The sequence below is a fragment of the Dunckerocampus dactyliophorus genome, chromosome 16 (assembly GCF_027744805.1).
Source record: "Dunckerocampus dactyliophorus isolate RoL2022-P2 chromosome 16, RoL_Ddac_1.1, whole genome shotgun sequence".
Lineage (NCBI taxonomy): Eukaryota > Metazoa > Chordata > Actinopteri > Syngnathiformes > Syngnathidae > Dunckerocampus > Dunckerocampus dactyliophorus.
Window position 1 is genome coordinate 2,689,781 of NC_072834.1, and position 72,089 is coordinate 2,761,869.

General features: G+C 41.8%; 1 protein-coding gene and 1 long non-coding RNA gene across 3 annotated transcripts; both read right to left on the minus strand.

Annotated features, from left to right (window-relative positions):
* Positions 1-5,539: 5,539 nt before the first annotated feature.
* On the minus strand, positions 5,540-10,771 carry LOC129168897 (uncharacterized). Its single transcript, XR_008566355.1, has 4 exons — positions 10,395-10,771; positions 10,187-10,260; positions 7,781-7,882; positions 5,540-5,923 (listed from the first exon to the last, which is right to left on the minus strand). It is a non-coding gene; the product is annotated as an uncharacterized LOC129168897 (long non-coding RNA).
* An 18,754-nt stretch (positions 10,772-29,525) lies between these two features.
* wscd1b (WSC domain containing 1b) lies at positions 29,526-55,393 on the minus strand. 2 transcript variants are annotated; one of them, XM_054754694.1, is made up of 9 exons: positions 55,157-55,391; positions 50,301-50,941; positions 41,344-41,458; positions 39,391-39,575; positions 36,019-36,140; positions 35,414-35,600; positions 33,766-33,930; positions 33,491-33,691; positions 29,526-33,129 (listed from the first exon to the last, which is right to left on the minus strand). In XM_054754694.1, exons 2-9 carry the CDS (start codon positions 50,689-50,691, stop codon positions 32,777-32,779), a joined length of 1,719 nt encoding a protein of 572 aa, XP_054610669.1. In that variant the 5' UTR covers positions 50,692-50,941; positions 55,157-55,391; the 3' UTR covers positions 29,526-32,776. The 2 variants fall into 2 exon arrangements, with proteins under 2 accessions (XP_054610669.1, XP_054610670.1); XM_054754695.1 differs by lacking the exons at positions 36,019-36,140; positions 41,344-41,458 and having other exon boundaries at positions 55,157-55,393.
* Positions 55,394-72,089: the final 16,696 nt, after the last annotated feature.

The window sequence follows — 72,089 nt, forward strand, 5'->3', positions numbered from 1 at the left end:
GATAAGCAGCATAGAAAATTGATGGCTGGAACTACAACAGTCACATGACGACATATTTTTGTTACTCCGTTGGCTTGGTTGTTGCAGTTTGCAGCTTTATTATTTTCAAGTGGGAAATGCCAATACCGCCATAGTTCATGTGGAGGACTTACATTGTGTGTTCCACATGTGTTACGTCTTGTGTTATTTTTGCTTGCACCGTGAGTGAGGGAGGCGTTTTGTTTGATGACGTCCTGTTGAGTGTCAAAATAGACATTTGCAGTATTAGGGCCACATTGAAAAAAAGCAAATCTGAGATTTTGAGAATAAAGACGTAAATTTATTTATTTATAGGGGTGCTATTTCATGTGTAGAGAGCTCTAATAATGGTAACAATCGTATTTATAAAGTCATAAACAGGTTTTTTATGCTCTAACTATGAAAATATTCTGTTTGTTAATACTGAATCCGATCTGAGGGATATTCACTTATCCGATTAACGGGGATAAATGAGGGACTACTGTATGTTACACATTTTAACACAATGAAAGTGCTGCTGACACATGTTAAAAAACAATCTGGTGTCAAACCTGCAATCTTAAGCATGCAGCAGGCCTATAGAGTTGTTTATAGAGTGACAGGCACCAAGCATTCCAGCTTGACACTGCATTAGCCTCTATCTCGACCCTCCTCAGGGTACTGGGCAGACTGCCACGCAAGGTTGCTATGACTCCTGAAAAGAAGTGCCAGATTTTGGGAGGGGAAAATATTTTGATTGAGACAAAGAATGTCTTCACAGTGTCAGCTGAATACCGCAAATAACTTTCTGGTAGTGTGATCTCAGTTTTATAATTGTGCCTGGGGAGAGCATGGCACGCAGAGAGGGGCATCCTGAACTAACGACAGCAGCAAATGTTTATTTCCAGCTTCTAGCTTCTCCCATTCGTGCTTGTTGCTGCTGAGAAAATGTCCGAGTTTGTATTTCCCACATTGCGGGTTTAGAAAAAAGTGTAATCATTCGATTGTCCTGTCAGTGTTTTGGTCTGCTGTTTTGTAGTGTTGTCGCACTGCGGCCGTAGGAATATTCCATTGTGGATGGCTGGCTGGCACTGGCACAGTTAATGGTAGCTGACCGTGGCATGCTTGATTACACTGGCATCTCTCCCTGTCTCAGCTCTCTACTCGCTGTGGTCTTGGCTAAGTTAACTAAACCTCTCACCACAGTCGCATTTCTGTGGGCCAGAAAGCAGACGTCTCCGGCAGTTCTGTGGGCTTCACTGGGATTGTAAGTCCATAACAGTACACGAAAGGCTGATGGAAGTGCGGATTTGTGGGAAATGCTTTGGCATGTTACTCCTCCACACCAAGATACATTCAGTTGTTTTTACGTTTTTTACGGATGGACCCTTTTTGTTCCTTGTTCTAAGTTATTTTGCAACTGTTGCCGTGTTAATGTTAAAATACATACCATATTGTGACAGTAAAAACACGTTTTTTCCCCTCTTTTTAGGAAAGTGAACTTGAAAATGACGCCAGCCAGCAAATCGCCCAAATGAGGAAGACATCCAGGAAGGGTAGGTTTATCATAATCCTCTCGCGCACTTCGCTTCCATGCACACAATATTGCAGTTAAAGTTGATGTTAGAGATGCTCGATATTGTCTTTTTGCCGAAATCCGATATTGTCCTGCACTTCATTACCGATACCGATATTGTCATAAGCTCTTTCCTCAAGCTAATGTCAGGTCACATCTTGTGTAATGAACACATTACAGTTCTTTTACTGTGATGCCACTGGATGCACTTTACAAGTAAACATTGTTTGTGCAAAATAAGACTAATACTGTCATATGCAATGTAAGGTACAGAAAAAGTGCCATGTTTATTTTAAAAATTTTGTTTCAACACATTACTCAAATAAATCATCACTAATAGTCAGCTAAAAAATACATCTTCTACTACCATCAAGACAGTTTAGTCGTAATAAATTCATGAATAAGAATACAAATACAGTCGTCCCTCGCTAAATTGCTGCTCGAACGTTGCTCCCTTGCGTTTTTTCAATAATGTGACTGTTTAATAAATGGTTGCTGTTTTGTGGTTGACTATGGCCTATTTTTAGTCAAACAATATTGAAAGGCAAGTCATATGTAGTATTCTGGTCACTAGGCGTAATGTTACATTGATGAGACATTACCTTCGATTACATTACCTTAACAGTGCATGGAGTCAGCCATGATAGAGTGAAAAAAAAGTTCTCTTCCTATTCCGTGTGGAAGTGGTAAGCTTTTGGCCTCATACGTTGTCCTTCTTCCCCACTCAGTTTGAAACACTTTAAGTTTAGAACAAATACATTGGAGGCTAACTAGTTAGCTTGCTTGTTTGCTGTATGCTATGAGTGGCGTCCGCCTCTTATGTCCCTGCAGTAATCCCGTAGCCTATGCATTACAGGCTAACATATGTTCATTGTATAGTCTAAATTGCCTGTAGGTGGGAATGCTTCTTTGAATATATTTTTCCTGTGATTGACTGGCGACCAGTCCAGGGTGTGACTGTCCTTTCCACTACTGTTCATATTTAGGATGAACTGACATACTCACATTACTTTCATTGTTTTGACTGTCGTCTTCATGAATGAATTGATGCTACAGCATCATCTGTATTTATCTATTGTGTTATTTTTTTCATGATTTTATGTTGTAACTTTGGCTATATAACCATGTGGCACAAACCCGTAGATCCGATCTTGTGGCAAATCTGACAGCACAAGCTCGCTTCTGTGGGTCTTTGTCATTGTGGTGTGAACATCGTTTTTCTTTTATGCAGACTAAATTGAACTGCGACAACATTTTCCACAGACATAGTACATGTACTGCTTGCGTAGCAATACACAACACAAAACTGCACTATGGTTATTTTCTGGTTCAAAATAGTTTCTCTCTTTTACAAAATGTGTGCATCCAGGTTGAGGTAGTAGGTTGTATGGTTTAGAATTATACACAGGGAGTTAACTGTACAACCTTCTAGCTTTCCTTGGAGTACACGTATGACATCAGTCTGTACGCATCATAGCAGTATTAAATGGTACAGCACTGTACGAACCTCAGTAGCGGTTTGCTGTCTCTGAGGTTCTCGTTTTATGTTTGACCTTGAGCCATGGTCAGTATTTTCAGACATAATGCATTGTGGTTAACCACAATGTATTGACCGCATTAGATATGGAAAACAAAAACATTGTGTGGACAGTTTGCCGTGCATTTCATGTTAGTGAATCTGAAATGAAGAACAGTTCATTCCATGGCATTGGTGACCCTCTGATTTGATCAAATTGAGAACAGATTTTTCCTGGTGCCCGTTTGCTCGTCTCATCACTTGTATTCTGCAGTTTTATTGCAATTTTCCTGATTTTGTAGCACATTTCCAGTCATATTTAGAGTCGTTCTTTTATTTGTTATTTTGCAAAGTGCCGGCTGTCATTAATTACTTGTGAGCGAAGCAATCCCATTAGTTAAATGACATTTCATTATTATGCACATGAATGTAGTTGAGCGTGATGTGGGTTTGACTGTTGCATTATTTTCAGTCTTTGCATTTGGTTTCTATTTTGAATTGTGTTGGTTATCATTAATAACCTGCAAGGTGCGATACATTACAGTCATTGTATGACTCCACTATGTTGCACGCGTGCATGGAATCATGCTGTGCGCTGGTCTGCCTCTTCCAATCATGCAAAAAAGGGGAAGTGTGCCGTGGTTGAGCGAGGATCAGTGTGCTCACACTCGCCCAACGTGCCGTGCTTTAGGTTGAAGTGGGCCCAGGCACGGTATGATTGTCCTAGCGTGAGTACACCCTAAGTCTAGAACTGCAGTACATTTTTGATAAGGCTAAAAGCAACTGGCTTTCATCTGGCCCAAAGCTGCACCAAAGATCAATTTCCCAGCATTTCAAGATGTGCTACAGTTCGTTTATTCTTCACAGCAATTTGAGTGCAGTTTGAGAAGAAAGCAGGCGTTCTTGTCAGTGTGCTTTGCTTCCAAGTGGGGGAGATTAGATGTTGCTTTCATGTTGAATTGTTCTTGACTACATGTTCTAACCAGTCTTTAAAGGTGAGGTTTTTAGTATGATCTTTGGGAAGTCCAGTTGGCAAAAGCATTGTGTATTCTGATGGATTAACAATGAGAACAAAGAGAAGAGTGTTTTTACATTCATAGAAGGAAACTTCAGCCAAATCTCAAAGCTGTATAGCAAAGGACACGCTTAAGTCAATTTAAACCCCTTACCTGTCACCCCAGCTATAACACTGAATTGTAATTGGAACCAGCTATTTTAGCTAATCTGTGATTATATCTGGAGTTAAACTGACACCTGCCTGGTATTCAAGTTGCAGACCAACCGTGCCACTGTCAACAAGCTGGTTTCTGCAAGAGAATATGATCCAGGTAATTCCCTACAAACCCAAGAGCTCCCTTTATCTTCTAAGTTCCATCCCATTCTCCTGATGATCACACATCCACATAAAACCAAACAAGACTAAATTCCTACAGATACCTATTGTAATTACCTAGACCCACGCTCCTCTTACATTAAAGAGAACAAACAGTTCACAGTTTACTCTTGAATAAAGAAAGGGTCTCTGCTCCCCGGACTGAATCAGGTAGTTCCACAGGAGAGGAGCCTGATAGCTGAAAGCTTTACCGCCCATTGTACTTGTAAAAATTCATGTGACCACAAGTAAATGTAAGCTCTGGGAGCACAGCGTTCTTCTGGGTTGATAAGGCAAGGTCTTTAAGGTACAATGGTGCCTGGTCGTGTAGAGCTTTGTATGTGAGGAGGAGGATTTTAAAATCAGTTTTACATTTTATGGAAAACCAGTGCAGCGAAGCTACTACAGGAGAAATATGATCTCTTCTCCTGATTCTGCTTAGAAAATATGCAGAAGCACTTTGCCCCCAAAGGAATTTGACTTTAGAAATATACTGCTGACACTGATAGTCTAGTGCAGGGATCGCTAATTGGCGAACCACGGTCCGAGTCCGGACCTGGACCTACAGTCAATAAATTACTAAGAAAGTAAGTTTTGACGGGAGGCTTCTATTTTGACCGGCGCAACTTTTGTAGACTTTACAGTACTGATTGATCAGTTCAGGAAAACCACCGACCAATTACATGCAAGTTGAACCATCCCACATGATGCTATTCAGCCAATCAAATCTGTGCATTGGTGTTGATGAAAGAAGGGAGCAGCAAAGCAAGTGACATGTAAGAACGAGTGAGACATACAGGGAAAGAAGATACAAACGATACGGATAAAGACGACTGCAAGATGAGTGAAAGTTATGGGGAGTGAGAGGCAATTGAGCCGGAGACAACAGAAAAATAAATACACATGGTGGACAGTGCTTTCAAGCCAGAATGGACAGACACATTTATGTTCATTCTTACCCCTGGAAGCACAAAACCAATTATAAGATCAGAGACTGTGGCAATGTGAAACAATGAGACAAAGCACAAAGTTTTTGACCAAACACTCAGCTCACAGAAAATGAGACGTCTCAGAGCACTATATGAGCAATCCACAAAAATCCTGACCCAGTAGATCAGTCGTTCGGACCGGACCTTAGCTTGACATTTTCTGTTTGCGGACCTATTTGGATTTTAGTTGAATACCGTGGGTCTAGTGTTTCAGTTGAGTGTGAATGGTTGTCTGTCTCTATGTAGGACGTACAGTATGTTTACATTAGCTCAACTCCTTAATAGTTCTGACAAGATTAACACTGTGATGGGCGTTGCTTGAGATCATTTTAAGAACCGTGACTCTCTCATCTCTCTCACCTTTGAAACCCAGCAAAGCATCGTTGGTTAGACTCATGCTGTCTCAGCACTCCCCTGTCCAGCTGCCCTAACAGCACATTGAAAAGTCATTGCTTCCAGCTGGGCCTTCATTTCTGGGATGGTTGAACAAATAAATTATGGGATTAGATAGGGGTGGTTCAAGCATGCCATCCAGCTGCTATAATAGCCTCTTTGAAAAGTCAGTCTGCCCTGAGACTCAAGGTTCTTCAGTTATTCAAAACATTCATACATAAAAGTTGAAATTAGTAAGTTTGGTATGCTAGCATGCTGGCAGAAGCACAACAGAAACTCTTTTCCTTAAATGTGACAAGCAAGGACAGTAAAACACTGGCAGTTGAAGTGACCGTATTTTTAAGGCTGCACTGTTTTACAATTAAACCTTTGTTTGGATGGTAAATTACTATGAAAAATGATATGAATGGTGAATCACTTTACAACTAGGAAGTATTAGGGCCACATTGAAAAAAAATCTGAGATTTTGACAATAAAGTCGTACATTTACGAGAAAAAAAAAGTCCTAAACTCACAAGAATAAAGTTGTACATTTGCGAGAAAAAACTTTAAAGATTTAAATCGGAAATTTACAAGACAAAAGTCGTGATATTACGAGAATAAAGTTGTACATTTATGAGAATAAAGTCGTAATATTACGTGTCAGAGGGAAAATAGAACATAGTTCTTCAGGTTGGAAGGAAACTTTCCTCTTGCTTCAGGCAAGCTTTTATTTATAACGTGGCAGCAAAACAGAGCAGTTGAGCATTTAGCATTTAGATTAGCATTTCTAGCCCTTCTCGCTTCCGCCTTCCTTACCTCGCCACCTCCACGTGCCCCCTCCACGCCCCCTTTTCATAGCTGTCTCAGCAACATAAAGTAGCAGTAACAGTAACATAAAGTTACGAGTTTCTTCTCGTAAATGTAGGACTTTATTCTCATAAATTTACGACTTTATTCTCAAAATCTCAGATTATTTTAATACTCCGTCGTAACAGGCATGGCCTGAGACAGCTACAGTATGTCACTTATGTGACCTTTGGCCTTGGGCAAAGGTAATATTATGACTTTATTTCTGGTAAATGTACAACTTTGTTCTCGGAAATTTCCGACATTATTCTCGTAAATTTACACCTTCTTTCTCATAAATTTACAATTTTATCCTTGTATATTTACGAATTTATTCTCAAAATCTCAGATTTTTTTTTTCAATGTGGCCCTAAAATGAACACTATTTTTCTATACCAGTTTACAGTAAGTTGGGGTAAAAACAGCGATAGCCCACAAAATACTACCATCAGTTCAGTAATTAATACACTACCACGGTATTATATAGTACAGATTTTATTGCAACATTTGAGTTTCTGATAATCCACTGGTAGCGCCCATTGTTGTCTCGTAATCACTGACTGATCAAATGCACCCATATTTTCACTGGATTCCATTTTGATTCGGTGTTAAAATACTGCTATTTTCTTCTACACTTATTAAAGAGGTAGGTGTGCATACAAAGGTGGACAAAGGTCCTGTTTTCCCAGGACATGTCCTGGGTGTCCTTTTTAAGGAAGTGATGAAAATGTCCTGCTTTTCCGTGTTTTTCATTAGGCTTTTAAATTGACCGGCATTAGGACACTGCCACCCGCACAGCTAGCAGATAGCTAGCTAATATTATTTCATATTTTTTGTTGTTTATTTGTCTAGTGCGACTTAGCTATTATTTTCTTACAGGCCGATTCTTCTAATGCAAGAGAGACATCATTTCTGTCATTATTTTGTTCCGGAATTTTAGGTATTTTTGCACCATTGAAACCTATCTCAGTCAGTAAAATACGAGTGAAATGAAGTTGTGATGATCAAACGCCCCTCCGACTAAACCGGTTAAGTCTTTGTCACTTTCCGAGCTTCCCGCTGTTCTCTCAACGCAGCTGAGTAAATGGCAAATGAATAATCATACGCACCAATGGCAGACAGGGATGTCATCGATCTGTCTGGAGTCAGCCCGTCTCTGAATGCTGCATCAGCCACTCTTCTCCTATTGATACGTTCTTGCCCCTTGACCCCTGGGACAGATCAATGGCATTGATTGGAGAAGGGCAGGGACAAGGGCAGGATCTGCTGACTGGTGTGACAAGACATGATGGTCATTTATGTCCCTCTGGCTGGCTGGAAAGGCGTTGTTCATCACATATTGAGCGTCTCCTGCTTGCATCATTTCTCTGGGTTCATTGTCGGTGCAACTTAAGACTGAAAAACAGCCTGTCCTATTTTTGGATGCTTTGAACTACTTCATCGCAGTGCAATTCAAACGGATCTAAAAATGTAATTTGTGTGTAACAGTGACTGGATTGCTTATCTGTCACTGCACGGCATTGGCTCTTGTGGACCATTTTCATCACTCAAATGGGTTCTATTTCCAGTCTAGACTAGATACGATGCGGCTAATGTGTGTGTGTGTGTGTGTGTGTGTGTGTGTGTACACAGGGGGTGATGGGTAGGGCGCTCCAGACTCTGCAGTGACAGTGCTGTAATGGATCTGATTGATCACCTATACGGCCGCCAGCTGGCCCCTGCCGGCTTTAGCATGGAGCGACTCCTAACCCCCTCCGTCTCTGCGCCACTGCCGCTATCGCTGAGGCAGTCAGTGACGGCGAACCATCCCCCATAGACTTCAACCTGGCCACGGTTTTGACATTGGCTGCAGGATTTTCGCATGTTTGGCACGAGGCTCGCCTTTCTTCTGTAGGAGAATCCTGGAAGGTGCGACTATGAAGCGATACGAGAAGCGGGCGCATTAAGGCACTGCTGTTTGTCCACACTTATTAAAGGCATAATCAATCAATGATATCATTTGCAGATCTCACTCCTTGTCCCCTCGGTGACACTCAGGGTCATAGCCCAGATCTATCAAGAGTATTGAAAGTGATTCAACGTTGAGCTTCAAACAAGCTCGAGTCGAGGACGTATTTCATTTAAATGAACAAAATGAAAAAAAGTGTATATAAAATAAAATACATTCACATATGCATTGGTCTGCCTTTTGAGTTTATGTTTATATACTGTAGGTCCTTACTGTCTTAGACATTGTGATATGTATGATATTTAACCTACTACTAATACCACTAATTCACATCAAAGATGTGTGATGTTACATACATGCAGTGTTGGGAGTCCTAAAATAGCCCGCAATAAGTGAAATCTGCGAAGTAGCCAACTTTACTATTTTTTTTACAATTATTATTATGTTTCAAGGCTGTAAAACGCCTCACCATACATTTTTTATACTTTTTTCAGACAGGCATTAACATTATCTCACATTTCTCTCTTGTTTAGACACTCTCAAAGTTTAAATTTTGTTTGAATTTTAATGATCAACCTACCAGGTTGAACACAAGAATTTATTAAGTGACTCACGCGTATGTCACCCCTCTGACCGTGCCTCTTTGTCCTGCCGCCGTTCGGCTGTCGTGTTTTTGTATCCTTAAGGTATTGCTCCTGTCGTCGTATTTTGCTCACACGGTTAGTTTGGTAGCCATGACCACATGAGACGGCACGGAGGACACTGGCATACAGCCAATCAGGACGCGGAAGACAATGGGCGGTGCAGACAGAAGAGAGAGAATAGAGAGACACCGCCGCCTGTGCTAACGTACAGAACTACAACACCCAACTTCCCACAATGCAATTCTTTTTAAAGCGCCAGGCTCGGCCTGTAACAGCATTCATACACTGTAAAAAAACAAAAAAAAGCACTAAAATTCCACACAAAAAAACACAAAACAACTGGTCAACAAAAGGTGAACAACGACGGAGCGAGGGAACACTGCACCCTAGCGTGTTGGTAGGGAATTGCAAATTATCCGTGATCTCATGAAAAGTTTCTCAATGGAACATACCACTACAAAGCTAAATCAAAATTCTTCTACGTATTAAAAGGTTTTTCAAACAAGTGACACGATAATTACTAAGTACATTTATGAAGGAGTAATTCCGTAACAAATTAATCTACATTATGGGGCAAATAACTATACCTAATTACTCTTTTTAGGTAGTTTGCCCAACACTGCATATATGTTATGTTGTTCTAAATGCTGAATGCACTGTGAATTGAAGCAAAGAATGTACGTATATTCACTGTATATCATTGAAAAAGCGACATTTATTGAGTGTCTTATTAGCATTTTAGCTATCAGCAATTTCAAAGTTAAAAGCCCAATAGCGTTATGTCCTTAGTTTGTATGTATTCATTGAACAAATATCGTAACAACAGTTGAATTGTGTTTTTTGACATCCTATTAAAAGCATTAGAGTTGTTAAATGGCTTTAAATGAGCTAAAAAATACGCTATCGGAAATGTGCTAGCTTACCTGACACACTGCCATTTTGGGGACGCCATGTCCAGGGATAGCCAGATGACAACCACTAGTTTGTTTTACATGAACTGATGAAATAAATATAGTAATTAGAGTTGAACTATCATATTTGACACCCTGTGTATGCATTAGAATTGTTATATGACTTTCAAATGCGCTTTAATGGCAAAAACAATAAGCTTTTGGAGATGAGCTAACTTACCTGACACGCTGCCATTTTGGGGAAGCCGTAGCCTGTGATAGTCACATGACAAGCACTCCACAACGTTTCCTAAACGTCCCTTCATGGGTTCAGATCAGGCACACGTTGTATTTTAACACATTGACAGGGTTATGGATGCTTACGGGTTAAAATTGTAGCGTGGTGACTCGCACATCAGGCTTCTCAGTGGAATGTGCTGGTCTACGCATTGACAGCGTGGTTGCTGTGGAGTATTTAAAAAAACGGTTGTGATTTTGGGTATCTGAAGATACGTAATAGTATATTATAGTGTATATATAAGTATATTTTTACTCTTTCCGTATTCCCACTTGCACATACTGTACAATATTAGACACACGTGCTACTATTCCAGTTTAGGTAGCATTAGCCTGTTTCTTTCCCCCCTGTCAAAGTGTCAGTGTGAGGATGTGCTCACGTCGGCTCTTGCGGTGACTTCTGTGTGTAAACACACCCCTTGTTTGTGTGCGCTTTCTCAGATGACACTTTGTACTCAATTTCATGTCAGAGGCCATTCATGCCGGTTAGCATTTGCGCCTGCTTGTTATATTGTTTTGCTGCAGTACGCGTTTGTCTGAGCACCGCTGGAAAAGACAAGAAATTGATCAGCATAGGGAGGAATGTGTTCACCAACAAAGACTGGATGGAGGGTGTGTGTGCGTGCGTGTGCAAGCGTGCGTGCGTGTGTGTTAGAGAGAGAGGGAGGGAGAGAACGAGCAAGGCTGTTGCTGCAGACTCCTGCTGCAGTAGCTCACTTTGGGCAAGCAGCTGCAGACAGGAGAGCCAAGCAGACAGGTACAGACCTGCTGTCATAATGGGAGGGGCGAGGCTGGATGGAGGGCAGTCACATGGGTGGGGGGTGGAGATGGGGGGGGGGGGGGGGGGTTGTCGCAAGGTAGCAGGATGCAGGCAGGAGCATCTGGCAAGAGCAAAGGTTTTTGGCTTTTTTGTTTCCAGTCCTGGGAGCTCATCGTGGTGGACGCTGAAGGAAGTAGGGAGCGGAGGGAGTATGAAATTGCAGTGTTATGACATGTCTGGTGTCCCGGTGTCTGGAGGTGGTAGTGAAGATGTTGAGATGGAGTGATGCTGGTAGAGTCTTGCTGGGGGCGGGGGGCGTGGAGGGGCGGGGTGGCGGTGGAGGGGTTTCCCACCTCACTGACCTGCATCCGGCCACGACTTCACACAGACGTCTCATCTTCCAACCCCCCCCACCCCCTCACCCCCCCAACATTAGGTACCTTTCCTCTCATGCCGCCTTCTCCCGCCGCCTCCTCTTCTTCCTCATCCACCGCTCCAAGAACAAAAGGCGAAGTCGGCGGCAGGCAGAAGAATGAGCGTTGCTCTTTTCCGGAAGCCGACACTTTGCTTGGCCTTCCCCAGAGACGAGACAGTCAGACGCATCTGTTTGATTCTTTTTTTTTCCCCCCTCTGAGGGGGTGGAGTCGTGTGGCGGGAGGGAGTGTGGATGCAGTGGGGTGGGGTGGGGTTGGGGGGTGTCAGACGTGTGTTTGGGTACATGATATGACATGGGAATGTCTCCAGTATCTCTCTGTTAATATTTACAGTACTTTGCTGGCTTATTCCGCGGGGTTACGACTCTACTGTGTTTCATGTCTCCTTGGGTTTGCCACCAGGGCGACAGTTTGCCGGGTAGAGTCTGGCATTAAAAGGTGTTATAGTCGGAAGTGGAAATTGACGGACGAATGAAGTTCCGAAGCTAGCTTGACAAGCTTGGCCGGAGTCAAACCTGCTCTTTTTTTGCCGCCGAGCGGCGTCGGATTTAGAGTTGTTTTTCGAAACCTGGGAATGAAAGGTATCGAGGTTTGCTGCCGACTGTGAGCAGACGGTCCGTCAGGCGGGTCCAGGTCCTACTGGAGACAAATGTAGACTGATGATCAGCCGGCGCTGAAGGACAAAGAGACTGTTTGGCTGCGGCGCTTTTCCTTTTTGAAACACAAAGGCTAGTTAGCCCACAGCAGGCTTCTGTGTTTGTGTGACTCGGCGCAGTTAGAAAAATCATTCTGTCGTCTGCTACAAATCTACCCCCTTTTTTTCTCCCTGTGCTGCTGCTGTCATTGTGTCGCTTTTTGTTTTGTAGGAACGTCCGTATGTCTTACCGAGAGTCAGACTAGGACAAAGTTTTGCGGAGAATCAAGAATCAGATCCATTTGCTTCCATTGCGAGTACTTGGGTGTGTGTGTGTGTGTGTGTGTGTGTGTGAGAGAGAGAGAGAGAGAGAAGAAAGAGGAGGACTGGAAATGTTAATGCAAACGCCGCGTCTCCTCGGTAGACTCTGTCGTACTTCACCTGCTCCCTGAGACCCTAACTTGTGAGCTCTCCTGATAAAAATATCACAGGTTAGGCTCTTGGGACGTGGGCGGAGGGCACAATCGACTCTTGGCGGTCATGACGTAGACTTAGACATTTTATACACGAAAAGGAGACTAAATGATGACTCCTGTCACGTCATGTATTCACTTATACATCTACTGGATTGTGCATGTCTGCTTTTATTGCCGTGTTGAAGTGACGGCGTCACCCTCACCCTAAATTAGATTGAAGTAAATGTTTGCGAACACAAGTAGCAGATGATTCGGATGAGGAACGACAGGACGGTGCCACACCTCAAGCTCATGCTGATCAGCCCTGGCAGCACAGCAGACTGTCGCCGAGACGCGACCAGTAGTTGTGATCTCTTCATTCAGACCCTACAGTTTGCTGCTGCTCTTTTCACCACAATACAGCGTCTGCCCGGCAGAAGCCCACTTCATTTCCTTGAGAAAAACACCGCTGCCATAAAGTTACCACGACAGCGGATCCCCGCACATTCTCGATTGAGCAGCCACGGCCCCACAAATTTGCGGATTTCTTTCCTCCGCAAAAACAGACCATTTTTCTGCAGAAAACACAGTCACATACATGCTGCACTGTCAGAAGGCCAACATGTGTATGTTTTTACGCTTCACTGATTTTTTTTTTCATCAAGCAATGAGAGTACGCACTTTGTTCGGCGGCCCTTGAAAGCATCATAGCTGCTGTGAGACGCAAAAGTGAAACTTCTACACCATGACTAGGATTCCATCTGTTCATCGATGGTCTTACGTTATCATTCATTAGTGGTGGGTTCTGGAGCTGAATCTCATCTAATAATTACAGCTGTCAATCTTTATTGCAAATGTTGATCTGACGTCGGAGCGCGTCCACGTCAAGCTAGCAGAAGGGCTTGGAGATGGAGCGAGCTGTGTGTCAAAAATAGGGCTGTCAGAAATAACGTGTGAAGGTCGTTTGCTACATGGCAAGCCACGCCTCTCTGTTATGACGGTGGACGGAGGCCAGTGTCGCACGCCCAGTCTGACACTCTTTTGTTAAACTTTATTCCTACCTTAACACATCAACAGCAGTGCTCCATTCCAACGTATGTGCATCTCCAACTCCTTCAGTCATCCTTGGAACAACGCTTCCTCATTCTCTGCTACACGACGGCAAGGTAGTGATGTGCGATAGCACCGATTTGCTTTCCGATCTGATACTGTGTAAAATCCAGGCCGGTAACGGTGATACCGTCGGTGATACGGTCTGGTAAATTTTTAAAAGTTGTGTATTTCATAACATAGCATAAATAATACAAAACATTTAATTGTTGTTATTAATTTATTGATTAAATGAATTATTAATTTACATAAATTAATAATGGAATAATTCAGTCGTTTATTTCTTTATTTTAAACCCTGAAGTAAATTGAGGTAGCGGGGTGATTTGCAATTTAGCCAAGCTAAGTCATATAAAATATGTAAAAATAATAAAACCATTAAAATAAATGATTATAGTAATAATAATAATGATTCATTATTAAGAACTACTATAAGAATGAAAACTTGATTCACAATTTTACCATCAGTCATCGTTTCAACCGAAAAATGGTTCAGACAAACATTACCTTTAATGACTGAAGTATCAAAAGTTTTGCTAATTTGGCATCGGAGGGATCGATATTTCAGTATCAATCCGCACTTGGCAAGGTGCATTCACAGACACTCCTAACTCCAAACATCAACATCTACTACGAGCTACTAAAGGTCATTCTCGCAGTGTTCTATCCACACACAAAAAAAGAGCAATGGCAAAGATGGCCTAATTGAATTGTGTAGTATAAGCGTCTGGTATCTCTTTAATCATACTGTTCTTACTCTACTCCGTTTGGAAATGACAACACTGTGGGAAACACCAGGAATTACAGACAGACATGCAAGAGACACAGCATAGAGGCAGACAATGTAGTAAAATACAGTAAAAATTAGTATATTTCAGACATGCTGCTAAATGGTGATTAATCACGATGAATTAATTTGTAGACTGTGGTTTATCCAATTGAACTTGTAATCATTTGATAGGCCGAGTTAAAAATAGACATTTTTATGGCAGGTTTCGCTACTCACTTTGCTCCTGTATAGGCCGATTTTCAGATCATTTGTAAAGGCTTTTTATATTGGACCGCCCCCCTTCCCCCTTTGGGGGGGTTGCGTGAGTGGCAAGGAGAACTTCCAATGTTACTACAGACCTGCCAGCATGTACAAAGTTATTGTACTCAACATGCAATTTGACTCTTGAATACGCTCTCCATTGTGTTGTGTTTTCCTGGTTTCAGTTTCAGTTTCAGTCTGTACAGTACAGATGAATGAAACATGAAACGTGAAAACATTTCTGTCCCCTAGGGGGAGCATGACAGAAAATAATTGAGAACCACTGTATTCATCCAACGAAGGTGCACTTATGTAATAATATCAAATGTTTATAGGTCTTTAACAGGCACTTCACCTGGCACTCGGAGGGCACCCGTAACACCAGCGTGAGTTTGACACCCCTCAGAAGGCTATAAAGAAGGGAATCATTTTAAAAAGATGATGAGGTATAGCCACTGTTGGTTAGCAGTTTGCACTTCTTATTTGTGTTCCGCATGAGGAATGCAGCTCAGTTGTGTGTTTAAACCCTTCCCTCTCTTTGTCTACGACCTCGCTCTCTGTTTAATTATGTTTTTTTTCCTCGTCCCCGCCTCCCATTTGGTTTGGTAGCGAGCACCGTGGATGCCAAATCATCAGTGTCTGCGCTCCAGAACCTCCAGCAAGAGCCGAAGGGGCGCCGTGCCCCATGAATACCAAACAGCCGGGCACAGTGCGACAAGTGCTGAGCAGTCAGATACGGCGCCCACAAAACAGCCAGACAGTTTTATTAGGGTCTGTCTGACACGCAGTCAAGTCTGGCAGCACAGAAGCCCTCTGATGAAATCATCAAGAGTAACAAAGCAAAGCAGCCTGCCAAGCATCCAGTAAACATCACACTGCCAATAGATATTCTGCTAACCCTGCACTGGAGATTAGCAACTTTGTTGAAAGTCAAACTAGCAACTGTAACATTTGTAACATGAAAGCAACACACTGCCTTTGACAGCACTGGTGGGGGGAAAAAACAGACAATCTGGCATCCGCAAAAACTAAAAAGTAAATTAGTTTGCTTTTGCGTCTTTGACCTTTTCAGTGTGGTTCATAAAAATGTCGATGCTAGGCGGAAGTGTTTTGTATGTTAATAACAGGCGTACATTTAACCCATAAGAAGATTTAAAATGCGTTAAAATGATGCTTATGCAGCTTTGAGCCTGACTTGAACTCATTAAATCCCTAAGTGATGTATAAGAAACAGTTTGGAGTGGTCATGTGACTATGCTTCCACAAAATGGTTGCGTACGTCAGGTAAGCTAACTCATTTCCAAAGCCTTTTTTTATGCCATTAAGGCACATTGTAAATCCATTTAACAATCCTTGGATGTCAGATATTACAATTTAACTGTAATTGCTGTATTTCTTGAAATCAATAAATATATTAAAAAAAGCTACAAAACATTCTGCTGTTGTTGTCATTTGACTATCCCAGGATATGGCTTCCTCAAAATGGCCGTATGTCAGGTAAGCAAGTTCACTTCCAAAGGCGCTTTTTGGCCCTTAAAGCTTATTTTAAAGCCATTTAATAATCATAATGCTGTAATAGGTTGTCCAATATTGCAATTAAACTTTTCTCAAAATATTTATTTAATGAATTCATAGCAAGCAAGCTACAAGACATTTTGGAGTGGCTGTAATTTTACTATTCCAGGATATGCGTCCCCAAAATGGCAGTGTGTGGCAGATAAGCTAGCTCCTTTCCGAAAAGTTTTTTGGGTTAGCTTATTTCAAAGCCATTTAACGACCCCAATGCTTGAATAGGGTTTCCAATATTACATTTCAACTACTGTACTATACTTATTTATGGAACTCATATAAACAAGCTACAAAACATTTTGGAGTGGCTGTCCTTGAGTGTGTCCCTTCATATGCTTCCCCAAAATGGCAGTACGTGTGTCATGTAAGCTAGCTCATTTCCCAAAGCTTTTTTTTGGCCATTGAAGCTTATTTTAAAGAAATTTAATGATCCCAATGCTTTAACAGCGTGTCCAGGATTACAATTCAATTGATCTTGCACTATTATCTCAATGAATTCATATAAAACAAGCTAGAAAAACACAGCTATCAGGCTTTCAGCAGTTGAAACTGCTATGGAAAGCCTGATGTGACATATTTGCCACAATAGCAAAAATGCTAATAAGCTAATAAAATGTCACTGTTTTAAAGATTTCCAATGAATATACAGTATGTTATTTGCTTAAATTCAAATTACTGTACATTTGTGCTACACATACAAGTGTCAAGTTCTTTTCAAATAAGGAACACATTTAGCATAAATAAAGAACATCACAAATACCTTCTATGTGGCCTGTCACCGTCGTTTGACTTAAAATGGGTTAAAAATATGTAATTTCCCATGAATGTATTAACTTTTAAAAAAAAATTATTTAAATGATAAAATTCAATTCAGGACATCTTAGCAATTTTATATGGGAATATAATATCTGAAGACAGTTATTTTTACCATTACACTATTTTACAATTAAACTCTTTGTACTATTAAAATAATTAATTGTATTATTATTATTATATTAATTTTAAAAAATTGTCATCTTATTTTCGGTTCATTTTCATTCATATATCTTTATGGCTTTCACTAAAATACAGTGTGTTTGCCAAAAGAAAGGAAAAAAAAGATTGATGTGTGTGTGTGTGTGTGTGTGTGTGTTGTGTTTTTTTTTTTACTCAAGACCTGGTTTTCCTGCAGGAATCAGGCCTTGAATAGGTGTTGATAAACCAAAGGTTCCAGTTAATGGAGCCGAGTGCGTGCTGGAGATTACGCTGCATTGTTCCGAGGTGGTCATGTGACACAATTACCACACCGGTCCCCGCTAAACATAAAACGGCCAGTTTTTATCCACGTTTGGATTTATGGAAGACAAATGAAATCAGACGTGCTTAGTGATAAATACTCCTTTTTGCTTTCCTCCATTGCATCCATTGTCTGATTGTCTTGTGCGTGCGTGCGTGTGCGTGTGTGTGTGTATGTGTGTATGTGTTGTCTTTGCGAAGCTGCTTGTGTTCACGGGCTCTCTTATCGCAGCAGGGTGGGGGGTGGGGGGTGGAAGAAACGGGGGTGTCAGGTATGCCTGATAGCAGTGCACTGTCGGAAAAGAAGAGGGGGTGGTTTTCGGGGGGTGGGGAGCGGGATAGTGTCTGATTTTCCAGACACTGCGGCAGGAGGCCAGACAGTCACCTGAACACACACACACACACACACACAGCGATGACGCTGCACACGTGCACCTGTGCAACGACAAGCGCATTTCATTAGAGAGATCCACCTCTTCAGCACTAAAATTGAGTTTAGTTTGCAATCCAATAAAGATTATAAATGGTAGTGCCACCCATGGTGATAGATTATATTATATACATTATAGAATTATATTGGCTTGTGCAGCCAGGGAGTAGTTTCTCCCTTTTCATCGAGGACAAGTGACTTTTATTAACTTGATTAGTGTTAGATTACCTTAAGTGCTGTGCAAGGGGGGGGGGCATGAAGCTGTGATTTACTTTGTTTACATGCACACAATATAAATGCATGAAGCGGAATATCAGGAATACAGTCGTTCCTCACCACGATGGCTTCACTGCATTACCCTTTTTCCAAAAATATACAGTATTAATGCTGTTTCGTGTTTGAAACAAATAATTTGTCCATCCATCCATCCATTTTCTATACCGCTTTTTCCTCATTAGGGTCACGGGGGCATGCAGGAGCCTATCCCAGCTGACTTCGGGCGACAGGCGGGGTACACCCTGGACTGGTCGCCAGCCAATCGCAGGGCACATATAGACAAACAACCATTCACACTCACATTCATACCTATGGGCAATTTAGAGTCGCCAATTAACCTCACCTGCATGTTTTTGGAATGTGGGAAATGCCCAGGGGAGAATCGAACCCAGGTCTTCCCGATCTCCAAGCTGTTACTGTGTTGGCCAACGTGCTAACCACTAGACCACCGTGCGGCCCCAAATAATTTGTAAAAAAATATATATATATACATATACTGTATATATTAGGTGGGGTTTTTTTGCCTAAATTAAGCATTTTCAAGCATAAAAATGGCTAAACGAACTACACTACAATTATATGATATGTAGTAGTCTACACTGGTCACAAGGTGTCTGTCATGTTACTGTGATGTTTGGTGAGGCAGGCCCACACCAGACGTGAACGCCGGAACAACAGGCTTTTATTGCAGGTTTGAATGATCTCAAACTAAACCTCTACCAAACTAAAACCTAACTCTGAACCCTCGACATCACCTCCCGTCCACCCGTCGCTCTGTTCCCCTAGGGAACACATTTATAGCAACACACATGAATCTTATTCTTATCTTAAATGGCTTACAGTATTTGCTGTTATCATATCTACTATATTGGGTAATATGTGAAGGTGATTCTAGGGTTGTTAGTTCATGCCTAGAGGGCCTAACAGTGTTAAAACAGGTCGTAAACAGGTTTTCCATGCTATAACTAGGAAAATACTTCATTTATAAACAAAGAATCCAAAGAATTTGCGGGAATTCATTTTGTCACGGTCGGGTTTAAACAAGAAACGAGGGATGATTGCGTTATGAAAAGTTTTGAGACAAGTATAATAGAGCCACGTTTTTCATGAGGGGTTATGGACCGGGACCATCAACGAATGAGGAAAAAACGCGAGTACCGAAATTTCCAGGGAAGTCAAACAAGAAACGACGTCTGTCTCAGGCCAATGTCACCGAGGGTTTCAGGATGCTCGCTGATGTCGCGGAAGTTCGATGTAAATAAAGGACGGCAGCTACGGCTAGGCATGTTTATGTATGCGCACAGTCCGTCTCTATGAGCAACAGTCAAGGGACCTTCTCAACGCACACAAAACTCTTCCGGCTTTCAAAATAAATGCGATTTGGGCTCCATGCTGTTTACTTGTGTAAACAAAATAAGGGTGTGGTAAAAAATGAGCTTACACCAACATTGAGGCAGCTCAAATGTCTAAACAACTATACTACAACATAAACAACACAAAACAAGGGTTTTTTATTCATCAAAGTAACAGTTTATTTACAAATAACACCATGAATTATTTACAATTTTCACTTTTGGAACTGAACTATGTGTGTGCATGTGTGGGCATGTGCGTGCGTGTGTGCAAGTGCGTTAAAATTTCCTGACAATGCGTAATTGTTTTTCGTGTGGTAAGCAATGTAACAAGGATGCAAGGGCTTCCTCTTCTGTCGTGTGTTTCCCCTTCCTCTCATGATCCCTGCCGAGCTCTTATCAAATGCACTTCTGCCACCTAGTGGCCGTTTTTATGGCATTCAAATTGCTCTCAAACCTAATCCATTCGTGAGGAGTTGCTTCAGCACCTCCTTTAGCCTCTCGCTCAAAAAAACATAAATACGTTGTTGGTTTATAACAACTTCTAACTACGTTTTTGGTATTGAATGAGTTAACATGCATGCTGTACGTTCTACCTGTATTATCATGCATTTGTAAGTTGTTACCGACTTCCAGTGAATGAGGAAAATAATGGCCCATTTTTGGCTGAAAAAAAAATTGTGGAGCCATGAATTGGGACTGTACCTGGGATTATTATTATCGCTTGTGGGTGCAAACAGTCCTAAAGACAATATCAACCTGAACCAAAATATTGTGTGCATGGAAACGAGGTCATTGACAGCCAAATGACAAAGTCTACAACAAGTCAATTGTCTCAGGATACCAGATTTTTTGGTATATATTTGTGTATATGTTTGTATTAGCCTACAAATGATGACAAAGAATTGTGCCTTGGTTCTGCAGGCCTTGCTGCCTCCCCTCGTCTCGTATTATCTCCCCTTCTTTCACCCCCCGATCTGTGATTGGCTTCACAGGCGTTGCCAGGGAAACGTGGTATCTGGCTTGCAGCTTGATGGACTTATTGAACTGTAACGGACTGGGATAATTGTCCTCTGTCTTCTAGGCCGGCTATCCTGTGACTGACACTTGAATGTGACCTTGCATTGTTGTGACAGGCAAAACCTTTTAACCCCTTTGCCACCAGACGGCTACAATGTTTTACATTTGCTTCCGATTCCCCATCAGTTTTACTGTTTCCATACCACCACTGGAGTCAGTCATTTTGAAAACTTTTACATAGTTTTGTATTGGGAATCGGTCGGAAAGAATCGCTCGTGTTTTTCTGAGCACATGCATGAACGCACAAGAAATTCCTAGGGTGTCCTCAAGTGTGTCCAGTGAGCGGGTGGACACCCGAACACTTTGCTTTGGTCTGGAGTTTACGCTGACTTTGTAGGAATAAACGTTCCGAATCCAAAAAAAGGACATAATTAACTGTTTCCCAAACAATAAAGTAAAAAGCTGTTATCTGTTTTATGGATCATCAAGCGCGCACACGTTTTCTGAGCAAAGGGCTTTTTGATTCTTGTTTGTTGTAATGAATCCATTGATGTGTATTGGGGCAACACACATATAATACAAATGCATTATTATAACAACACCAACATAAATGATGTGATTTATGTAACTGAAGAAGAGAAAACCTTCTTTAATGCAGAATCCACTGGAACCTCGGTTAGCGTGCGCCCCGTTTAGCACGATTTTCAGTTAGCAGCAAAACTTTTGAGTAAATCCACACGAGAGGCACAACACGTAACAATCTGGCAACGAGTGAGTCACACAGCATGGCTGATGAAGGCCTGCTGACTGATTGTTCTCAGGTGTGCACAGGTGGCTCCGCCAGCAGACCAGCAGTGCACTGCAAAAGGCAACAGACAGGCGGCAGCAGAGCTGCTCAAGCGGAACATCCACCCATCCATTTTCTATACCGCTTGTCCTCACTAGAGTCGCAGGTATGCTGGAGCCTATCCCAGCTGACTTGGGGCGAGAGGCGGGGTACCCCTGGACTGGTCACCAGCCGATGGCAGGGCACATATAGACAAACACCCATTCACACTCACATTCACACCTGTGGACAGTTTATTTTCCAACAGTTTCAACTTCCTCTTTGTAAATTTTCTTTTTGGAATAATATGACTTTATTCCCATAATATTTTGACTTTATTCCGTTAACTTTGTAACTTTTTCCGCAAGTAATTTTCCAAAAATGACAACTTCATTCATTGTTTTGTTACAAAACAATAACGTCTTCCTTTAATATTTCAACTTTATGCGACTAGAATGATGTTTTTCCCCCTAATATTACGTTATTATTGTAAAATTACAACTTTTTCTCATTAGAGGACAACTTTTTCTCCTAATATTTGAACTTTCGTGTATTCTTGTAATATTACTCGTTGTTACATTTTTGCTTTTTTTCTAAGGTTTCTTCTGAAATTATATTTTTAGAATGTGCCAATAAAATAAAAAAAAACAGCCGTGGGATGCATAAGCCCCCCCCAGCCACACTTTGGACACCCTGGATTAGAGTACATTTCGGACCTTCTGGAACGGATTAATGACACCAACCAAGGTTACTTTCATTATGAGAAAAATGCTTTATAAAGCGCAACAGTAACATTCTCTGTTGTATTTGTACGTCTTTTCAAAACGTTGATTTTCTTGTGTACTTGTAGTAGATCGTATGAGTCATAACTATCCTGAAGTTATTTGGAAGTGGCTCAGCTGCCCAGGAAGAAGCCAGACAACCTTCCACTCTGCTCATCCCCCCTCCCACAGCACCATCCTCTCTATATTTGGCCCCTCTCCTCTCCATGTGTCACCGCCTTCCTTTCTTTACGTTCTTCCAGAGTGAGGATATAGAAGATGGAAGAGAAAGTGGAGAAAGACACTCATCCCCCCAAGCGCCACATCATTATGCTGCTGCTGTCGCTACGGTGATAAAACGGCTGGATTGGGGCCTAACTGCTGAAACGTCAATAGCGCGATGGAAAGCAGGTAAGGACAATGACAGAGAGAGAGGTGTGGAGGACAGGAGGGGACAGGAGGAAAAGGGAGGACACACTTTTGTCTATATACCTATCTATATATGCACACACACACTACAGGTATATACCAGGGGTGTCCAAACTTTTTCCAGCGAGGGCCGCATACTGAAAAAGGAAAGTATGCAAGGACCACTTTGATATTTCGTAAAGCAACACATGGAGACATGCTAAGAAGCTCCATGTAGCGCCAGAAAAAACAGCATTTCACCTTTGTCACGTAACGTAGGCGTGTAATACGAGTTTATTCTTCTAAAATCACGACTTTTGTTCTTCGTTCGTTTATGACGTTTGTCTTAATATTTTGACTTTATTGTTATAAAATTACAGTTGTTTTTTTTCCATTTCTGCTGGGGTTTTTTTTAATTTTCCAACTATTTCTTTTCAGCTTTCCTCTTGTAAATTTTCTTCCCGTGATTATAACTTTATATCTTTTAAAACAATCATGTATTTTTTCTTTATTTCAACAGTGTTACCAAAATGATATTTTACCTCATTTTACAAGTTTATTCTCATAAAATTGCAACTTTTTTCTTATTAGAAATGTTTTTTTTCTCTTAATATTTGGACTTTACATTTCTGCTGTGGATTTTTTCTGTAGAATTTCCCAAATATTTCAACTTTCTTTCTAATATTTTGACGTTATTCCCAAGTTAAATAAATTTTCCCCCAACCTAAGTTTCCAAAAATGACAGCTTTAGTCATTGTTTTTGGCTTTAAAAAATATATATATGATTTTTTTCTTTAAAATTTCAACTTCATGCTACTAAAAATACATTTTTCCTCATACTATTACTTTATTCTTGTGAAATGATGGCTTTTTTTCCTCCTTGCTTTATTACAACTCTTCTCTTAATATTTGCACTTTTGATTGATTTTCCCATTTTTGCTGCTGCTGTTGTTTTTTTGACTGTGTATGGAATTCTTGGAAAGCCGTGAAATTCTGGACTGTAGATACTCTGGTTGGTTTTGGAATGTTTTGAACGGACTGAGAAACATTTGCGATCCAGCATTCACAGCCACGCACATTTGCAGATTTTTCGTCAAATTTTTTCGTACTTTTTTTTGTTCTCCGAAAAGAGGCCATTTTTCTTCTGGGGTCTCAGCACCTCTACACTCACATGAAGTGATGTGAATAAGACGACGCTTCATAGTGACGTTTCATCGGCAGCTGGCTGCGATCAGAATGTTTGGAATGCTGTTGGAATACCGTAAGGACGTGTAGCTGCTGTTGCGTCATCATGTGCCGAGTCAAGTCGGAAGTATTTTCCAATATCTTTACAACTGTGATTTGTATTGGAATTAAAATGATTGTAAAATATGTGTTTCTCTGTTCCTGTATTTACAAATGTAACGTGGAGCCCCATGTAAACAAACAATTTCCTCTCCAAACTACTTCATTGTTTTCTCGAGCAAGGTTTTCATTCCCCTTGATATGTCGGATATTGGCTTTGTTGCCATAGGCAGCGAGAGCATATTTTCTCTGTGTGTTTGTGTGCAATGAGGGAGGCAATGCGGCCAGGCTGCAGATATCATCCATCACCCTGTCAGCAGCCCAGGGGCTGCTGGGAAAGGGGCATACACCTCCCCAGCTCTGACAACAGATGCTGCATTCAAATGTTCTGTGATAGAAAGCTTGAGAAAATCTGCGATGCTCCCCCAGTACGCAAAGCCATTAACCCCATGATGTGGGATCACAGCCTATAAGGGCTCAGCCTGGACATCACTGGCTGGGAGTCATATCATCTTGCATCATCCAAGCCCTCCGACTCGGAGCAACAATATAGTTTGCTGCGCCGTCTCCACTCTATAAAACATTCATTGCACCGTAAAGGCAGCTGACAAAGACGTGTGCAAATGCAATAACGCTGGCCTATCATTGCTTGGATTCCCATTCACAGCTCAGTTGCATACATTTGTTGTGACAGCCGCTATAACTGGATTACATACTTTCTGGCCGGCCGTGACTAATTGTTGTCAACGCTATTGTCCAACATTGTATAGCTTTTGTTACACACCCGGAACATCCCATGTGTTCTCTTTGGCTCTCAGCCTTAAGTACCCGATAAACCGCATCATGTGTCGAATGTGTGGTCACTAATATACTGTATGTGAATCTGATGTAAATATGTTTTGAAAAACTACATTGACACAAGCTAGGAAAGACTTTTTGGAGCCATTTCCAAACACCTTGAGATTCCAAGGTGATCGGTCCAAACAATTGGACTAAAGTACAGGTTATTTGGATGTGTCAACACTTTGTCGAGGTCTGGAAGAAAACCGATACTGTCACGCTCAGATGGAAGAAAATTGGTTCGGATGTTCAGCAACAGCACAGAAACTAACCGTGGACTGGAAACTGCTGGAACACCAGCGAAGACAGTTTTACGTCAGAAAGAAGCCCCTGCTCCAAAATCAACACCTTCAAGCTCAAGCTTCAGGAGGACGTTGACGTTCTCCTCCGAGTTGGAATGAATCGATTGGACTCAGCTCCAGAACGCTCTGCCGTTGTTCATGCGGAAGCTCCAGGTTTAAACTCCCTCTGCCTCCCACACCTATTAAACGCATTTAAGGTATGAACTGTACAGGTACTCACCACCAATCAGTGACAAAGATGATCGATAGAATCGATGAGTCCAGCATTTAGCCTGGTCGACAGGCTAAATCGTCTGTTGTGGGCCGCCTCCGCCTCACGGCTAGCTGTCGGAGAAGGCGTTTCTGCAAGCCGCGTCGACACAATCTTATTGCAGGAATAATTATGATCTTATATTAACTTGTGTTCACCTCACAAGCTTTTGAAGAGTTTTAAGAAAGTTTACTTTGGAAGTTAATCCGGACGTCTCGTCACCGTGTCCGTTCAGCACACGTGTCAAAGTTACACGTAGGCACGGGCCGGTCACCGCTTTCAAGGTATACCGTGGTATGAAAAAGTCGAGGTTTCAAAACCGCTAAAACAGTCCGTCATACCGTCCTGCGGTACGAGAGAAAGCGGAGGTCCATTTTTTATTTTATTTTAATTTTTTTACAAAAATGAAAGTAACAAGAGTAATAAAATAGGAATGGATCGCAAATAATACATTGAAAATGAAAAGTTAGAATAAGTGATGCCATTAAACTAAAGACAAGTCAAGCAAAGACACTGAGAATAAATGTCAACACTGTCGTCAAATGCTGACTTCGTTGCAGTCAATTCTGTGTATTAATTAAGCCATAACTTTAAAGAGTCATCTTATTACACAATAGTGGCGCATGCAGCATCCAGCCTACTATGCGCTGTAGAACACCTCCAGAGCAGCACATTACAGGTGCTTGTGTGAATGTACGGTACACGTGTCCCCGTCCTTCACAGGCTCACTGATGCCTGCAATGGACACAGAAACACTTCCACTGGGGTAGAAACAGAAGAGCCAGATGGTTACCCATTATCTGCGTGTGCGTGTGTGCGTGCGCGTGTGTGTGTCAGTCTTTAAATGCAAAACTGTTCATTTGCAATCACAAGCAGGTTCAATGAATGTTTGGTTCGCGTCACTGCGATCGATTAGCTAGATTGGATGAGCTGAACTGCGGCGTTGTCTGTTCAATTGGAGGAGCTCTGGCGTCATCTTGTGGTGAATACAGGGAACTGCAAGCACTGCAAAGACCAACCGTTGAAACGTTAAGACGTTAAGGCTTCTTTTTTTTTGTTTTGTTTTAATGGAAACTGCACCTTTTTTGGGGAATTTTGCCCATCATCCACAATGAGAGTCATGAACACACATCTCATTCTCTTTTCTGTGCGTCGTAAAGGTAGAAAAACAGATCAATAAAAAAAGAGGCAGCTATATGCACGTAATGGGACGCACCAATTCCGCTCGGAAGAGAACATGAACATGAAGCTAGCGGGGGAAGTGGTCAGTTTGTCAAAACTGATGTACTGTATAAAGAGCGACCGTCAGTTGTTTATATTTACAACCAGTTGCATTCGGTATTTGAAGTGGTTTTTGGTTTTGGCACCTCACCTGTTGAATAACCCTGTGCCTTTTTTTGTCTGTCCTCCAGACGGCGTGGTTCCCGGCACACCTGAACACCGAATCAAGAGCAAATCAGCAATCGGTGCAGCTTTGAAGCGGTTTGCCAGCTGCAGAAAGAGGCCAGATTGTACTTTGTCCGCCATGGAGTGCCGCGTGCCTTGCTGGCTGCCATCCTGTCACCATCGCTCCTTTGTTGCCGCTTGTTAGCTGTTTGCTCCTGACCGCATCTCGCCGCATTGCCTTGTTACGCTTTCTTTTCCCAGTTGCCTTTTGTTAGTATAACTCCGACTATCCTTTATTTGTTTCAACTTCTGTATCTTTTGAACACACACGAGCACATCATTAAATACTCCCCCCCCCCCAAATTTCACTTGCTCAGTCTTGTCTCTGCTAACAACAACCGCTGTGTTTGCAAGTGAAGACTGCTTGCTCCACTGGTCACCGTGCCGTGGAGAAGCATTAGATGTGTCAAACTCAATCGCACAAACTCAAAGCCGACTTGTGGGACGCCCTGGACATTACCCGCCAAAACAAGTGCACATTTCTGCATATTGAAAGTATTAAAAACACTAAACCGTTTTGTCTGTTAACTCAGACATTTTTTTAACAGTCGATTTAGACTGATCTTTCAAGGCACACAGAATATTTTGCTCTATGGTGGTATAAACATGGAACCTACCAAAAGGAAGATGAGACTCCCGTCTTTCATCAGGAAAAAAAGTTTGTTTCTACCTTTTTCAGTTCTTTAGTAATCATCAGCAGAACACAGGTAAGTTTCAGGAAAAGATCAGTTCCGGACTAGAAAAGGGAGAAAAACAGCTTTTTGGGACAAGATACATTTCAAGCAGAACTCTCACTTTGACACAAACATTTTGCTTTTGTGACAGCTCCAATATCTCAACAACTATGCCAACATAAACAACACAAAAAGAGGTTCTTTACATCAAAATAACAATTTATTGACAAATATAACTCCATGAACTATTTACAGTTTTCACATTTGGAACTGAAGGCACACCCCCGTGGCTTGCCTTTGACAGTTGTCACCATCCATCTGTGATATTTTTCCAGGCGCACCCCTTCTGGCCCTAACAATAACGGTGTTTGTGGTCTTCCATTCCCTCGTTATGTTCCTCACAGTGGAAACTGACATCTCTGAGATAGCTTTTTGCAATCAATCTTCCATTTTCAAATCATTTGACGGCTGTTTTGAGGGCCGCTGTTGCTCGTCGTCAAAGAGAGAAAACCAACTTGCAACCGGCCACCTTAAACACCTTCGATTAGACGATTGGATGCCCCCATCTGTGACATTCAAGGCTCAGTGAGCTCACGAAGCCCATTTTGTGTTCCAATTAATCAGAGCTGGGTAGACAGACGTCCCCAAATTTCTGCACCTGTCTAATTTTGTTTTGGCGCATGTTGCATATCTTGTGTTCGTCCAGTAAACCTCAGTTCACTTCTGAAATACTCCCGTGTGCATCACTCATGTGATATGTGGAAATGAAATAGATCCAAACAGCCATTGATTTATTCATGAAAATGATGGAAACTGTCAGGGGTGCCCAAACTCTTGCATACGACCGTGTAACCTTTCACATGTGACGCTAATTCAACCTTCTCCGAACTTTTCTTGCATCGGGTATGAGGTAGGAGACGTGACGGGGACAGAAGACTTCAGGACCCTGAGGCCGATGCGGTCGTGGAGGTCATGCGGCCTCGTGTTGGTTGAGTCTCTCCAGCGGTCTCCTCGCCCGCTCAGCTGTTGGGATGTTTGCCCCAGACCTGCCAAGTCGTGTGCTGTGCCAGTGTGAGTACGCATGCACGTGTGCAGTACACGGGAGCGGCCGTGAACATCACCACAGTGGACAGAAGCATCCGGGTTTATCCCAGCAAAAAGCCCTGGATGACAGAACACGTGCAGCGCCTGCTCAGGGAAACGAACGCGGCCTTCGGGACAAGCAGCTTTACGGCACTGCCAGAGCCAACGTGAGAAGAGGAAATGGAGTGTTGAGGCTGTAATATTCTGGTCAATCTTGTTTAAACTCATATTATTATATTATTTGCACAAAAAGGCACAAACGAAGACAAAATGAGACTATTTTGGTTTCATTCCGAGCATGTTGAGGGGCTGATGAAGTCATCACCTGATTATGTAATCGCTGGACACTTAAATCTTTAAACTGACAAGGTGTGACAGCACAAATGGTCATTTTAATGTCACAAAACAGCACAAATGTAGCACAAAGGAATGTGATTATTTTGGTTTCATTTGGAGCAAATGGGAGGCTGGGTGAACTTTGGTTGACCTGCAAAAAAATGTGCGATATGTCAAAAATGAAAGCACCACAAACGTTCATTTTATTTGCACAAAACAGCACAAACACAGCACAAACAAATTGGACTGTTTTGGTTTAATTTGGTGCAAATGAGGGGCTGGGCGAACTTAAGTTGACCTGTAAAAAAATGTGTGATATCTCAAAAATGAAAGCACCACAAACGTTCATTTTATTTGCACAAAACGGCACAAACGCAGCACAAACAAATCGGACTATTTTGGTTTATTTTGGAGCAAATGAGAGGCCGGGCAAACTTAGGTTGACCTTTGCAATGAGTTTTATGAGTAAAAAACTAACACAGCACTTTTTATTGCACAAAACAGCACAAACAAGGAGGGGGGGAATGAGACTATTTTGGTTTTATTCTGAGCATGTCGAGGGGCCGATGACATCATCAGCTGATTATGTAATCGTTAGACACTTAAATCTTGAATAACTGAAAAAGTATGACAGCACAAACGGTCATTTTAATTGCACAAAACAGTACAAATGTCGCACGAGCAAATGTGATTATTTTGGTTTGATTTGGAGCAAATGGGGGGCTCGCATCTACTTCCACGACGGAGCACTGCGGCCATCTTGTTCACGTGTGTGTTTCACAGCGCTCAAGGTGCTTCCCACGCAAATTCACAAGCGTGACGGTGGTGGACACAAAAAGTATGAATTATTACTGGATCTCCAAAGTTCTTGTTTTGTCAGGATTATCTGCGGAGCAGAAAGTGTGTGCATCAATCATGACTTCCCGTGCGATGCAATTAAGCAATAAAACCGTGACATTCCTGTCAGGTTTTTGTGTCCTGTCGTTTTTCAATACCCAGGATGAAATCATCAATTAATTAAACGCCAAACGTGATCTAAGAGTCACTTTTATCATCACTATACCTCAAGAATGTAATTTCCATTTCACCTACGTCATATATGCATTTTTTTGTACATCTAGCACGTGTTATTCACAAATGAATGCCTAGAAAGGCACTGTGACTTGTCATACCAGATTTTACCACAGAGTGACGCTGTTTATCTCCGTGGACAGTGGTGTGAAAAGTTTTTTTTTCATGTTTGTCATACTTAAATGTTTCAGGCCATCACTTACGTAGCATGTGTTTTACGTTTTACGTTTTGGAACCAGTCCCAGTCTTTATGTCTATGCTGAGACATGATCCTTTGGGGAACAATATGGACACATTTCACTGCTTGTACCGCTGATTATTTATAAGAAGAGGCAAGAAAAAGCTCACTTTACGTGACCATCATGCAGCGTTCCCGTCTTCTCGAGTTCTCTCTTGTCACTCCTTTCAGTCTTTATGACAGATACTCGACTCGGAGGCCTCCTGTTAATGCTTTGCCAAAGAAGCTTAGTGTGAAATTATCAAGCGTCTGTGAATCAGACACCTGTTTGAGAGAATTAAAATAAGCCCATAAGTGCGTCTACTTCAGCAGATGAACGTGTTTTTCCCCCCAGAACTGGCTCTTTCAATGTATACGGCTGCTTATTTTTGCATTTTTTTACAAACACATTTACATGTGCTTCCTTCCTTCGAGGTCGCTCGAGACTGTTTACACAAGCGGGATTCTCACTGCTAATGAACTACATTCATGTACCAGCACGAGCCCGCTACAAATTCAGTATAAATATGAGGTCGTATGAGGACGACGCTGAATGTAAACCACAGTTTATTTAATTGTATCTGAGCAATGTTATTTAGCTTTAAATATGTTAGTTATACAGTCGTCCCTTATACAGTCGTTATACAGTTATACAGTCGTTTAGTCGTCGCCGTTAAATGGTTACAGACTCTATCGGCATAAGTGTATTCAATATCGTAACTTCTTAACTTCTTATATGTACACGTGTTGCAAGTGGACCTTGCATTCTTTCATTTTTCACTGTGGCCTTCGGTGGAAAAAGTTTTGACACCCGAATATACTTAAGCATAGACAAAAATATACTGGAGGCCGCTCTCGCAGTCGTGAATTATCACCCAGCATTTTCCTGTTGCAGTAAGGGAATCTGTGAGCAGGAGACACAAACAAACAAACACCGGCAGAGGAACCGACACAAAATGAAAAGCAAAATGCTAACACAGAACGTAACAATCAACGGTACAAACTGAGTCGCTATTGAAGTCATTTCTTGACTGAATGGATACGCTATTCATATGCTAACCACTACCATTCCTGAAGCAAGGGTCTACTCGCCAAGAAAATGTCGTCAGCACTTTACAGGTTGCTGCTTTTAAAATGCTTTATTTTGAATACTCAACAAAACTGAAAGGTGGAATTGGTCCTGGGAAATCCAAGCATGTCGGCCAAGAGGAGAAGAGAGCAGATTCACCCCGAACACAACTATGGAGCACAGTAATCCTTCGTTTAGCGTGGTTAATTGGTTCCAGAACCACGGTTTCAAACAGAGTGGGGAAGAAGGACAAAGTAAGAAGCCAAAGACTTACCACTTCCACATGGAATGGGAGCAGAATTGTTTCACTTTACCATGTTGGACATGACTACATGCTGTGTTAAAATAATGTAATCTAAGCTAATATCTCGATTAGCGTCTCTTCCTGGTTTAGTATGCAATCCCTGCCTACTGTCTAAGTGCACTCAGTGAGTGTGGGTTGGATCATGGCGCCTCTTGCCAATAATACAAACATTTATGACTTTCTACGACCCGTCTAATGTCTTTAATGTAAGTGTGACATCATTGTTCTCGCTCATCGGACTATAAAATACACAGAAATGTCATACGGGAGGCACTTGCAGTATTATCCTCATCCTGAAGGGACGGGGGCATGCGTGAGCTGGAAGGTGCTCGTCACTGCCATGCTTCCACAGAGAGGAAAATGCTGTTTGTTTGTTGTTTTTGACAGCATCGGCACCAGCTGGAGAGCAGCAGGATTATATATCCAAACCCACCATGAGGTGATCAGACTTTTACAACAAAGTATCAGAGCTTTTCCTGGAGTCAGTGCCTCACCAGCCATGAACCTCACCAGACGTCAACGGCTGTGGGGTACAATTGGATGGGCCCTGCTTGTCCCCACTGTATGTTTTCGATCGTCATGCTAAAAATCCTCCTCTCAACTCAAACGCCGTCACTTTCAGTTTTGAACTTTATCCAAGAAAATGACGTGGACCAAACCGTTGTGACTTTTCTTCATGTCAGTGTAACAATCTCAATGTCAAAGTGTTTAATGAAATAAATGTACACTTGAAAGAGGGAGTTCAGTCCAATGATTGCATTAAGAGTGCAGCATTCGGTAGCAACCTTGAGGCTTTTATCAGCAGGTTTGCACAACAGCTGTATAATCTGCCCTTTGTGGCTTCGGTCCGTTAGCATGGCAGCTTGTTGTTAATGTGGGTGCACACTGAAAGAAAACATTAAAAACATGCAGAGAAACCCCTCTTTTCTGCCCTGGATTTACAAATTCAAGTTTTGAGCTTTGCTCGATAATCCTGACTCTGCTGCACACACGTTATGTCAAATCCTTCCCTCGTATTCATCACGGTCGCTGTAGTCCCGCACCGATGCTTTGTTCTCCTTCACCGTGGGACGCCACCGCGACTTTTTCGAAGCTGCAATGTTCCATGACATCATCTGGGGAGGTATTCTCCAGGAAGTCCGCTAAAGTTCCTGCTCTGTAGAGCCTGGTCAACAGTATGGATGAAGGAGTCAATCATTTGCCTCATGTGAGGGGTGAAAGGGTCAAAGGACGGCTGCTGGGTCCCTGGGCGCTTGAAGTAACCATCTTGATTGTTCTGGGCACAGATCAGCCGCTCCTCAGTGGGAGTGACATTTAGGAAGGCCGTGATGAGGCGGAGCTGAGGGAGGAGAGCCCTTTGCAGCTCCTCATAATGCACCACCAGGAGGTGGCGTCCAAACTTCAGCCAGCTCAATGCATGGGATGCCCACCAGGGGGCATAGCTTGAGACAAATTCTGGCCATTCTGTGGATGAGAGAGGACAGTTGTGGACATTGTGTTGTCACATTTATGGACAAACGTTTTGACTCATGGGACACATTGGGTTAAACATTTTTGCAGGGAGAACAGGCGCTCTTCACTCTCACACACTCGTCACTCAAAGTTCAACATGGCTCCTCATGGCAAAGAACTCTCTGAGGATCTGAAAAAAACGATTGTTGCTCTGCCGTAAAGATGTTCTAGGCTGTAAGAAACTACATAAAGATGTTCTAGGCTGTAAGAACTCAGCAGTAGTAGCCATGGTCATACCCAGAGGTTGTGTGTTGCAGACATACTGTATGACCTTTGTGAGGTACTGTACGTACGTATGTGGAATGTGTACCACCTTTGCTTTTCCACTGAGCATCTGTTGCATGTCCCAAATGTCCGGCGCACTTGCGGTTGAATTCCGCCATAAGGGATCGATAAGGGTTCCGGATGAGCAGGATGGCGGAGTCGTACATCTCGATCTCTCTTTTCCCGCTCTCATGGGTCTTCACGCAAATGCTGCGGCCATTCCTCCAGAAGTCTTTCTCTCCTTTAAAACCTAGCAGCAGTAAATAGTAAACACATATTAGTCACCTGCAAGGCAACACATGAGACATATTTTCTGCACCTCACCTCGGCTGTACAAGGTGCCGTCAAAGTAGAAGCTTCCAGTGTAGTAGCCCGTCATGAGCTCAATCAAGTGCCGGACCCAAGTGTTCCCTGCACCAGGAAAACTGGAAAGAGCCACCAGAGAGCTCGATTTTTGAGGTAGAAACATTCTCTCCTTGCACCTGGAGTCTGGAACACATTTTGTATGCATAAAGGTAAGTGGAATCACCACAAAATGACAATGCAACCAAAAAGCTGAAGATATACACTAAAGAAAAGAACCGATAAGGATGCCAGGATGAGATCCTGCTTGGATTTTAAGTACCTCGGGGTCTTGTTCACGAGTGAGGGAAGGATGGATCGTGAGATCGACAGGTGAATCGGAGTCTGCATCGTTCCGTTGTGGTGAAGGAGCAGAGTCGAAACGCAAAGCTATCAATTTACCGGTCGATCTACGTTCCTACCCTCACCTATGGTCATCAGTTTCGGGTAGCGACCAAAAGGACAAGATTGAGTTTCCTCCGTAGGGTGGCTGGGTTCTTCCTTACAGATAAGGTGAGAGTAGAACCGCTGCTCCTCCACACTGAGAGGAGCCAGATGCGGTGGCTCGGGCATCTGGTCAGGATGCCTCCCAGACGCCTCTCTGGGGAGGTGTTCAGGGAACGTTCAACCGGTAGGAAGACCCAGGACACGTTGGAGAGACTATGTCTCTCAGCTGGCCTGGGAATGCCTCGGGATCCGCAAGGAGGAGCTGGACTAAGTGGCTGGGGAGTAGGAAGTCTGGGCTCAGAAACTGCACTTTGCTACATCGCAAAAGAAAAGCTGCTCTTTAAATGTTTAAATGTTTAAATGTTAAACGTTAAATGTTTGACAGACTGTACGAATTGCCTGTGAGAAAATACAATTCACAAACACCCATTCCACAAATTTACAGAGTGAAAATTACATATTAAAGGAAATATTGCATTTTTATGATGTATTACTAGATATTGTTATTATTATATATTGTCATAACATTAGTGGGGGGGTTTTCATGAACAAAACACACTTTTGTCCAGTCTTACATTTTTTTATTGTACTCTTTTAAAAATGAATGCTGAAATCTCGGCTTGTCTCGTAAACCCAATCTCGTGTATCATCTCATGTCGTGAGCTGGGTGTCTCGTGACAACCTTGGGTCCCAATGGAAAACGCGGCATACTGTAGTACTCCGTAGCCAGAGGTCAGTTGGTCGCCAGGGTTGCATGTGTTTCAGGAGGGGCTTTGCTCCCCAAAACAGAATGTTTCCACTTCCATGTTTGCGTGAAGGGATGGTGTTGTTGGTCATATTCACCATTTCTCTGCCTCCAAACATGTCAAGTCTATCTGATGCTCAATTGTTGGTCAGGGAGCCCTTATGGACACTCAACCCGGTGACTGTGCTCCCAACTCCCTTGACATCATTAACCAGCTCCTTGTCCCTTGTCATCTTGGGCTGGTCCCTCACCTTTCTCAGGATCATCCTTGCCCCGCCAGGTGAAATCTGGCATGCAGCTCCATAGCGAGGGCGACTGACTGTGGATATTCTGTTACAATAAACCTACCATAAAACGTATGGATTGTTCTTATCTGATCTTGCCTATACTAATTTTCCCCACGATACGCGTACATGCACAGTATACGTCAGATCTTACCAAGGACAGGTGTGTGGTACACCTGATAGTAGTCCTGCTCAGGGGTCCCTGTAGGTATGGAGTTCCTGGTGGAGTTCGGACCGGTGTTTCCTACACATTGTTGTCTAGACTGCTGGTGGAGACTGAACAGAGAGGACGTCCAAGTACAGAAGCAGTGGGGCTTCTTGAACACAGCCAGTGGGAGCTCCTACAAATGAGATGCACAAATGCCTTTTATGACTCATCATATTTATTCACAGGGTGATGTGTCAGCAGGTATCCGTCGTGGCGTCACACGTGGTTCCTGCACATCGACAACGCTCAGTGTGAAATAAGCAGGGCACGGAAACTTACTGGGAAAAGTTTAGCATAATTACAGGGACGCGCCGCACGCGCCACACTGTGATAATTAATCACACATTCGCTGGTAATATTTATATCAGACGTTTCTTTTTTGGGAGAAGACAAAGCAGCATTCGGGATGTCAGCGCAGAATCTGCATTCCTTCTAATTAGAGGAAGAAAAAGCCTGACACTTTGTCCTTTGACACGATAAATGGCTGACAATTCATGACAAAGGGTTTGCAATGTTACATTTGTCTGTGATACCAGGGAATGAATTCAAACCTTGTCTGTGCATGTCTCGATGCAGGACTGGGTTGTAAGGTTGGGTTGAAGTGAATGAACGGGGAAGGTGTTGATCGTGTCGTTCATCAACTTGAAGCAGCCTCGCTGGTGAACGTTTCTGACTGTCAACAAAGAAATGCGCAAATATGACCAATCAGTTTCAGGAGAAACTGCTGATACCTGAATGGGATTACAGTGGAACCCCGGTTAGCGTGTTTTTTTTGGATAACGTCAAAAATTTGGCCCTGGTTTGCATGCATTCTCCCGGTTAGCGTATTTGAAGTGTTACTATTAATACACTGCGTGAGGCTAACTGTGCTCTTAAGCTAAAATGTTCTTGTTACTGTACCAGCCTACTAGCTTGCTAATACATGGTAACAGGAACCGGAAGTCAACTCCGTCGCCCGTTTCTGATGTCATCGGCAGTTGACTCTGTAGCTCTTCGCTGCTAACTAACACAGTTACGTCTCAAAAATATTAACATAAAACGCAATTGTATAGTTTTACGTGTATAAAACAATTCTAAATGCATATAAACGACCAACGAAAGGGATAAAAAAAATTACGCTTACTCGACCCTTCACTGACGACATGATTGTTGCCAAAGACACAACGTGACAGCGAGATCAACAGCGAGTTCTTTTGCCATGAGTTATTTCTTGAATTCAATAGTGTTTCTCCTCTTCTTTATCAAAATGCCGGCACTTGCAACTTTCTCTTTGGCTATTTTGCAACCGTTACCAAAAGAAAAGCAGACACTTGAGGTAAGAAAACACGACTGAATTCAAGAAATAACTCGTAGCACAACACAAACGTGGTGTCCATGTTGATCTCACTGCCGCATCTGGTCTTTGGCAACTATCAGGTCTTCAGTGAAGGTAAAAGTAACCTTAAATGTTTCATTCATCATTTGTATGCATTTAAAACTATAATTACAAAACCGTAAAAAGGTTTTTGTGTTAATATTTTTGGCTTTCTGGAATTGATATTTAATTAATTCATAATTATTTGGATTTACATGATTTTTTATGGGAAAAATGTATTTGTTTAGATTATGTTTCCGTTAGAAACCTTCTGGAACAGATTAATGACGCTAACAAAGGCACCACTGTACTTTTATACTTGACTTACAGTAGATCATGGTCGTATAATTCAGATTTAAACCTCAAAGATATGCACTGCAGGCGTCATACTAATGCAGAGGCGTATGAGTGGAAATAAACTCACAACGTTGAGAGGAAAAACAATGTCATTTTAGTAGTAAAGAGTTGAAATATTAAAGAAAAAAATGTTATTTCTGAACATTAATTAGGTTGGTGGAAAAGTTATAATATTATGGAAATAAAGTCAAAATATTACAAAAAGAAATTTATGAAGACTAATTAAGAAGAAAGTTGAAATATTTGGACATTAAAAAAAAAACAGCAAACATTTTTTAAAAAAAGAGCAAAGAGCAAAGCTGATACTAATAATAGGCTTTTACACCATATTTCTTGAACTATACTGTATATTGAAGTTCTTAGCATATCTCCATGAGCTGCTTTTCAAAATATCAAAGTGGCCCAGGCATCCTTTCATTTTTCACTATGTGGCCCTTGTGGCAAAGGTTTGGACACCCCTGCCTTAGACACTAACTAGATAAGCCGCGAGACCATACTTGTACAAGTATACAAGAAACACACATCTGCAGATGGCAAACACACAAAACCAAGGCAACATTTTGTCTTCACCGTCCAGCTTTTGGGCGGGAAAAGAAATATGAGTGTTTGGTTTTGATGACATGATGTTATTAGCAACAATATTGGGAATATTCTTTTTCCTTGTGGATGCAAACGCGTCTTGTTTTAAAGGAAAACTGCCCTTTTTATTGGAATTTTGCCCGTCATCCACAAGCCTTACGTGAGACATGAACACACACGTCCTTCTCTTTTCTGTGCGCTCTGAAGCTATAAAAAAAGATGAAAAGAGGCAGCTGAGAATGCACGTAATGGGACTGAGCTTTCTGAAAAAAAAAACTCCAAAAAACACCAACAATGATTATTACATAATAATAAGTTCCAGTGATGCCTAAAATGACCAAAATGCAGCAAAATATTGTACTACGCGTTACCATTAGGGTTGGGCATCGTTTAAATTTGATTGATTCCGGTTCGATTCCTCGTCTCATTTCCAGTTTCTAACGATTCTCGATTCTTTTCAAAAGGTAGCGTCATAAAAGTTTGCATGGTTTAAATGAGGGACTGACCAAAGTTCTTGGATGAAATGTCTGAATGTCTCCAGGATTTCATTTTTTTTTCTCATGGACTTTTTATGAATTTGAAAACCTCATGAAAGCCTGACTTAACGATGTTGCTGAGTTCCTACGGACCTCCGTGCAGTATATCAAACAAGCATGGTGACTGGAGTAACACTTAACGCGGGGTCTGGTCAACTTCCTGGCTAGAGCTAGCGTTAGCATTACGTTAGCTGGATCTTGTAGTTGGCCACTGTATTCGCAGTATCAAGGGTAATTTGTTGGCATAAGATGTTGGCATACTTACCTGACTGGTTGGAAGAAGTCTGGTTGGAAGAAGTCCAGCGTAGCGCTTCAAAAACGGGGAGAATCGGAATGTAAGTCCCGGTTCCCGTCAATGTTCGATGCCCAATGCTAATGTCCTGTTACCACATGGTCACAGCTTGCATATACTGTAGAACCCTTAAACCTTGTCGGGAGAAAGACGTGTGTTTGTGTCTCACATAAGGATCGTGCATGATGGGTAAAATAAAAATAAAAAAATGCAGTTTTCCTTTAACCACAATATTGTGCGCGTGGAAACATGGTGACTGACAGCCAAACCAGAAGCGGCGCTACTATGTGGCTTTTTTCACGTGCGCCAACAGAAACATTTCAGCTAGCATATCATTTAGAGGGGATGGTTGCATTCAAGGCTGGGACGCTGAACTGAATACAGCCAGGTGGGAATCCATGTGAATTATTTGCAAAGCCGAGCATAACACTCCACTGCAGGCGAGGATGTATGCATCCTCACTGGGCATGGGGGTAGGATAAAAAGGGATGCAAGACTTTTTCAAGGATTTGAAAGTGGCCCGAGGACACATGCGGCTGGAGAGGCTGTGCTTGCTGTTGTTAAATTGCTTTGTCAGCAATTTGATATTGCCATACTTTGAGGAAGACACCAGAGAGCACAGAGATTCAGAAATAATAAAACATTTTTTACAAAAACTAAAGGAGAATCCCAGACTCTAGTACGGTGTGGGTGTTTGGGTTCCTTGCAGCCCACATGTGCACGCATCCTGGGATCACCTTGATATTCTTTGCAAAGAATGAGGAAGAAAGTCAAATTCATCTTCACCGAGGAAGGCTAGACTCACATTTTCGGTGACCCGGCAACTGCTCCTGCACCTTGTAAATGGAGAGACGTCCCACACCTCCACAGGGAGATCCCCTCTCCCCTCGGCACGCCAGACTACAATCCTCCTCGGGGGCCTGCGGGCTATTGATCCTGTTCCCACAGTGGCATTCCGCTCCATACTCCAACCCTGCAAACTGGTAGCCACTAAAAACACACACACACACAATTTTTTCCAGTTTTTGCCCAAAGCAAGGGCAATCAATAACCTCCAGCTATTGGCCTCAAGCTAAGCTGTCCTAACATCCCACAGGAAATTAGTTAACATTTCAATGTATCGTTTAAGTCAAACCTCCTTTCCTCAAATCTACAGTCACTGATGTTATCGTTATACCTCCTGCTCCTACGCTCATCTACCTCGTTCTTTTTTTAAGCACCAATCACCGACAGTGGGGAAAATAAGTACTTGATTTTTTAAAGTTGACACCCTTACAAATATATGAACATTTTTATTGTAGGTTTATTTGAACAGAAAATCCAGAAACAAGAAGGTTAAATAAAGTGTTTTAGAAAGTATTTATAATGTAAAACGAGGCTTAGTCAGACCTTGCAAGGTTGCACACGTCTCAGGAAGGATTTTGCTTCGAGAAACATCCCCAAAGCAAAATTTGGGTCAATTTGGGTCTCATGTGACCACATCACATTCTCCCAAACCCTGCCCGAGCCATTCTGGTGGTGGTTGGGAAACTTCAGATGGGTCAGTACACGTGTCTTCTTGAGAAGGGGGACCTTGCAGGCACTGCAGGATCTCAATCTATTGGCGAAGTGTCTTACTAACAGTTTTCTTGGTGACTGTGCTCCCAACTCCCCTGACATCACTACCTAGCTCCTCCCTTGTGATTCTGGGCTGGTCCCTCACCTTTCTCACAGCCATCCTTACCTCACCAGAGGAAATCATGCATGGCTTGCATGGCAAAAAAAACGTCTGTGATCGAATGAGTTAATAAATATATTTTTGAAAAAACGTGACAGGGTGAAGCCGCGAAATTCAAAATGCAAAGTGGAGAGGGGCGACAGGGCTAATTTGTGTGTTGTGGGGGTCACAATGCTTGCTGGTTGGGAGGGGATTCAATTGATTTGTTGCACATTCCGTCTCTCTCTGGTGAAATAGAGCTAGAATAAAAATTATGGACAGTTCATATCTTTGTAATGGGGTGGACTTAGAAAATCAGCAGGGGAGCCACTGCTTTTTAAAAATCTATATATAGAACATACAGTATCATGAGTGATGTGAATCCTGCTGGCTCCCCCCATCTTTATCCTCAATTCTTGGGTGAAAACAGAGATCTCATCAAAAGTGACCTTTACATACTTCCTTTAGACGCTTCCTCGTAAAATGCTTTGACTTTTTACTTTTTGCCAGTTGCAGTAATTGGCCTGCTCGGGTAACAAGCAGGATTTCCATCCATGTGCATCTGGGGTGAGTGAGGGGCCACAGGTCTACGTGGTAGAGGTGCGTTTGTACTGTAAGAGATGGAGGCGCTAAATCTGCTTCCATCTAAGGTATTAAGGTATTAAAAGGACTAATTCCTCTCTTGATTTTGCTTTGAAGGAATCCAACTGCTTCTGCACATTTTAACGCAGTAGTGCTGTCAGCTACGAAACGTCATAAAGTGTCTACACAAAAGCATCTGAAGGCTGCTCCATCCACCAACCACTGATGTCATTCCTTCAAGGTTTTAAACACACACACACCTCCTCTTACTTTTGCAACAGATCCAGCCTTAAACGCACTCGCCACTTCCCCCACCCAACCACCCACCCGCCCCATCTTTTACTGTCACCCAGCCACCTGGCTCTCCGCTGCCTCAACACACAGGAGGCTTTCATGAAGAAGACTGAGAGCCAAAGCATTTAGTCAAACAGCGGGGCTTCTGTGGTCTCCCCAAGTGGGGGCTGAGTGAGAAAGCGTTACCTTTCTGAGCAGGTGTCTTGACACAGAGAGCTGGTCATTTTCCGTAGGTCATAAAGCATAATTCCTCCGAGGGCTCGCTTGCTGGCGTTGTGCAGGAAGCAACCGATGTAGGTTCCTGTGTGTGTGTGTCAGAAAATATCATTGGCAACAAAATGAGACGTTCTAACAGTTAATGCTTTTTATACACAGAAGATATTTTCTTTGCATATTTATTTCTGAAAGGGAGTTGATATTTTTGCCAGCGTTCATCTGTTTGTTTGTTTGTTTGTGTTCAAAATAACTTGAAAAGTTCTGAATGGATTTGGATGAAATTTTCAGGAATTGTCGGAGATGGGCTGTGGAAGAACACATTCAATTTCGAGGGTGATATGGACCATCGTCTGGATCCAGGAATTTTTTCAAGAATTCTTTAACGTTGCGAGATAGGACCATTCTCGGCATTTGCATATATAACGCCACAAAAAATGGTCAGAGCACTCGGTAAAAAAAAGTTTTCAACAGGTTCTGCAAAATATCAAAGACTGATCGAGGTAATGGAATAATTCCGAATATTATGATCCAGAATATAAAAAAATAGGGGGGCCTTCGGAATTTTCATCATAGGAAGGCAGCAGATGAAGCCATAAATGATATGTAGCCAAGACACTGTGGAATCTGGAGTTTGCCAACGAATTAGTTGTATCGTCAAAAGCTACGGAGCTACAGCCAGAAGAAAACCGCCATTACGGAAAATGCGATTTTTGTGAATAACTACTGAACTAATATTGATATCATTGTGAATTCAGTTGCGAATGGTATGTTTTCATGGCCAAGGAATCTAAATATGTACTGTAGATAACATAAATGTAGGACCAACATTTATGGTGTAAGTCACAATATGAGGTCTGCGCTCTCGGAGTGCTTTTCTAGTTCTGGAATGCAAAAGGCCCACCAAGCCCTGGGCTAGTTGCCAGTCAATCAAAGGACAAATACAAGACAACCATTCACATTCACACTGTGTTGAACTGAATCCACACACGATTGGTTTCATGTTGATTTAGGTCTTGTTGAATGTTGAATGCCCACTTAAAGAGTAAGTGTTGAATTACACCTCTTAAATTTGACTTGGCTACGCACCAGGCTGCCTTTGTCGTCACTCTGGCACTAATCATTTCCTCAAACAGCGTCAGCACGGCCTTTACATCAACAGGTACAGTGTTCTCACAGTAATTACACACCAGTGTGTGTGGTGAAACATAATATCCAGCTTAGCCTAATTTATCATTCCATACTTCATTCTAATTCCTGAATCTATGACCGTTTCGCATGCAGGCTGTAATGCATAACAAGACAAGATAAAGTCTTCCTTACAAGATGGGTGCATTTTCTTTCTGCACAGACTTCATTTATAACTAGCCCCCTGGGTGTGATGGTGTCGGCAAAGACACGCTGTGGCAGCGAGATCAACACGGACACCACCAAAAGTAACCTTCAATGTTCATTTATCGCTTTCATTCGTCACGTATATGCATTTTTTATTTTTTGATGCATGTAAAACTATAACTGTACAACTATAAAATTGTGTTAACATTTTTGAAAATTGTGGTGTAACTGTGTTAGTTAGCACAGAACTACAGATTTGACCGCTGATGACATCATAGAGGGGCGACGGGTCGACTTCCGGTTCCAGTTTTCATGTATTAGCAAGCTAATAGGCTGATAACAAGGACGTTTTGTGATTAAAACGCTAACCGGATAATGTATGCAAACCGAGGCCAAAATTTCAATGATAACGCTTCCGTACGCTAACCAAGGTTCCACTGTAATTAGTTAACAGAGAAAATAACAGATCAAATATGTAAAAGAAAATTCTCTACCAAAATGTTGGAGGGGATTGTTTTCGTGAGAGTGCGTAAGCACAGTTCTCGTTGACTAGCTCTTTAGCTTCCTGTGTAGTAGTACAATGTGTAGTGAACAATGGCGATTGAAGCGACATCCAAATTCAAGGTTACAATGTGTTCCATTTTTTTCAGCATAAAACAAGATTCCTGCCCAAACAGCGATTTTATTTTTGTGTTGTATGTTTTGATTGCTTTTACCTTCCCTATTTGGCAGCTTAGGCCATGTGCACACAAACACGGATATTTGTAAAAACGCACGTTGGCCCCTCTCTGGTGTCAAAAACGTTTCCATCCACGACTAAACACGGTGAGGCTGCGATTCAGTTTTATGCTGCCAAAATCTGACACAATCTTCCAGAAGATGCGCGGCAATCCTCAACTTGGGCAATGTCCAAATCCAAGATGAAAACACTTCTGTTCAACCATGCATATGACAAGTGAAAGTATTTTATCTGCACTCTTCATTCTTAATTTTTGTTGTTTTATGGAATGATTTATGGAATTATATGGAATGATTGTAGTATGATTTTATCTTTTTATGGAATGATTTTATGAAGTGATTTTACCCCTCTTTTCTGTAGTGCACTTTGAATTACCTTGTGTATGAATCGTGCTCTATAAATAAACTCCCTAAACGGAATGTGTGTGTGTGTGTCTACAGTGTGATTAAAATAGGGGAAATAGAGCAAACGCTCCATAGGCTCATAGGCTCAACCTCATCCCTCAATGTCAGTCGTCTTGTGTGGTTACAATTGCTCTAAAGCCCAAGTGCGATATCTGGTGTGTTGGGGGCAGGAAGTGTCAAGGTAGAGCAAAGCAACAAGCCTCCACCCCGAGCAGCGGGGTGATACGTCATTTTGGTTGTTGTCGTGTGATATGTAAGAAGCTGCTGACACAAGTTGCAATTTTCTTTCCCGGGGTCATCTTTAACCTTCTCAAAACACTTCCACACTTCAAATGATTTTTTAGTAGCCATTATATAAGTCCTAGCTGAAGATGCTGAAGATCGTCAGCTAGGATCTCACCTCAGCTACTGGAGCTGGCCTGGATTGTGCAATTGCAAGCATAGGTCTTCTGTTTAAATTCATTTCCAATTCTTAGGAAAATTAGGCTGATTTTGTATAAAAATAGGCAAGATTGATAGTCAAATCAGACTCCTCCGAATCCAATCATGGAATCGTCGACCCCAGACTGTATCGTTCCTTGTGTGTCGTAGTCGAGTTGACGTGATCGTTAATATCTGTCCAGTTCCTTGACGTCTTTGACAACAAGTACTTCTGCTTCTTGTGGGTCTCCATTTAACTTGATGTAGATTTTGCAGTTGGCACTCCAAGTACGTAGGATTTTCCCTTGCTTCCTTAAGTTACGTGCTTTCATGGCAATGTACGCTTTGTCAGATGCTCATTTATGTAGACGTTTTGTTCCTTTCGGTGTACCCTTTCATCGTACCGTTTCAGCAACGCATGTTCGTATTATTGTGTTGGTGAACTTTATAAAGACGGCAGAAAGATGGTCACTTATTGTTCTATTGAAGTTTCATCTGTTTCTCCTTTTCTGTTCTCAACAATTCATTCAAAAACTGTGACAATGTTGAACACAACCCACCCCATATGCAAGTAGCTGGTGATGGTGGCAAGAGAAAACTGCTGTTCAGGGTAAAAAACCTTGAACACTAGAAGATGCTGCATTATGGTGCAGGAAGCATCTACAGATGCGCCAGCCCTGATGTGAGCCCTACCTCCCTAAGATAGCCAGGGGCCTAGGTCATTGCTTTAATCAAAATGAAGACCAAGCCGAAGGCATTTGCAGCTGGGCTTAATGGAGGGAAGCGGCCCAAACTATCAGGGAGCATAGAAATGAGTGTGCTCAAGCCTGACACTGCGCTGCCTTCTTCAACACTCAGACAGATGGCAGAGTGGGATGGGACTCTTCCTGGCAGGATCGGACGAAGAATACTAACGACATTAACCAAGTATGAGGGCATGTGTCGACGCCACCATATAATGTGCAGCGTGTGCGTTCTTTGGACCTCACGAAGAGCAAATACTCCTCAAGCGGGAGATACAAACAAATCAAATCTCCACTGCTGATTGGCTCTCTAATAATGGTAATTATTTAGTTGATCTCAAACAAGCTTAACAGCATTACAGAAGGCAGCATCACATACACTTGCACTTGCACAATGTCCGAAAATGAGTAGAAAAGAGCAGAGCTTATCAGTGATGCAGAGAAAGTAATCAAACCACAGCAGACGTGGTCTCATTACATGCTGTGCTGACCTAGAACAGGGTCAGATGCTTGGAAACTCCAATTATCCAGCAAGTAGCCCCTACATCTTATTTGTGCCTGCCAATAAATTAAGCCTAACTTTCGCAAAATCATCCCCAAAAAATGCAGGATTTGCATATGCGGTGCAACTTCTACAACATTCTTGCAACCACGACCTTCACGCATCCCTTTGTGACTTTTACTTGTGATGTGTAGTTATCACATAGAGGAATTTGCAACTCATCCCTGCAAGACATGTACTGTACTTCCCTCCAGCCGACACACAGAATTATATAGCTCCTCTTTTTTAGTGTGTTTTATTGCTATGGGTAGAGCTGCACAATCTTTATGCAGCAGATTTTCGAGCATGTTTTCCATAAGGTAACACACATATTTTATGTACTATCCATCCATCTTCTATGCCGCTTATCCTCACTCGGGTCGCAGGTATGCTGGAGCCTATCCCAGCTGACTTTGGGCGAGAGGTACACTCGCAGGGCACATACAAACAAACAACCATTCACACTCACATTCATACCTACGGACAATTTAGAGTCGCCAATTAACCTAACATGCATGGTTTTGGAATGTGGGAGGAAACCGGGGTACCCGGAGAAAGCCCACGCACGCACGGGAGAACATGCAAACTCCACACAGAAATGCCCAACGGAGATTCGAACCCAGGTCTTCCCGATCTCCTGACCGTGCGGCATTTTATGTACCAATACATGAGAAATAAAGAAATACTGTATATATACAAACACTTAGACAACAACTGCTAGCAGTTAATATGTTGCTATAAGTTGCATGTAAAGTGTTTACAGTCGTCCCTTGCTACAGCGCGGTTCGAACATCACGTCCTCACCCTATCGCAGTTTTTCAAAAATGTATTAATTAATAAATGATTGCTGTTTTATGGCTGAATATGGTCTAATGTTAGTAGGTACGCTCAGATCGCTTGGGCACTGATCAATATTGTAGAATTTTCGTGAAAAATCGTGTGATCGGCGTGTGTGGATAAATGCCTTTCAACGGCGATCACCTGTAGCTCGTATTATTGCAGCCTGCAGCGATCACCGCATGCAGTGTAGTGTTTTGGGTAGCGTCCTCCTCCCACTTTTCTCCACACTGCGCAGGCGCGCCAAAACAAAAACAATTATGTCTGCTGTGTCGAACATACCGTGTGGAACATACCACGTTAAAAAGCTTTATGCATTTGAAAAGCATTTGTATTTGGAGTATTGACGGAGTATGGTGAGTTTGAGGCTCACGGTGTGATCATCAGTCCAACAGCAGCTAATGCAGCCAAAATGGTGGACAACACTGGCCCGTATGTGCGTGACAGTCAGAAGGCTAAGCAAATAACCAGAAAAATAATTGAATTCATTGGACGAGATGACCGGCCTTTCTCAGCGGTGGAAGACACTACTTTCTCACTTAACTGGAGGTCTTTCTAGAGCTCCACCAATGTACTCTCACATCCAAAGTCTCCTGAAAAAGGCGTCTCTGTCAAGTTGAGTTCAAAAAAGGAATACATTTACCATGAACAATATAACATCTGTAACATCACACAACTTTGACATGAATCAGTAGTATTTTAGAAAAAAACAACATATAACAAATGTCCTCTATGTGTTCCACCTGCTTATACTTGTGGTATATCACCCATCATTTGACTTTAAATGGGTTCTTTATGGGTTAAATATTATCATTCAACTCTTGGCGCAGGAGCTTTTTTCACCTAATGTTACATTTCACAACCTTTCATTGTAAGACACAATGGAAAGAGACTAAAATAATTTGCAAAGTCAAAATAAAGACATGTCATTCAATTAATACTCCTGCAATTGCAATCCAGAAGAGACAGAATGACATGCTGTCATTTAATAAGACAAGACTATTTGTTTTGTTTCATAAAATAACCATAACCAAAGAATACACAATTATATCAAAAGTGGAGAAACAGGACTTACATCAGACATCGATGACATATCTCGTTTATAGTCATGTGGATACTTCATATGAGTAATTTGTCTTCTAAAGCACAGTAGACCTTGGTAACTGAAGACTGTGATCTAGGTTACAGTATATGTGTTTTATAAGCACTTTTGCCAGGTTGCAGTTACTAAGTTGATCTCTCTCCTGCCGCCAACATTTTTCATCTGTATTACTCCTCAGTGACCAGACAATTGTCAACTCTCTTCACAAAAAACGGATTTAGGGATCTTGTAGGATGCGTTTAAAGTCTGAGCCAGCAGAGTAAATACATGGTATTCATCATCTCAGCGAAAAAGCATTGGCAGGCACTTTAAGCAAGTGTACATCTTCAAGGATGCCATCAAGGATGTATGTCATGGAAAAAGCTTCTAAAACAGGAACTTGAACTGACAAAGAGCCACTGAACACTACTCTTCATGAGAACGAACGCCCCCACATCTGAAAATGTTCTAAATGTTCTCAGGTTGTGATTACCTGCTCGTGAATGAACAATGAAGTATGTTGCGAAGGTGCTATGTGAGCCCCTTGTATTACCTCTGCTCCAAGCTATCGTCACAAAGACACAGAAACATCTAAACAATAACACAAAAAATAAATGCTTTATTTATTATTCATGACTGGAAAACACTGTCTCAGTCTGCACACCCTTACCAATAAGACTTTAATCTCATTTCTTCTAACACTTACTGTTTATATTCTATTTTAGACCAGTGTCATACTTAACTTGTCAACAAAGGTGCACGCTAGGGAAGTCACGAGACACCCAACTCACGATACAAGACGATTTACGAGACTGGGTCCACAACAACGAGACGAGAAAGGTAGGGTTAGGGTTAGGGTTGGTAGGTTGGTGGACGAGTAAGTTGGTAATGTTTGTAAAAGTAAGTGGGTGGATGGGCAGGTGGGTATGTGGACGAATGGTTAGAAAGGCAGGCAGGTTGGTAGGTCATTTGGTCATTATGTTGTTGAGTGGGTGGATAAGTAGATACACATGTGGTGAAAATTGTCGGTACTCTCATGACAAAATCACAAAAAACGAACTAATGAAACTGGCCTGGATAAAAATGATGGCACGCATATCTAATATTTTGTTGTACAAGCCTTTAAAGTATTTACTGCAATCAAATGCTTCCTGTAACTCTCAGACACCCGCACCTGTCCACAGGTATTTTGGCCCACTCCTCATTAACAAACGACTCTAGCTTTCTCGGGTTTGACGAGTGCTTTTTCCAGACTGCATGTTTCTTTCTACAGGGATCATTGAAGACCACATCATAATTGTCCAATGTTTAGCCCTTAGCAATTCTTGAGTGTTTTGGTGTGATTTGGGTCATTGTCAAGTTGAAGGATCCATGACCTGCAACTGAGACCAAGATCTGCCACTGGGCAAAACGTTTGGCCCCAGAATGCCTTGCTGGTCTTGAGATTTCATTGTACCCTGCACAGATTAAAGACACGCTGTGTCGGATGCAGCAAAGCAGCCTTAGAACACAACTGAGTCTCTTCCATGTTTCACAGTAGGTATGCTGTTCTTTTCTCTGTATGCTTCATTTTTTTGTCTGCAAACACTGCGCTGATGTGACTTGACAAAAAGCCCCAGATTTGTCTCCCAAAAGCTTTGTAGCTTGTCATTATGCATTTTGCCAAAATACCAGTATTTATTTTTCAGTTGTCAGTTGTTTCAGTGACCATTGTAGGTTTTACTTTCTTTCACAGATGGCTACCAACTATTTTATCCACGTCTGTAAGTAATTGGGTATACTGTATACTGTAGGTAGCTGGGTCGGTAGGTAGATGTTAGGAAAGCGCAGAGCAACGCAGATCACAAAAACCAATCACTTGTGGGTCGCACTATTGCACTCCACAGCGATCCCTTCAGCGATCCCTTCATGCAGTGTAGTGTCTTACCCTACCTAACGTCTTAGGAAGCGTCAGCCTCTCACTTATCTTCACAGCGCGCAGCCGTGCCAAAACAAAAACAATCATGTCTGCCGTGTGGAACTTAACTGCTAACATATGCCACAAAAACTGTCTCGCAGGGCTAGCATGTTAAAAAGCTTTGATTTAATACGGCATTTGAAGAACAAACACTTGATGGAGTATGGTGAGTTTTCCAGACTCACGGTGTGATCATCAGTCAAACGGCTGCTAAAGCAGCCTTGAGGACAACATTCGCCCGTATGTGCGTGACAGTCAGAAGCCTAAGCAAATAACACGAAAAATAATTGAATTCATTGGACGAGATGACCAGCCTTTCTCAGCGATAGAAGACACTGCTCACTCACTTGCCTTGAAGTCCTTCTAGAGCTCCACCAATGCACTCTCACATCCAAAGTTTCCTTAAAAAAGGCGTCTCATCCTCTGTAAGTTTCACGAGTCTCTTGAAAAAGTAAGTAAACTATGTTTTTGTCTAAATCAAGGTGATTTTATGGTTCCTTTGTTCATATTATATAGCCAGTAGCAGCAGTGAAGCCAGGAATTCTGTGTACCATGAAAAAAAATCACATAACCCCAACCCCCCACTTTGGGCCCCCGGCCAGCCAAGGAACCTTGGAATTGCCCTGACCTTTCCCCTTTATACAGGGCAACCCTGGCCAATAGAACTCATAAAGAAATTGGAAAATGTATAATAATTCATGTGATCGGTATCGGTATTGGCTGATTTCAGTTCTGGATGATCAGTATCGGAATCAGCATCATAAAACCCTTATCAGATCATCCCTAGTAGATGTATAGGCAGGTAGTTAAGTATAGAAAGCTAGGTCGAGGGTCAAGATAGATTGATTCATGGATAGATACATAGATAGATACCTTGCTGGTTGCTTTTTTTGTGGACAGGACTTCCATCCTCTGGACTGTCTGGTAATATACTATGAAACCAGTGGCGATGCAGGTGTTGGACTCCCAGACTCCGGGAAGTCGGCCATTGTTGCCCCACCTTGGCGCTCCCACCAGATGCAGACTGCACAGCCGCCCATCTGGAGCGTGCCCTCACACCCAAACCTGTAGTCCACAGGGTAGTCGGAGGTGCTGCGAGTGCCAGTAAGGGAGGAAGCACAGGGAAGCTTGGCTGGGCTACTCTGATGTTGGAGCGCTGCATGAGCAGGATGCTACCTGCCATAAGGTAGGCAATGCCCAGGCACAGCAGGAGCATCTGAGCCCGCTTCAAGGGGCAGTGCAGCCTGGAGAGCACCAACACCATACCCGCTCCAGTTACAGTCTCTCATCCAAGAGGAGGGCCATTTCATGGATTAGGTGTGAGAATGACAGCTCTGGTAACCTACTTACAACTTCATTAACTTGGCAGGAAGTGTAGCTTTTGGCAATGTCGCAGACATTTAGTTTCGCTCCTTCGCTGGCACAGAGTCCAACAGTGCTGGTGGAACAATGGATGCGTCACAGCAGAGAGGGATTTAATATCCAAGTCTGTGGTCACCAACTCCAGGATGATCCTTGGGGGAAACACCCACACACACACACACACACACACACACACACACACACACACACACACAGAACATAAACAGTCAAATTTGAAGCAGACGTATTTTACTATTATTACTCTAACAAAAGTACTGCATATGCCTGGAGGATTAGACACACAGTCCGAGTTGACATATGCGTTTCTGTCTTGCAGCATCTTGCAACATCTCCCTTGGTGTCAGCTGTGTTGTTAATTTCACTTCTGCTGTTTGTTTCTAATTCATAATCCAGCCTGACGCATGACTGTCAATCTTATACACTATTTTTAATCTGGATTATCTTTCAGTGCAGATGTTTCGTATTTTGCAGCAGAGTGATTATCTACATGTACCAGTATCTCTGCAATCAGAGACTTGTGCAAATGGTCCTTGAAAACTCCGGAAAACACATTAAGAGTGCTTATGAAGTGGAGATTATTACAGTAGTGTGATGAGCTGTTCCATTTGCTTCAGTCTGGGAAGAAATTTAGCAATTATTTCTTAAAAAAAAGCTCCTGAAATTCAATTTTAATCCATAGGAAGTCATGGTGACACATGTGACAGCAACACGAAGGGCCTGATCTACTAAAGGTTTTTGTGTATAAAAACACGTGCAAACTTGACAGCGACTCAAAGATGATCTATTAACAGGATGCACCGTTTTGTGTTTTTGCCATCATGACTAGGCTGAATATATGCGGAATGTGCAAAATACTGGGAGGAGGAGATGCAAATGTAATCATTTATCCCCTGCAACGCGATTTACCAAACCTGAAATCTGAAATCAATGCCATTTTAGAGTTGCTGGAATTACCCTAAGGGTGGATTTGGAGTCAGTCACAAACAGGAGTCATGGCATATCTCCTATGGAAAAACTCCTTGCAACACTGCATTTTCTTGCATCTGGATCATTCCAGTGCACCATCGCATTAGTGTAATAACAAGTCGCGTCCCTTAGTGCAATAGTGTGGATTTTAGTGTCGATTTCATCTGGATATGCAGCTATCTAAGTCATGTGTAAGGAGATAATGCTACATAAATACATTTTCAACATTTTCACATGAATATCATAACCTAATAAATCCTAAATTTAATTGGTTGTAGTGTAAAACATATATTTACACGACATGTTGTAGCACAAAACAGTATACGTGACAAACTAAACTAATATAGCCTTATTATGATGATGCAATATCTCTGCTGGCATTCACCAGTGTGTTTATTTGCATCCTCCGCCAAGACCTTCAATTCCATGGCTTCAAACCTCATTTTTTTGTTTACAGCCACTCTGCTCTCCCAACCTCTCCATAGTACCAGCCGATAGCGGACACAAGATCCTCATTTAAACAGGGGGGTTTGCACCACGTTTGCACCTGTTAAGAATTGTGCAAGCAATCACAGTAGAACCCCTGCAACACGGCCACAGTCTTTTTTAAGTTTGCTCACACAATTTAGCGCTCGTTATTTAGGATCTTAGCAGATCAGGCGCTAAGTGTGCTAAAAAATCAGACCTTCCAGCGTTTTGCCATTCTCGCAATTTCAACCAATCCCTGCAAATTATGTGCAACTTTGTCCAATTCCCACAATTTGCCCACACATTTTGCCCAATCATCGCCATTTTCACCCATCAAATTTGTCGCTAAGTGGTGCACGTCAACTGTCTAAGCCAACAAATGTGCCCCTGCACCACACATTCGCGTCCTCACTTCCTCGTTTACATTGACAGAGATGTTGACGCATGATAATAATCTCTCATCCTCTCTCATTTACCATATCACCACTACAGCCCACGCTCAACAGTTCCCCAATGTTCTCAACGAAAGTGGAGGTAAACAGCATGTTATCTCTTTGCGATCGACAAGCACTTTTCAAGCGTACAACAAACACAAAGAATGTCTGCAACTTGTGGAGGAAGGAGCAGACAACAGGAGAGCAGGTGGTGGTGTTTTTTTTACTTGTTTTATTAATTATTAAATGATCACTGTTTCGTCGTTCACTCTGGCCTATTATTAGTCAAAAAAGATTGAAAGACAAGTGATATGTAGTATTCTGGTTAGGCGTCAGTAACGTTACATTGATGAGACATTACCTTAGATTAGATTACCTTAACACTTCATGGAGTCAGCCATGGCTTGTTTGACATGACAGAGTAAAAAAGAAGATCTCCTCCCATTCCGTGTGCAAGTGGTACATTTTGGGCTTCTTACTTTGCACTTCACCACTCACTTCCTTAAGTTTAGAACAAATAAACTGGAGGCTAACTAGTTAGCTGGATAGCTTGCTATATATTATGAGCGGCGGCCATCTCTATTATACCTGCAGTGATCCCGTAGCCTGCGCATTAGTGCAATGTGTTGTAAACAAAGAATAATAGTGTAAAGTGTAAAGGTGACTGTAGGGGTGTTGTTTAATGTCTACAGGGCTCTAATAATGGTAAAAAAAAATGCACCTAGAAAGTCATGATCAGGTTTTCTGTGCTTTAACTATGAAAATATTCTGTTTATTAATATTAAATCCTACGTCGTGGAAATTCACTTAACGCGTTCAGGTCGGGAACCAATTAACCACGATATACAAGGGACGGCTCTACATAGTTATTTTTATAGTCATGCCCCCCTGGGAGTATTTGCATTTTTTAGTTGTTTTCAGCATTAATGATTTTTAATTGTGAAAGTTTTTTTCTCATGTGAAGCGTTCATATTTTCCTTGCACAGGTGTACTTTGCGATGGCTAAATAAAGCTGGTAAGATGCATTTCTCTATCTTTTTGTTCAATTCTTTTCTTTTTGTTCTTCTTTTTGTTAATTATTCATTCTTCAACAAGTGTCCCTATGTTAATGACACAGCAACTTCAATTGCATTTTTTTTTTAATGAAAAACTTGATCAGGCAAATCAGGCATCCTGGGGGGGACTGTAAAATAGCCCCTCTACAGTTTTGTGCTTGACTTGAACTCATCAACTCCCTATGTTTACATATAGGAAACATTTTCATCCCCAAAATGGCCATGTGTCAGGTAAGGTAACTCATTTCCAAAAGCTTATTTTTTTGCAATTAAAGCTCATTTTAAAGCATCTGAACAATTCTGATGATTTAATAGGGTCTCAAACATTACAATTCAACTCTTCTTACTATAATTTTCTCATGAATTCATAGAAAACAAGCTGCAAACGATTTTGGAATGGTTGTCATAAGACTATCCAAGGCTATGGCTTCCCCAAAATGGTGGTGTGTCACGTAAGCTAGCTTATTTCCAAAAGCGTATTTCTTGCCATGAAAGCTCTTTTTAAAGCATTTTGACAATTATAATGCTTTTATAGGGTGTCAAATATTACAGTTATCTTCTTACAGTGTTTTTTTCCATTTAATTCATAGAAAACAAGCTACACAACATTTTAGAGTGGTTGCCATGTGACTATCCCAGGATATGATTTCCCCAAAATGGAGGTGTGTCAGGTAAGCTAGCTCATTTCCAAAAGCTTATTTTTTGCCATTCAAGCGTATTTTTACACCTGTTAACAATTCTAATGCTTTAATAGGGTGTCAAATATTACATTTCATCTGTCCTTACTATATTACTTCAATGAATTCAAATAGAACAAGCTAGGAACACATCACTATCTGGGTTTTAGCCTTAAAATTGCGATGGAAAGCCAGACGTGACATACAAAAATAATAATAAAACATTCAATAAATGCCACTGTCTCTATGATTTTCATGGAATGTATGTTCATTGCTTCACTTCAAAATACATACTACACAAAAAGTGCATTATTTGACTTTAAATGGCTTCTTATGGCTTAAGATCAGTATACAAGAAAAACAGGTAAAAATCAGTTAGTCACTTGCAAACATTTTCTTTACCCCAGCTGATTTTCTATGCAGCTCAAAGAAGTTTCCATTAAAACAAACAAAAAAACGCCTCAATCTAAGTTCTCTTGCTCTCTGTCTTGCGCGGCCATGGCACCCACAAAAAGTAGGGGTGTTCCCTTCCCATAGAAGCAACAGTTTGCCGAACAAGTTGGTTGAAGTCCACGTTTGAACGGATTAGAGCAAGCGTGCAGCATTATAAAATGGTTTTTCTGGTTCATTGGAGCAGTCGAATGTGAGCAGACTGAGAGTGCATGTATCACATATAAAGAATCACAGGTCTGCAGTCTTCCCCATCCCTCCTCACAATTCACAAGACAATGTTTGAACATTTTTACCTTCGATGGCCGACATACACACAGGACAGGAGCGATGACGTCGTCAATTTATGGTCGTCGTGGGTGATATTCCCGTAAAATGTCCCTCCTGCAGCTTTCTAGCTTCCCAAAGCAGCGTTTATATAAGCTCTCAGCCTCTCTCTCTCTCTCTCGCTGTCTCACACGCACACACGCTTGTTTTCTTCAATCGCTTTGAGACGCTTTGCACAGTGTGTGTGTGCGTGTGTGTGTGTGTGTGTGTGTGTAGGGGGAGTCAGACTTATTTGCATTGGTGATGCGCACACGTCATCGCCCCTCCACTGTCCAAAAGGCTGAGTCGTGTCCAGCGGTCCTTCAGTAGCGTGCACCGCGCCTTGCATGACACGCTATAGTGGCACCACCATGAGCAAACAAACTAACACAAAACACACCTTAACCGTTTGGAACAAAAAAGAAAAAAAAGAAGTGAAATAATTTCAAGAGCATGATTTGCCTGCTACTTTATTGGAAAGTCAATAATATGTTGTGTTTATGGTGAGGAATGGACTTTGAGATGAGTCATCGATGACGCATGAGTCAACCACGGGTGACCCAGTGGACGTCTTTACATTTCAGCACCAAAGGCAGCCCTCCTCGTGACCTTCAAACGTCAAACGTAGCCTTCAAAAACCCTGACAGCCTGGATTCAAGTGTCGGTGTGGCAGTGAAGTGCAGTCAGGGGAGGCAGTTGGAAAAAAAAACCAAAACAATAATGATAACATAAACTAGGGAACCATAAAATCACCTTCATTTAGACAAAAACACATTATACCGACAAGACAACTCCTGAAACTTCCACAGGATGAGACCCCTTCTTTTAGGAGATTTTGGTCAACTTCCACTGCCGAGAAAGGCTGCTCTCGTCCGATGAATTCAATGACTTTTCGGGTTATTAGCTTAGCCGTCTGCCTGTCACACACATACGGGTGACATGGCACCTGCCAGTTTGTGTAGGTCAGTTTCTGTTTGTCAGCATGTCGCCATAATGTTGCAGAAACCATTATGATGCACCATAGCATTCTACAGCCCGTGTAATGTCTTTAATGTATGTCTGATGTCATTATTCTTGCTAATTGGACAATAAAATACATAGAAATATTATATTGGAGGCATTTGCAGTAGCGCAGCATCCTCAAGGGGTCAGGCGTGAGCTGGAAGGCGCTTGTCACTGCTGTCCTTCCATAGAGCAAAAGCCAGCCTTTTTGTTTGTCTGTTTGTCTGTTTTTACAGCAGCAGCTCTAGCTAGCAGAAAGTCAATGGCTTTCAAGATATTTGTATGCTCTGCTGAATGAATGAATGAATGAGTTTGACTGCCAAGATGGAGGATTATACAGTATACCCAAGCTCACCAGGAGGTGATCAGACTTTTACAACAAAGTATCATAAGTATTCCTGGAGAAGGAAAGGCCGCATGTACTTCATATACCCATAAATGGTAAGAACACAAACGTTTTCCAGTTAATAAAAAAAAAATGACACTAAGAAGTATTTGAACTTGACTTTTTTATTTTTCCTGTTGTCTTCTTGTCTTACATACAAAAAAGCCTCCAAAAGAGCCAGTCCCTCACCAGCCATGAACCTCACCACACGTGGTGTCGTCATGTGTGGTGTCGACTGTGTGCATCTCCAGGCTTTTCATTCAGCCATTAAGGTTATGACATGTTTATTTGTTCGGGAGTCTGGGAATGTAAATAAAAGCTAAAGTGGATCCCCGCATGTTCAGAAATGTTTTTTATTTTCATTTGTTTCTTCAAAAACACTTATAACACTTATAAATACTTGGTAATATCGCAGTTTATCGATTCCAGACCCGACCGTGATAAGTGCATTTCTACAAAGTCGGATTCCGTATTTATATACATAATATTTTTATAGCTAGAGCATAGAAAATCTGTTTACGACCTTCTCAATACGGGTTTGAACATCATCAGAGCCCTACAGACATGAAATAACCCCCTCTATAGTCAACTTCACACTTGGATTAGCCAATGTAGTAGACATAATAAGAGAAAATAAGACATGTGAGGCCTGATGCACACATGCATCAGGAGCAGCTGGGGGGACGACCACTCTATGCCCACTCTACCACCCCCAATATAGACTAACACACACACACTCATCAGTGTTGCTAGGTCGTTTTTTTTTGTAAAGTCGCTTGCAAATTCCCAACTTCCCTTTTGTTTTCGGCTTGTTTTCAGAGAACCAGTCGCTTGTTTCCTGGCAACACTGACACACATACCACTAGCCTATGGTTTGTTTCATTTGACATGCTTACTACACACTTATATAGTAATAATATTTGTGTACTTGTACATTATAAGTACACACACATGCACACATAGTTTTTACACACAACCACTAACCTGTGAAAATGTCTTCTATTTTTATGCTTGAAAATGCTTAATTTAGGCCAAAAACACTTAAAATGTACTCGAATAGGCATATTTTTGACAAAAAAAATGGCCATAGTCAACTGCAAAACAATGAGTAATCCTGGTATGATTTTTTTTAATGAATATATTTGCAAAAGACGTGATCGAGTGATGCGGCGAAAGTCGAAGCACAAAGTGGCGAGGGACGACTAAAGGTGAAACGTACAGCACACTTATACCATTGATAGAAAGGCCACCGTTTTTGCATGTTTATGTATTCGTACCTCGCTGACAATGTTTTGTTTTGCTGTTTGTTTGGCGGTCCTTGAACGGCACCATAGGTGTGTGCTGTGTGAGGCGCAAAGGTTTGCTTGACTATTGACTTCGACAGTCAATGCGGCCTCAAAACTTGCAGCAAGGAGAACACAAGTTGATGTATTGCCTAAGTCGTTACTGGAATTGTCTGTTGTTTGTTGGGATGCAGACCATGACAACGTTAATGTCTTGCGCTGCATTCAGTGTCCAAGTGTTTGTGTGATGTCTTGAAGGCATGTTTTTTCCAGAATGTTTAGGTCAGGCAGAAAATGTTTACAACATTACATCATTGGGAGCCATGCCTCCAACTGCTTTGGATTTTTAATCACAAAATGTTATGGCTGGTTGAGTAGAGTTAATGAATGGGGGGAAATAAATGATGCATTTGCTTAAAGAATCATCCCGAAACATCATTATTGAGCAAATGCATTCTACAGTATTCAGGATGCATGCTGTGTGGGCTTGTTGCGTCGCCTTATGGGAGTGAGCTGTGAATTTGTTGTTACTTCCACTTGACAGGTGCTGGTTGGTTTAACATCCACTTTTTAAAGAGCGCCACTGCCTCCCACACTGTGCTCAATGCTATTATATCTATCAGCATTGATATTGCTTTGCCTCCACGTTTCCCCTGTGTTGTATTGCAGAATGCAGCCTTGTGTAACTTGTCCTCCCTGCATGAGCAGCTGCAGAAAAACAAAGCTCACACACATCATCTTGAGCACGGACAGCTAATCATTGTGTGTCGATTTGCTTCTCCTTCACGGTATCCCCCTATCGCACACTCGTTGTTTTTCCAGGAAACAGACTCACCTGTTCCTCACAATACAATCATTTTAACCTCATTCAAATGTCAGATCAGGCTATTGTTGAAACAGGATGCTGGCGCTGCCAGTCAGTGGTCCGGATCCTGGTTCTTCCTCTCGCTGCCTTTTTCTCTGAGACATTGATCACCTCAGACAAGACAGAAACACTTGCTGCTGTCTCTGCAGCACAATGCTTCAGTATCTCACCCCATCCTTCATTTCTGACTGCCTTTCTCTGTAGTCATTACCCCTGCTTTTCAATTAGAGAGCAAACAAGCTGGATTTCAAAGATGCTGCATAGTGATCAAAGATGCTTCCATTTTCTACACTTGAGATACTGACTTGTAAAGCCAAAAATAATGTTGTGACATTATGCAGGATAGAAAGATGTTTCTCCAACTTTTTTTTATTTTTTATTTCCACCAACTCCATCCTAGCTTCAGTTGCAGTCAGCGGAGGCAACGACTAATAATTAAATAAATAAATATTAATATTTGTGCTGTTTTTAAAAAGATTCTTTAAAAAAATGACAGAATTTCTCACATTTCCTTTTTCCAATACGGGGCAGATGAGGCTGCCGCGAGCGTCTCTTCCTGGCTTAGTGCGCAAGCCCAGCAGACCATCTGAGTGCACTGAGTGGGACTGTGGCGCCTGTTTCTGTTTGTCTGCATGTCGCCAATAATATAATGTTGCAGAAACATTTCTCCACACTTCTCCTCATCCTGAGGGATGGGGGAATGCGTGAGCTGGAAGGTGCTTGCCACTGCTGTCCTTCCATAGAGAGTTTTCTTTTTTGACGGCAGCGGCACCAGCTGGAGAACAGCAAGTCAGATGTATTAAATATATTTTTATGCTCTGCTGAGTAAACGTTCTTTTTAATCAAGTGAATTATTCTCTTCTTTTTTTGTTAACATTACGACTGTGAAAGGACTAAACATTTTAATCAAATTCATCAGTTTTCAAATGAATTATGATTAATCACCATTTGCAACAATGTGTGAAATATGCCCATTTTTACTGTATTTTATGAACAGAAAGTTACATGACAAGACACAATTACATACTGTATGTTTGTATGTATTAACAGCTCCAAATGAAGTGACATTTTAAATCAAGCTAAAAGACTCCACGTGTGTCTGAATAGCTACTTGCCTAACACTAGTGTCTTTAATAGTACTCTTGAATCACACTTTAATCATGTTATTGTGAGCAATGAGGGGTTGTGTTCAACGACACCACGCCATTTAAGATGAATTCACATGTTTTGAGCGCAGATGTGTTTTCTGGGATTTCTGAGCTTACTTAAAAGCAGTAAATTGTACTTTCGCAGTAAGAGTTACATGAGTGAGTGGCAAGGATATCCACTTACTGTTTTGTTTGTCTTTCTATTCATTTAGACCACACATACACGCATAATAAAGACATTCTTGTGGTATTGGGAGTGCTGGTGAATGCATCTTACAGTCGTGACAGTGAGGAAGTGTCGTTCTGAGGAAGACTAGAGAGGTATTCGGGAGTTGGAGAGACATAAATGGTGTTGGTATTGCACTGCTGTTGATGTGTTCAGGTGAGAATAATGTTATAAAAGAGCATCAGACTCTGTGTGAGATGTCCAGTGCAGGGTTGTGTCAGGAAGGGCATCAGGTATAAAAACTGAATTTCTATGCAGAGCGTCAATGTGCATAAGTACAGATGGACATGGTGGGAAAAAAAATCCAGGAACAAAAGGAGAAGCTAAGGCACTGTGGGAAAAATCTGAACTAAACACAGCTTAAACCAGAAGGGGCAGCTGTGACGGAACAACGAGGCAAGACAGAGACGTGAGGAAGATAGATCATTCTTAACCGTACCAGAAAAGGCGCTAGGAGTAATAGTCGACGAGACTAGACGATGACAAAGAGCTGCACATAAAAGGTGTAGCTCTTTCAATGAATATATATGGGGAGTCATGCAGAAGGACGTGGAGTGTGGAGGCACGAACTGCCGTCTTCCTCCTGTAACTGCTCAGCTTAAAAGCAACACTATTGCATGAGGATTGAGGCCTGGCCTTATTACTTTATTATGGTAACAAATGTTTGTGTGGGTATTAAGGAAGGCCTTTCGGGAATGAACTAGTAAGGACTTGACTTGACGCCAGTTGGATTGATGTGACAGATGGCTCATTGCAAAACAATCAAACGGTAGAATGAATTTCTCTGTCTCAAAATGACAATAAAAAACACTGACTCCAATATTCAACTGTGTTAATGTGGTCACTGACATCTATTCTGGTGGACGTTAAACAGCAAAATTAGCCTGCAGATGGCCTGGTTTGACCTAACTCAGACATGCACAACTGGCGGCCCTCGGGCTGAATGCGGCCCTTGCCTCTGATTCATCCAGCCGTTGGATTAATTTCCAATTTATTCTTTTTTTCAATAAAGCTGAAAGTTATTGTAATTACGGCTGTCAACCAGCAGGATTTAGCTCATAAGTGGTACAAGCCTGAATTCTGCTCCTGTATGCTTAAAAAAAAATCGTCGCTGCGACGTGGACTGTAAAGGCTATGATTGGTCGTCTTTTAGTGCATAGGTTTGCTTTGTGTATACGGCTCATTCAGAGCACGTATAGCCCGCCTTCACAAATGCCTCCTCCGATCTTGGATCAACATTTGAAATGAAATTGACTGTAGTGTCGTATCCATTAGTTCTATAATTAATGATCGTGAAAGAATGTACAGTATATAGACGATGGAATCGGAGTCACATTCCCAGCCTTTAAGCCTGGTCGTGGAGGCAGTGCTACAACCGCGCTTCCGTCTGCTGTTCTGATTCCAGTAATGCCGTACGGTCATATATTAACTTGTGTTCACCTTGCTGCAAGTTTTGAGGCCGGACTGTAACAAGTTGTCTGTAGAAGCTAGTGCTTCTGTGGCTATTATCATAGATTCATAAATTAGTACCAACTTAGGGTGAATGTATCCTGGGGGTAGAAACGGACAATTTTTGGAGAGAAAAAGCACAAATTGGGAGGTTTCCCCACATTTTTTTTAAAACCAAAAATCAGACGTGAATGCTGAATTGCAAATATGCGGGGAGCCACTGAACAACCACAACACCCTGTAAGAAACACTCACGGAAATCTTCAAAGTCCGAAGTGATAAACAGACCTGTCCCTCTTCAGAGCTAATGCAAGGTCACGAATATGACCTCCACTCTACACCATGCTTCAGAAAATATCATTTTTTTCAATCCTACATACACATGAGGCTTAATTTACACTTGAATCCCAGCGAGCGAGGCCCTTTTAACAACGATATAACAGAATGAAGCATGCAGATTTGTTTCCACGGTTGATTTACATGCAGCGTGAAACAGAACAGAAGAGTCAGCACTCCCTATGCAAACATTCCTGAGAAAACATGAGAGCCTGAAATAAGAAGCCATTGCAAACTGTGCTCTCCAGTCACTTCTATGGAGCAAAACATTAATGCTTTGTGAAAGGATTTGCTCATTGTGATAATAACCCTGAAGCAAGCAATTAAAAATCTGGCCCATATCTAAGACCCGATTTTAACGCCCTGTGTTTTTTCATTACATTTTAGTCAGAATAAATAGACTAAATAAGCCAAACACAATAAACAGAATTTGTAATCCGTCTGTCCAAATCAGTTGCCAGTGTTATTTAAGATTATTCTAATGCGGTAGTAGAAGTTATAGTAAAATCACTTGGAGAATACCTGCATTTATTATAATCACTTGTGTGAAATGTTGTGATTCAGATATCATGGTTGGTTATCATGGTTAACAGACACATGCAGAGTGAACCCCTGTGTGGCACAGAGAGACGAGCAGATGAAACACGCACGCATACGTGCGCATGTCAGTTCATTGAGGGTGTCATAATCATCGACCTGTTGTTTTTTTTTTCAGCGTTCGATTAATCGATTTATCGATTATTGTGACAGGCCTAATGATGTCCAAATGCCCAATTGTCAGTTATCACTGACAGTCAGACATCACTGACAGTCGAGCTAAGTCTCCTTGGAGTAGTTCTTGTTAGCCTTGCTGCACTGGCTCCCAATGAAATGTACAATTGAATTTCAAATCTTCCTCCTCACATGCAAAGCACGACATGGCTTTTGGTGAAAGCATCCATGTTGGTGTGTTCATGGCCATAAGATGACAACAGAGGAAGCAACATCGCCAAATCGCATCTATATAAACGGGGCAGCCAGAATCGAGGATCAGATGATTGCAAAGTCAAAATCTATAATCACATGCTGGAGCAGAATTCTGCCAGCACTGTTAAAAATCAATGTTTGCCAGCATGAATGGGAACACACACGCACACACACAAACAGGCTCGTTTGCACGCTTCATGATGCATTCAGGTTATTGCAGAGTTGTGCCCAAGTACATGCTCACAGAGACCCTGGCTCCAACCACGCATCCTGCATGGACACAAACGCAGTTGCCTCCAGGGAGATGTGACCAGTTTCACATTGCACTGCTTTCTGGGGTCAACCGATGAGGGTTTGCAGAAAGCTGAAAGCATCGTTAAACTTTCCCCCCTCTTATTTCCACTGTATTAGAAATACTATTCAGAACGAAACCAAGAGAAACTGTAATCTAAATCTAATCAGTATTTTACATTGAAGATAAAGCTTTAATGTGAGCTGAAACATTTTTGACTTGGACTCAGATAAATGGTATCCCCAAAGGCAAATATTTGACTAATTCCTTTCCAAAGTAACACACTGAAAAATATTGTAAATACATACGAGAAAAAATGTAACTGAATGAACAAAAAAATATAATTAAACCTCTAATCCAGGGTAGGATTTTCTGCTTTTGCTTTCTTTTGTGTTGACCTTTGTATTTCACCTTAAAACCTGCTTTGTGAAGAGGAAAGAAACATATACAAAGTGGTGTGAAAAAGTGCCCCCTTCCTGAATTCTTATTTTGTCACGATTAAATGTTTCCGATCATCAAACCAATTTAAATATTAGGCAACTGAACACAAAATACAGTTTTTAAATGAAATGTTTTATTATTAAGGAAGAAAAAATAATAATAATAACTGGTTGGCCCACCCAGGAATTTTGGCCCACTCATTTTTTGCAGAGTTGTTGTGTTTAAATTCATTTAAACACACGAGTCACTATGACTTCTTATGGGTTAAAAATGTTCCTTAAAAGGGTCCCTAAAACACTTGACGGTCAAGTTTTTTTCTATTTCTGTTTCTATTTGAGTGTAGGATGAAAATGTTGCCATTTCCATGAAATGTAACTTTTTTTCTGACATTGAGAGCATAATATTTTTGTCTTTCACTCATTTGCATAAGCCATGACTTTATAGCCCAGATCTGCATTCAAAACAGCGTGAATACAGGACAGAGATGGAAGATTTCATGCCATGTTTTTTTTAAGTGGAAAAATATCATCTTTATTGCAGTGGATATCTTCTCCATCTGGCATATTTGTTTACCAGAAATACACTGTGATTAATTGCAGGCCCTCGTGCAGAGAGCTTAATGAGACTTATGATGGAAAAATTAGTAATGCTCCACAGGAGGCCTCATTTTTAACTCTTGAATGATGTATAATTTTATAATTGGAATAATGTGTTGTTTGGATGAGTAGCATGGCCCCACAGTATGCGTTATGGAGAGCTTCTACACTTAATGAATACAAAGGTGGTAAGTGTTTGTCAAGGGTACGCTGTCCACGGAGCTTTATGCACATCTCTAACAGTACAAAAAAAAGATAAAGAAACATTTAGCGAAGTTTTAGGTCAGGTGAAATTATGGGTCTGTGACATATGAAACGCTCATTTTCTTACTCCAACCTGAGATAGTAATCTGACTCAACCTTTGGCTCTTTGGAGTACTGAACATCGTGCTTCTCTGACAGAAACCTTTTCAATGACATTCTAGTTGAGTGTGAGCAGTCAAGGACAGACTGTCCACATATATATAATAGTAGAATAATAATATAATCATCCATAAAAGTGGACAAAACGGCAATAAATACTGGAACTTGAACATTTCCGGCAAGATATTTGTAACCTTCGTTTTCAAAAGTCGCTCTTCAGCCTCAACAAATCAAATGTTAGTTTTCACTATTTCTGCTCTCTGTTCTCTATTTCACCTTTGTGCTTGCTAGCTAGCTGGATACTTGCATGTTGTTGTTTATTTTTAGTTGCTGCTCGTTAGTCGGAAGCTGTTTCGTCTGAGGTTGTCGTGTGTTTGATATGGTATAATTCCATAGACTTGACAGAGGTTTTCCCCCTACGGCAATTCCATAAACAAGACAAACATTTCCCTGGCTCCTGATGGCTTTTAAGATGATTTCTGATACCTGATGCGAGACGGGTGAGTCACGAGCAAGTCGTTCAAAACTCGCAGGTATTTTACTGAATTGGGACTCACAGATATTCGTTAACTCCATTAACTTGCTCACTTACTAAATAAAAAAAGGAAACCAGTTAACAAGTCTCTAATTGTGCAACTATTACTCTAAATGTATTTGTATAAATGTATAGCAGAATCTCGGTTATCGTCTTCCCTGGTTAGCATGTTTTTTGTCGAATGCATGAAATAACACCCCTATAGTCACCCTTACACACCTATTATTCTTTGTTTACACCACATTGCTGATGCGCAGGCAGATTAATTAGATTTACATTATTTCTTATGGGAAAAATGGATTTGATTAGCATCTGTTTCGGTTCGAGTCAGACTTCCTGGAACGAATGAATGATGCTAACCGAGATTCCACTGTATTAGCCATGTGGAAAAAGCAACAGATCTGGTCCTTGCCTCCCAGGCTCGACAAAACGAACAATTCACTCACTCAGCCCTTGATGAAAACCCGGGTTTCACTCACTCATCGTTCCACGAAGACTCGAGTTTCATGGACTCACAGGGGCAACCTGTTGCGCATGTGTGAGTTTCTGCAGATGCGCCCTGTGACGGGAGACTCGAGCGAATCAAGTACACGATGCACTGGGAGGGGGGGACTTGTCGCACTTTGTGATGAGTGAATTGAGCACCTGATTCACTTCAGTGAGTCACTAATAAGAACTCCATAAACCTGACAACAGCACTCCCGAGACCTTGTACTTTTTCACCTGACAGTTGAGAATGTATTTCGTCTGTATGCTGTTTGCACAGTATAATCTAAAACAAGATGAAAACGCTTCCTGCTTTCCTCCATTGCGGTTTCTGGGGAACACAAGCAAACTGGGAACTCTGCAAGCTCTGCTATGCTGTTGCAGCGATTACATCAAAGCTTCTGCATTACTCCATAAAAGAGCCAAAACACAAGCTGAAGAATTTAATTTCAAAGGAGATTAATTTTGCTGTAGGCACCTTTTAGAAGAAAATCCCTCCTGTAATTCACAGAGAAGCCCTCTGATCTATTCAGCAAATGTTTTGTTCAACCCTGGGCAGAATGTGCCCATGCAAACGAGGAGCATTACTTGTCATTCAAGGTTATAATGATACACCATCCCTTGCTCCTCACGGCTCACTCAAAGGTCATTTTCACACTCACTTGTCGGAATCAAAAAGACTGTAGGAAATCTTATCTCGTGCTCTCCCGTGTGACTTTTAAAGAGCGATTTCACTATGTTACAACATTTTCACTTCATTTGAAGTTGACTCTTCAGGAAGGGCAAACCACAGCTCAGTGCCTCACTCAATGCAACTTTTACTAAGTGGCATAGAATGCTTGCAAGGTTGGATTGTAATTCACTGGACTGGCACACTAAGTGCTTGACTAAAGAGTTTGGTTCTGAAATGTTCAGGGAAAAGTTGATAGAAACTGAACAGGGTGATTGGACTAACATTCTGTAGGTCATATTTACCGTCTCTTGCCGAAGGACGTGCATCACGTTCTCCTTGTCCACAGCTGCCACCTATCTTCAAAAGGCGTCCTCGCGGTTTGTGACTGTACGTACCTCGGGATTAAGGTCACGATCCGGTGTGCACCATAGCTGGGGAGATCTGCGAGTAGAGTCGCCTTGGCCCCCGACAACACTACGCTAGGTCCATCTTCGCGCACGGCTGGCACCGCACCTTCGCTGACATGCACGAGGCCAGGCGGCAGAGGCGCATAGTCTTGCCTAGATCTCCGCTTCCGTGCCGAATTCCTTTTCGTCCGCTTTGAGACACACTACTTCCTGTCCCTCACTTGAAAAGTGTACAGTGTGGGAAATCTGTACGCAGCTGTGCCAAACCGAAGGGTCCATACCGGAAAATTCAAATACATGTACCATTACATCCCTGTCAGGTAGTATTCAAACGTTTAGCACAGTGTGAACAAGTGTTCTTGGTAGTGTGTATAGCCTATACAGTTTTTCATGGCAAAATATGATATGCTATAATAAAGTACCCCTGCAGCACAACCAACCTAAAGCCTGGCTTACGCTGCTTGCACGTGTTACCGCGTGTCTGCTTTTCTGCCATTCCATCGTTCAGCCTTGTATGCATTTTCTCCGAGCATATCTCCTTGTCTGTTGTTGCTTTTTAGCTAATGCCTGTGAATATTCTCATTCATGCAGGTCACTGCATTGCCAGGGAATTGAATCGATCGCAATTGCACTGTTCCGGTCGACTTAGAAGGCGTTTTGCCTCTCATCTGAGCAGGCTTCATCAGTTCATGCTCAACGACTAGGTAGGACAGAACCACACTGATTAGATCGGTCAGCTCGTGCAGCTGTAGTCCAGAGTAGAGCTGCCCTACTTAGTTGCTGCGATTGCAGTTGGACTTTTCGGGTTGTTTTAGAAGACGTTTCACCTCGCATTCGAGCAGGCTTCATCAATTCAGGTGCAACAATTTGTTAGGACAGCTCTAGTCTGATTAAATAGGACAGGTCTATTAGTTCTAGTCCAGACAAGCGCTTTCCTACCCAGTCGTTGCAATCACAACTGGATTATCTTAGAAGACGTTTCGCCTCTGATCCAAACAGGCTTCATCAGTTGATGCTCAACGACTAGGTAGGACAGAACTAGTCTGATTAGATAGGACAGTCTAATCTTGAGTAGAGCTGTTCTACCAAGTCGTTGCAATCGCAACTGGATTGTTCAAAGACGTTTTGCCTCGCATCCGAGCAGGCTTCATCAGTTCAGGTGCAACAACTGGGTAGGATAGCTCTAGTCTGATTAGATAGGACAGATCTAGTACAGTAGCTCTATCTCTCTAGTACAAACTAGGGCTGTGCTATCTAGTCAGACTAGTCACTCTCTCTATAGTCTAGAAAAGAGCTGTCCTAGCTAGTCAGACTAAAGTTGTCCTACCTAGTCTGGACTACAGCTACTAGTGCTGTCCTACCTAGTCTGCATTAGAGCTACTAGAGCTGTCCTATCTAGTCAGACTAGAGCTGTCTTTTTTGCTGATGTATTTTTACCATTTTGACTACTTGCTCCACCACAGCACTTACATACTACTTGAACACAACCCTCTAGAACATTTGTGCACTATGCATAAAAGTCGGGTCGGTGCCAGGAAACCAACCAGTTTAAATGAACTCTACCACTTCTGCCAAATATCCAACCAGAATTACAAAAAGCACCTGGTTGAGGTGACACTTGCAAAGGAACATTTAACCAAATATTAGTGGAGGCGTCTGTGAATATTCTCATTCATTCTCAGGTCACTGAATTCTCAGTTCATTGAATCAATCGTATTCAGGTTGGATTAGAAGACATTTCGCCTCTCACTGTATTGTCATTGTACCTTAACGACTGGTCTTTTGCACCTCAAACGAGTGAATACTTTGGATCCTGCACCATCCCCTCAGACAAGAGCTGTCCTGTCTAGTCTTTGAGCATGAACTGATGAGAGGCAAAACGTCTTCTAAGACAACCTGAACAGTCCAATTCAATCCCCTGAGACTTAGCGGGGGTGCATGTATACAGAATATTTGATATTCTGACCCTGAGTAAATGAGACAAACTCCAGTTGGTGTAAAAATAACTGAACGCTGCAACTCTTTTGCTGTCTTTCCACCTACAGGCTTGAAAGATGGTCTTTGAGGTCTTTGAAGGTCAGTTCTGAGGAGAAGAGCAGCACAGTTTCTGTGCATCTGTGGAGTGGTTTCTTTTCCAAATCACACATTGGCTCCCAGTCTCATCCTACCTTCTGTGATGTCCAACCAGACAGCCAAACACTTTACTGTATTCTCTTTGTTCTACCGCACAAATGAGAGATAAGAAAACACAGTGCTTTCTTCCCTTTAAGAACTGGCTCTCGCTTTGCTGCCTCACACATAAAACCCTCTTTTGGCAAACCTGTTTTTTTTTTACACTCCCCCAGTTCCTTCTTGATTAATGGCTTGTTTCATTTCAGGAATAATCACTCAGCTTCCCTTTTCCCTCAGGCATCAGCTTCAGACTGATTACATTTGAGGAGTTCAATGCAATGACAGGAGGCCAAACTAAAATCTGAAGTAATAAATGCGTGCTAAATGATCAGAACCAATCGGGACGTCTTGAGCTGTGTTGCAATATCTAATCATGTTGGACAAAAGAAAGGCAGCAACTAAAACTAAAACATGAAAGAGGTGACACCACTCTTATGACACAGCTCTTACAAAGCTCAATTTGCTTTTTATCATGATTTTATTATGGTTTTTCATCTTTGCAATGTGTTTTACTCAGCAGTTTTCTTCTCAAATGTGTCTGTTTTTGGTGGTGTCAAAAAATATTGCATTTACCACAAATAATGCCAAATGCCAAACACCTGCAGCACCACTGAGAGTGTCATAATGGGAAAAAAATGCAAATGCCAATGCTCAAAAAAGTGCAAATGCCAGCGCCGGTGTGATCAAATCTGAACTTTGAATCAGATTAGCGTCAACAAACATGACCTGGAGACACTTATGTGACATTTATTAGAAACAGTTGGGTTATTTTATGACAGAAGCATGACAGCATGACATGAGACTCATGTCATGCTCTGTTATGCCATAGTTTTTAAATGACCTGTTAGAGATGAACAATAGAAGCACTGGAGAATTAAACAATAGAAGCACTATTACTTGAACTTTGTACAGACAGCTTTATCTGCTTGCTGCAGCTTGCTTCGCTTAGAACACACACACACACACACGCATACCCTAGACAGGGGTCACCAACCAGGTAGCCCCCCACGACCACATGAGGCACCCGCAGGCCTGCTTTTCATTCAGGTTTTCAGTTAATAATGTGAGAACGCTAGAAAGAAATGTATTCTGAAACATAAAATGTGAGTTATGGATACCAGCATTTTGTGAATTTTTGGTAAAACAAGCACATTTGATTTGTTTGGGTTGAAATAAGGTATGAAAATCATTTCTACAAAAATGAGTAGCTCGTGGCCATTTTCATTTTCTAAAAGTAGCTCTCGCAAGAAAAACCGTTGGTGACCCCTGGTCTAGACGGACACGAGCTGGAGCCAGTGAGACACAGACACATAGCCACACCACTGATACACGTAGGGAGCAGTCCCACCCCTGCGAGGGTGGGACCCGAGTCTAGGATGTAGAGCAGCTGCTTCCTAGTTCAAGGCTTCTTCTTGTGACATCTTCCAGACAATTGCTTCACTAAAGATTGAAAATACAGAAAAGTGTGTCGGATTGAGCTCTTCTCGGGATAAACGAACTAGAACATTTCAGACCTCATACCTAAATAAAGTACGTTGTACAAACTGTGCTTTGGGTGTGCTGCATTTTGTATTTACAGCTGATATGCTACATCCAAGTAGCACGTCACGAGAAAAGCCAACTGTCAAGTTTTTCATCAGGTCTCAGTCTCTTAACTGAAAACAAACACTCTCTTTGTTTGGGGTTTTAGCAGCCGTCACCTGTTGTATTTATATTGCACTTGATAAACACAGCAAAACTTCCAAATCTGTGAACTCTGGATCCCCGCACATCTGCGATTCAGGATTCACGGTCCTGCAAATTTTCAGTTTTATTTTTCAAAAAATAAGATGCTTTTCCTGCAGAAAACACATCTCCTTCACCTTTAGACGCTAATAATTTACAAATGGGTCATTAAACAGGTGAAACGTAAAAGCATACATGTACCACTGTTAAAAAGCCCACGATTTGTACATGTTTATGTCTTTGTGCTTCACTGATAATGTTTTCTCGTCCCACTTTGTTCAGCGGCCCTTGAACGCGCTGTAGTTTGTCAGGCTATGGAAGCACTAGCTTTGGCAGGTGAACAAAAGTTAATGTAAGCATGATTTATTAATATATTTTTGGAAAACTGTGATAGAGTGAAAATGCGAAAAAAATGGCGAAGGACGACTGTGTTTAATTTAGTCATATTGTTGCATGCAGTTATAATGATGGTCAAATAATTTCAGTATTGTTCGTTTTGCTACATTTTTAATTGAATGGCACGGTATAAGTAGATTGGGAGGTGCGTCTTTTACTTTGTGTGTGTCCAATATGAGAGCGAACACACTAAGCCTAAGCCTAAACCCCCCCCCCCCCCCCCCCCCCCAAAAAAAATGGATTGCAGGAGAATACTTAGTTACATTAACGAATGCTATGGATGTTATGAGTCGAAAACAATTGCAGCCGCTACTGAAATCTCATATTATTATGATCACTACTCCAATATCATGTATGCTAAACAACTATACAAAATGCAATTGATTGTGCCAATCAATTGATATTGAACCCACCTTGTACGCGTGCCAATTTCAGTGGCACAAGTGCGCATGGTGACATGTGTCATTGACTTGGCTTGGCAAACAGAAGGCTAAGACTTCAACATGTGTCTTTCTTCATCTCAACAACAGTTCTCACCGTGGAGCTGACATTAATTAACTTGATTGGGGCAAATGAAGCTGATTGCTTTCGTCTCCACTTACGCTGACTGCTTGCAGCTGGAAAGACCGTCAGGGTTATCCTGGCAGGACGCGCACCAGTAGAGAGATAGGAACCACAGAACACAATCAGAGTCAAGAAATTGCCCTTTTGCAAAAGGGCAAGCCTTCCAAAGTCTTCCAAAGACACAGGAGTCTTCCACCACCGAGGTCCCCAAAAGACGTCGTCCCCCCACTCTGCCTTTTTATTCACAGATAAATTTCGATTACCAATAACTTTTGGTTTTACATTCCAGTAAACCCCATAAGGGATATAAGGAGCTATCCAGTACTTTTCTACTTGCTTTCATATGCACAAGTGATTGCTAAGTGATTGCTAGACATTTATTGTGACTACATTATTGATAAAGGTGCACATACAATATATACAAAGTGCAATTGCATAAATGTGTTTTCATATGATAACTTATGGCCATTTTTCCATCAAAGACGCTGTTTTTTTTTCTTCAACGCCTGTTTGTCGCTCTCGCATGGACTTCGTCTTGTGTCTTGCGGATTAGTTGTTGCTAGCCTTTTCTTTGTTCTTCTTTTTCCGATCAGCCTTATGCACCATAACTAGT

Excerpts from the sequence above, each read along its gene's own strand:
- wscd1b (XM_054754694.1), bottom strand. The coding sequence starts at position 50,691 with ATGGTGTTGGTGCTCTCCAGGCTGCACTGCCCCTTGAAGCGGGCTCAG. Across the intron at positions 35,601-36,018 it reads TCGAGACATGCACAGACAAG|GAGCTCCCACTGGCTGTGTT; the intron begins GTTTGAATTCAT and ends TCTCATTTGTAG. Across the intron at positions 33,130-33,490 it reads TGCTCAGTGGAAAAGCAAAG|AATGGCCAGAATTTGTCTCA; the intron begins GTGGTACACATT and ends TCTCATCCACAG.